General features: G+C 47.2%; 1 protein-coding gene across 1 annotated transcript; it reads right to left on the bottom strand.

Annotated features, from left to right (window-relative positions):
- Positions 1–18,178: 18,178 nt before the first annotated feature.
- Positions 18,179–60,878, bottom strand: CUNH1orf94 (chromosome unknown C1orf94 homolog). The gene is made up of 7 exons (XM_050156853.1): positions 60,565–60,878; positions 38,728–39,416; positions 34,430–34,690; positions 32,976–33,154; positions 27,906–27,983; positions 24,040–24,236; positions 18,179–18,364 (listed from the first exon to the last, which is right to left on the bottom strand). The coding sequence occupies exons 1-7, from the start codon at positions 60,876–60,878 to the stop codon at positions 18,289–18,291; spliced, it is 1,794 nt and encodes a 597-aa protein (XP_050012810.1). The 3' UTR covers positions 18,179–18,288.
- Positions 60,879–71,819: the final 10,941 nt, after the last annotated feature.

Here is a 71,819-nt window from a genome sequence, read left to right as displayed (position 1 = left end):
ATTTCAGAGACAGTGGCCTTCTAAAAACAACTCCAAGACTGTGGCCTTGTTCTCTTTGTTAAAAAGAGAGATTATCAAGTGTTCGAGAGGTGTAAAGACATACTAACACCACACCGAGCCTCTCTCCCTGATGTAATCACAAGGCTTCGAGAAGAATTGAGAAGGAAATTACTTTCTCACTGTGTGATTTGGTGTGATGTGGTGGCAAATCCACACAGCTCGGGAAGTCACAAGCACGCCGCTCAAGAGGTGCCGGGTGCTGCTCCTGGCTCAACACTCTCCAGGACACTGTGTTCGGGCTGGGTCGGGGAAACACGGGGAGACTGAGCACCCGCTGATTATTGGAGGGGACAAGGCACGCAGTTTGTTTCATCACTAGGGTGTCCCCTTTTTGTCTCCTTCGCCTTCAAAGGGAATGGAAGTAGATGACAACAGCTGTGTCTCTCCCACATCCCCTCCTCCCCTCTCCATAGGACAATCCTTCCCCTTTGGAGATGCTTTGCTTCTTAGTTGGCACCCACGGCCTTCCCAAAGGGACCCTTCCTTCTGGCCAACTAAAAACCTGAGCTCCACCCACAAGGCCGCTATTTCCTTTATCCTCTTCACCAGAACTATTTCCCTGGTACATTCAGTCTTTCCGCCTCCCAAATGTGCTCCTCTCTCTCTCTCTCTCTCTCTCTCTCTCTCTCTCTCTCTCTCTCTCTCTCCTCAAGAAGCCGGGCTGTGCAGGGCAGAGGAGGAAGCATGGACTGGGAAATCCTGCACAGCCCAGCTTCTTGAGGGAGAATCCCATTGCTAGGAGGATAAAGAAATGCTAGATTCCACTAGGTTTTAAAGGTCAAATATTGCTGGGCGGTGGTGGCTTGCACCTTTAATCTCAGCACTCAGGAGGCAGAAGCAGGCAGATCTCTGTGAGTTAGAGGCCAGCTTGGTCTATAGAGCAAGTTCCAGGACAGTCAGGGCTAATTCAGAGAGAAACCCTATCTTGAAACACCTCCCCCCCCCCCCCCCCCCCCCGCCAAAAGTCGAGTATCTTCTTCCCATGACATCAATTAGGCCAAGAGAGCCAAAACTCTGATGTGTGGACAGGAGAGCTCTCGTGAGATTAGTATGAACACACTCCATGTACATAGTCAGAGCACAAACCCCAGAACTTTCAAGTGAGCTGCGTCTTGGGCAGGGGATCTCTTAGACATCAACTGTGGATTAAGTCTGACCATCAACACCAGGCTACAGCTAGGTAAGCCAGTGGCATGCTCACAAACTTGCAGAAGTCGATTGCTAAGATTTCTGCAATTTTCTCAAATGACTACCAGGCAGTTTATTATTGTTTTAAGCTCAGTTCTCTAAATCTGCAAATAACTAAATTGTATTTAAAACACAGGTAGTTGGGGCTCACAATCACTTGTAACTCTAGCCCCTGGAGATGTAACACACTCTCCTGGTCTCTATAACAGCTATACACATTTAACACACACACGCACACACAAAATTAAATCTTAACAATAACAAATGCTTTTTAAACATGCAGATAGTATCCAGATCTCATCATATCATAATTATCTTATTGCTGTCTGTGCTCTTGAGATTATTTTCATTGACTGCCCATGCGTGGTGGAAATACTACCCTGCGGCACCCCCCCCCATCTCTTCCCCACAGTGTTCAGTGACATCATGCTGGTGGTTTGAAATCAGTCGTGGTGGGACTGTTTATACCACGGAAATCAGGAAAAGCTACAAATCAGGGCTTCGGTTATTGTTTTGTTGATTGCCTGAACTTAAAAAGTGGACGGGTAAAAATGTTAATGGTGCAGATTGAATGGAAAAGCCCGCCGTGTCTGTAAACGTTCTATAAAGTGGCACACGAGGAGAGAACCTTCCTCCATTGTCTGGAGTGTTATCTGGCTTGGCAAAGCAGCTGCTCACAGCACTGATGAATGGAGGGAGTCCTGGCAAGGCTTCATGGCCTCACGTGTGTCCTGCTCCTTAATGCAGAGAGAATACGAGCCACCAGTCAGGCCCGTTCTCTGTCTATTCCCTAGCTGCTTTCATAGGCTGGCTGTGGCTACAAGTGTTCCTCAAAAATCAGTGAAGGTATTCTGAGAGGCCCTGATAGCTACAGGGACTCCACAGTCAACTGTAGTGTGTAATTTTAGATTTGTTAGCTGTATGAAATAAGTCCGTTCAATTAGTGCCATTTTTACAAACATACAGACCTGTGTTACAAACCGGTGTTAGTACGTTTGAAATGTGATTGCCAATCACTGGCTAGTTCATCACTTGGGACCTCCCATACCAAAGCAGGGAGCTGTCCCTAAGAGATGGTTGAAGGAAATAATGTCAGTGCAGGGAAGCTGCACTCCATGAAGCCTAAGAGGATCCGGAACAGAGCAACGACAATGCTTACCCAGCCCTGGTCAGATGACAGACGCACTGGGTTTGGGAGTGATAAGCATTAAATAAGGGTTGTTTCTGCTGTTGTTGGAGAGCGCAAAGGCTTCAGTGGGTGTCCGGGTCTCTCCGTGTAGATATCACACAGTGGGTGTCTCCATGTTGACATCACACAGCGGGTCTCTCTATGTTGACACCACGCAGTGGGTATCTTCTTCACGTTGATATCATGGTTTCTTAACTTCACTTTCTGGTCTCCATAGTTGCTATGGGGAGGCACTCACTGTGAGGTAGAGGCTATTGGGCCTTACCTCTGGTCTTTCCCCAGTTAACGCCCATAGCACCTCCCTATTATGACAACCCAAAATGTCTGAAGTCATTGCCCCAGAGGGACAAATGGCTCCTGTTAAAAAAAAAAAAAATCACATGTCCAAATGACACTTCAATTCTACTCAACCAAAAAGGCCACTTGTGTGGGAGGGACCGTGCTGAACACTTAGATAGAAGTCGGTATCAGCAACTAGTGTATTGCTGTGACAGGCCTGACCATGCTTTTGTTGGAAGGAACTTGGACTTTGGGAGTGTGGGTTAAGAAAGCAGTGGAACGCTTTAAGTGCTGCTTCATGGGTCAGATGAGTAGAAGCGTGGAAGACAGTAGTGCTGGGTGATTTGAACTGTGAGAGACTGGTTCAAGAGGTTTCAGATGGGAATTTTAATATGTTGCCTAGAAATCATTCTTGTGATTATTTTGGTAAAGAATGTGACTGCTTTTTGTCCTTGTATAAAAAGTTTACCGGAGGCTACAGTAGAGAAATTTGGATTAATTCCCTTGGCAGAGGAAATCTTAAAAGACAGTCTATTATTGACTCTGTTATGTGGTTACAAGTGTTAACTCTAATGAAGATAATGGAAAGGAGCAACCTGAGCAAATAAAAATAATTGAGGAGAAAAGGAGCACCAGAAAGTGGAATGGAGCTAAGTTCTGTATTCAAGGAGATAAACTGATTAACAAATGGAATAAAGGGAGCGGTGACCTCAGGGCAAGATCCCACTCAGCTAAGTTTCCAGTTGTGAAAAAGAACTAAAGAGAAGCTTAGAGCCATTGTGGTAGTATATATGCCTTTGATCCCAGCACTGGGAAGGCAGAGGCTGGTAGATCTCTGAGTCTGAGGCCAGTGTGTGGTCTACAGAGCAAGTTCCAGGACAGTCAAGCTTAGGCAGTGAAGAAAATCGTCGAAAACATAAAACTGGTGAAGATTTCATTGAAAGATCTCTGAGTTCAAGACCTGCCTAGTCTACAGAGAAAGTTTTAGGGCATTCAAGCTTAGGCAGTGAAGGAAACCATTGAAAACAGAAAGCTGGTGTAGATGTAACTGAACGAGGGGACCATGCTGCAGCCCAAATAAGCAGCAGAACTTGGCAGCTTTGGCCACGAGCTTCTGGCTTCAAGGACAGAGGAGGGGCATTATGAAATCTCCCTGCTGAGGCCAGGCACGTGTCAGGGCAGTTCCTGAATGCAGGCCTAGAGAGGCCATTGTGTGAAGTTGTGAAGGTAAAACCTGGGTCGCCTTGGAGATGCCAGAGCCATGGGACACCTGCCAAGAAGTAGCTACTAAAAGGGAGCAGAAACAATCAAGAGGAAGCAGTATTTTTCAGTCAACAAACATGAAAGGAGTTGGAGCTCTGAAGGAGTGTTTTGACATCAGACATGAAGACACAAGTTTAGAGTTTGCCCAGCTGGGTTTTGGTCTTGCTTTGGCCCACTATTTCCTCACTAAGCTCCCTTCCCTACCTTTTGGAATAGTAATGTATTCCTGAGTCATTATATGTTGGAAGAATGTGAGCTTTGTTTTTATTTTTATTTTACAGGGAATTTTTAGCTACAAATTGCAGAAATCTCAGAAGAGATTTTGAACTTTAGATTCGTAAATAAGTTTGGGACTATTATAGACTATGGGGACGTCTGAAGTTGACTGGATAAATTTTTGCATTGGCGACAAGCCTTTGGAGGCCAAGGAGAGGGATGCAGTGGCTTGAAAGAAAATGGCCCCCAAAGGGACTGGCACTATTAGGAGGTGTGGCCTTGTTGGAGTAGGTGTGATCTTGTTAGAAGAAGTATATCACTGTGGAGATGGGTTTTGAATTCTCATAGATGCTCAAGTTATACCCAGTATTTCAGTTCACTTCCTGTTGCCTTTGGATCAAGATGTAAGGACTCCCAGCTCCAGTACCACATCTGCCTGGATGCTGCCTTGCTTCTTGCCAAGAGGATAGTGGACTAACCCTCTGAGTTGTAAGTGCACCACCACAGTTAAATAGTTTCCTTTATAAGAGTTGTCATGGTCATGGTGTCTCTTCACAGTGAAAGAAACCATAACTAAGACACTTTCTGTCTTCAAGAAAAGCCTTGCATCCAGACGTCGTCTTCTGTGCTTCTGCTCCATACAGCACGGAGGACAACTTATCCAAATGGTGTACAGTCAGTACTTACCCACAGAGACGCTGGACCTTTACTCTTCATTATGGAGAGACTTATAGAGCTGTTCTCACAGCCTATGAAACAAAGGGCACCAGCAAGAAGTCACGAGGCACCCATCAGAAGAGCTGAATCTTTTTGTGGTGGGGGAAGGACGGCACCCCCAAGCTGTGAACCCAAATAAACCCTTCCATCTTGAGTTGTTTTTGTGACAGTGTCTGGAAATGGCTCCTGGAGAAAGCCAGCTACTAAATCCAGAGGGGATGACTATAGAATTAAAGGCGTCACCATTGATCAGCCTTGTGTTAGGAGCTGGTTCAGGTGAGGGTCTTCTTGCTGAGGATGATCGCTGAAACTCATAAGGGAAAGCTTGATGTGTAACTGGATAATCATGCGGGCTCAGAGTGTCTCCCCACAAAATAGTCATTCACCGTGATTATATCATTATTCTGGCGATGGATGGAAAACACCACTTTAACTCTGTGGTCAGAGTTAATCGCACCAATGAGGAGACAAAGCCACCAGGTACCTCCTGAGGCGATGCGCTGGGAGGGACAAGTCACAGCTTGCGGTTTTCCTGTCACATCAAATGTGCCCAAATGGAGAGGTCACTCTGCAAAATAACTGCTCTGTGTTTCAAAGGATTTCATGGTTAAGGTAGTCCACTGGCATAACTTAAATTTTTAATAAGTCTATGGAGGAAATAATAGTATTGATGTCACTATCCCAACTCGGGATGTCAGATCATTTTATTAGGCTCTGTTAATTGTACAAATAATAGGTTTTGTGTGTATATGTGATTGACACCTACAATGTTTAAAGAACTCAAAATATTAAGCATTCAAGGACAAATAACCCAATCAGTAAATGAGCAGATGAGTTGAACGGTTTTCACATGAAGAAACACAAACGGCCAATACATACAGGGAAAGAAACGCTCAATATCTTTAGCCATCAGAGAAATGCCAATCAACAGCACATTGGGATTCTCTCTCACCCCAGTCAGAAGGACTATAATCAAAGAAACAAAACAGCAACAAATGTTGGCAAAGATGGGGGTGGGAAAAGCACTCACACACCAATGCTGGGGATGCCGACTAAGGCAGCTGCTACAGAAGTCAGTGTGGAGAATCTTTACAACACTACAAACACAGTGACTACGTGATCCAGCTATGGTGGTTTGAATGAGATGGCCCCAGAAATAGCAGGCATTTGAACACTTGGTCCTCACGTGGTGGCTGAAAAGAATTGGGAGGGATGATGGGCTTGCTAGAGGAAGTACGTCCCTGAGGCCAGGCTTTGAAGTTTCAAGAGACACACACCATTTCAAGTTAGCTCTCTCTGCTTCCTGTTTGGGGATCAAAATGTGAGCTCTCAGCTTCCTGCTCCAGCTGCCATGCTCCCCACCCTGTTGCAAATAGACTCCCAAACCCCTGGGAATGTAAGCCCCAAATAAACCCTTCCTTCTATTAAGTTGCCTTGGTCATGGGATCTTAAAAATCATAGCAAAAGGAAAGTAACTAATATGCCAGGCACCCCATTCTTACGTATATACTAGATGGGATCAAAGTCAGCAGACAGCACAGAAGCCTGCATGCCCGTGCTGACTGCAACACTCTTCACAACAGCCATTAAGGAATCAGCTCATCAGTGGGCGAATGGATGAAGAAACTGTGCTACCTATACAGAGTGTTATTTATTCATTGAGGAAAATGAAAGCGTGTCATTTCCAAGAAAAGGGATGGCATTAGGGATCATCGTGTTAAATGAAAGAAGCCAGACTCAATAAGACAGGTATCGCGCTCCTCGTATTAGAAACCCACAGTTTCCTGATTTTTATAATTGATCTGTCACTCTGCAAAAATAAAACAGCCCTTGCTCATAAGAGATACATACTAATGGATGAAGCACAGGGACAGCCTAGCCGGAACTTGCTCTCAAATGGCTCAGAGGATGGTTAGTATTAAAGGAAGAATGGCAATGGGAACCCGGCAAGATGAAACATCAGAGTGATGGAGGAAGGTAATTGGTTAATTATAATAAACCAACTGCTTGGCCTCATAGCTTAGAACATAGGTGGGTGGAATAAACAGAATAGGATGCTGGGCGGAAGAGGAAGTGAGGTCAGACTCTGCTCTCTGGAGCAGAGACGCCATGCTCCGCTCTCCTGGGTAGACTCAACAGCTCTGCTCTGGAGCAGAGACACCAGGATGGACGGAGGCTAGAATCTTCCTGGTAAGCGCACCTTGGGGTGCTTACACGCATTATTAGAAATGGGCTAGTCCAGGTGCGAGAATTAGCCTGTAAGGGCTAGAGTTCATGGGCCAAGCAGTTCTTAAATGAATAGTTTGTGTGTTGTTATTTCGGGCATGAGCTAGCCAAGCGGCCAGGGTGTTGGGGACACAGCCCCGCCGCTCTTATTTCAACATCAGAGAAACTGAGTAAAAGCTGTACAGGACTCTTTCTTACAGAGAGTAAGTGTAGCGTTGCTCCATCCCTGATGCTTTCCTCTGCTCTTCTCTTCCGCAGTCTTTGCCATAACGGGGCACAGTATGCATCTAACTTCCCTGGCAGGTAGCCGCTGTTACTATTTATTGCCCTTACAACTCCTCCTCCCAGAAATCCCTCCTCCCCTGGGTATCTCCAGGCTGCTCCATCCCTCCTGGCTTTCTGATATCTGCAGCAATGCTCATGTCCTCCTTGACTAGACTGCAAACTCCACGAGAGCAGCAACTTTGTTTACTGCTGCCTCCTCTGCCTCTTCCACGGCTCCTGGCAAATACTTCGCACTCATTAAACACCTCCATTACCAAGGAGAGACTTGGGGAAAGCTGTGGGTGGTAGAGCCAGGCATTGAATAAAGGCAAAATGATTCTCGCATCACAAACAACTGTATTGGCTCTGTTCTTCCAAGAAGCTCCCCAAATCACCTCTGCTCACATTAACATAGCTGATATAGACATTTCTTGGCATGGCTCCCAATATCCTTCAATTCCTGGTATGTGTGTCTTTGGAAGAGCTTTCTTCCCTCTCTGTGTGGACTGGTGGTGTGGGAGAATTGTCCGTATTCTGTCAATCATGTTTTAAATAAACGCTGATTGGCCAGGCAGGAAGTATAGGCGGGTCAACCAGACAGGAAGTAGAGGCGGGGCAATGAGAACAGGAGGAAGCCGATTCCTCCCAGTCCTGCCCAGACCATGGAAGAAGAAGCAAGATGTGACCTGCCCTGCTGAGCCATGTGGCTAACATAGATAAGAATAACGGGTTAATATAAGCTACAAGAGCTAATAAGAAACCTGAGCTAATGGGCCAATCAGTTTATAATCTTATGGAGACCTCTGTGTGATTTTCCTTGGGACTTGCCGGCTGTGGGTGGGAACTGGGCAGGACAGAAACCCCAACAAGCAGGGCCTCATGCTACAGACTGGATCTTTTAATTTACCTTCAACAAATGGAATATGGCAGGAACGACGAACTACCTCTTCCACAGCTAGCCTAGGTATAAAGACCGTGACTTCCGACTTGCTGGTAGACTCTTTCTGGCACTTTCCCTGCCTTCTCCACCGCCTGTGACATCCTCACTGCAGAAGTCCACAGGGCAAAGAATGGAGGGAGGCCTCTAGCCAATGGTGCACAAGGAAACAAACACATGCATAGTCACTTTGGGGACAAGTCGTCCCCAGCCAAGCTCTCCCAGCAGACCCCAGAATTACAATCCATGAGTGACAGAAGGGAGACAAGAAATGCTGTCATTTTAGGACAGTGGGTCTTGGAGTGCATCTACAAAACACCCCACACTCTGAAGTACAAATATCAGGTGAGGGTAAAAGGTTTAAAAAAAAAAAAAAAAGGTATTCTAAGCAAATGGACCCAAGAAGCAATCAGGCAGTGCTATTTTAATATCTGACAAAATAGACTTCAAAGCAAAACTAATCAGAAGAGATAGGGAAGAACACTACATGCTCATCAAAGGAAAAATCCACCAAGAGGACATTGCAATTCTAAACATCTATGCACCAAATTCAAGGGCACCCAAGTTCATAAAAGAAACACTCCTACAGCTAGAATCACATATTGGAGCAATTTACTGGAGAATGGGGGCTAGCTGATACTCCATCCCCCTGCATCTGCTCTCTCCATAATAACCAAGCACTCTGGGTAGATGACTGTCTGTGTTTGCCATTCTTCCTGTCACCCACACCACAAATGCCTGGGGCACATTCTGATTTGCTCCCTGCTTTCTCATAGCACAGTACCTGTGTGAGCCTCAGAATTCCCGGAACACTTCCACACTGTTGGTGGCGGCTGCTGTGGGAACGAGTGCGGCTATGCCCCTGAGCACCAGAAAGTGAACTAACCTGTGATTCAGTTATATCACTCCTAGGTGCACACCCCAAAGCACCAAGGACAACAGGCTACAGGCAGGCTTTATACTCAGGTTTATCATGGCGTTGTTAACAATAGACGAGGGGGTGGAAACACAAGCCAGTGGATAAAGAAAAAGGGGAATATATGCACAGTTACTACTCACCCACTAAGGAGAAAGAAACCACACTTGTAGGAGAAGGGGAATCCTGAAAACCATGTTAAGTGAAATAAGCTGGGCTCTAAAAGGCGAGCATCACACGTGGAAATAGGAAAGAGGCCATTACAGAAGAAAGAAGGGGCAAATATAATCAACTACCTTACATACAGGAAAGAAAAGGTCGCTTTTGTACAATTAAATATATACTAGTTAAAAAGAAAGTAATAAAAACATAGCAATATGTATTAAGAGAGCATTCATATGAAATTCAAAACTTGCTTTAACTATGACGCCAACTGTCAGACTCATGATTACCTCTGAGGGATGAGTGAGTGACAGGGATACAGAAGGAGGGTTCTGGGGTCTGACATGGTTTCTGTGCTAGTAGTGATGGTATGAGTTCTTGTTCATAATAATTATAAGTGGTTTATAAAGGTTATAGTGCTTTATAATGGCTTCACTAGTCTGAAGCTTGTAGTTTGCCGGTTTTTTTCTATTTTCTTATCATACTTGATTATTAGGTAAAAAAATAAAAAAGCACTAGTGAGAAGCCCCTCATTAGAAGTAAATTTTTGGATCCAAGGATAGAGCACAGACCTTTGATCACAGAACTAGGAAGACCATGAGTTCACGGTCAGCATGGGCTGCACCCCATGCTGTCTTAAAATAGCTATCTACAGAAGAGTTGAGTTTATGCATTAACTTAGGCATTTAGACAATTATTTGGACCTAATAAAATTCTTAATGTTGTGGCTCTCTGGGAGAAGAAACTGAATTGTGGGCACTTTGTCAAAACCTGGCTCCCTGTGAGGTCTCAGCTGGATGGCCATCTGGTCCCCTGGACAATATAGTTAAGTGTCTTCAGCTTGTAATTCTTCTTTGTAAATTACGTGTGTGTGTGTGCGCGCGCGCGCACACACACACTGAGGTGGGGGGGTCACACACATGGCATGTATATGAAGATCAGAGGTCAACTTTCAGGAGTCTGCTCTCTCCTTCCACCTTTCTATGGACTCCGGGGATTGAACTCGGGTCATCGGGCTTGCATCACTGGGTGGCAAGTACCTTTACCTATTAAGTCATCTTGCCAGCCCCTCATGCGACTCTTGAAAACAGTATTTCTAACACTACGTGAGAGGACAGAATGACCTGTCCATCTACCCTTTCTAATTGATGTCCTTTGAAACCTTTCAATGAAAACTCTTTCGCCTCTTTTTCTTCACCACACAAAGAGTTAGCCATAAAATTTCGGCTTGGAGTAATCACACCCTGAATCAATGGCTTCTTTTTGTGAGTTAAAAAAAAAATTCCTCCTAACATGTTCATTTTAATTTAAAAAATGCTATTTTAAATGGTAGGGAGCCTTTTAATTCTCCACTCTGGGTTATAAAAAAATAATAGATAGGGAGAAATGTGTTATTAAAGCTATTTTTCTTGGCGTTCTGGTAATTTAGTAAACCGCTGAAGCTCGGCCTTAAGACTTTATGGTGCAGCAAGAAGAGGGCTCGTGTGTTGATGAATAACTTCTGATAGCCCCTCCCCCAAGCCCTGGCTCCAGGGACGCAGCCTGGAGGACAACAGCTGCCACTGAAGAGTGAAGAAGACGCAGGGGAACGTGGTGGAAATAGGGTTTAGCCATTTTCTCTCTCTCTCTCTCTCTCTCTCTCTCTCTCTCTCTCTCTCTCTCTCTCTCTCTCTCTTATGTGTGTGTGTGTGTGTGTGTGTTTGTGTTTGTCTGTCTGTCTCTCTGTCTCTCCTCCTCTAAGACTTAACAGATAGGTGAGGGTGGCTCTCAGAAAACAGCTCTTAGGGCTAGTAACTTCTGAACATTTCACCAACCCCAGGAAGATTCCACACCAAGGTCAGTGAGGGGCCCCTCCTGCTGCTTAGACTATCATGACAAAAGGCTGTATGTTAGGTGACTTAAACTTTAGCAATTTATTTCTCTCAGTTCTGAATGTCCAAAGGACCAAGACAAGATCAAGTTTGTCATCAAGGTTTGATACCAAGACCTCTGGCCATCCTCACAGATAGACACTGTGGCATGGTCTTGGTTCTTCTCTGGTGACCTGTTCTTTAGAAAGTGAGCATGCCCTCTAGTATTTCTTGTTATTAAGATACTAACACCAGCCGGGCGGTGGTGGCGCATGCCTTTAATCCCAACACTCGGGAGGCAGAGGCAGGTGATCTCTGTGAATTCAAGGCCAGCCTGGTCTACAAGAGCTAGTTCCAAAACAGGAACCAAAAACTACAGAGAAACCCTGTCTCAAAAAATCAAAAAAAAAAAAAAAAAAAAAAAAAAGATACTAACACCATGGTGACAGTTCTACTCTCAAGACCTCATCCCAGAAGTCCGTCTCCAGATAGTCCGTCTCATCACAGTGAGATCTGGACTCCCACCTGCTCAGTTTGGGAGGACGTAAGCATTCATCCTTAAACAGAGAATGTGCTGGGTACCAGATCTGATCCTTGGCCCAAACCCTCTCCCGATGGTCCTGAAAACTCTACAGACCATTTCTGCTGTGCCTGCTTCTTTCTACCTAGGCAGTGCCTATATGGGACACGGGATGGAGACCCGAAGCTGGAAGATGAAGGACAATTTTCCGTGCATTGTCAGTTCCTGCTCTGGTCAGCATCATCCAACAGTGGTGTTTCCCCCGCAACAGCAGTTGCTACATCCAGTTTGTAAAATCCCAAACCCTTGTACAAACAGCTTCACTTTGGCTTCTTCCAACACCAACACCAGGAAAGTAGCTTCTTCTCCTCCTCAGAGGTGGAGTTCACCTCCTCTAAGTCCAGAGACACTAACCCCAAATAGCCCTGCTCCCCAGATGCAGACATGAATTCCAGCTCTCTACAGCTTCTAAGCCTTTTGTATTTTCCTAACTCCACCCCCTTCTGTTGAGTGGCAGCTGCTTCCTACAGTTGCTACTTTGGGGGTTACTCTTGAAATCTTCTTCATGCCCTTTCAGTTCTTCAGTGCGAGGCTAACAAGAATTTGTATTATATACTTCTGTCTGCTGAGAGAGCTGAAGTCAATCGTCTCTTGCCTTTGCTCTGACTCACAGCCAGAACTTGGCCTCATTTGACAGAACGCTGCCATCCTGAGATACAGGTGGACCTCTGGATCCCCCAGGACTTCTTCCTTTTAAAGCAAAGCAAATGGCAAATGTGTTTCATTTATGAGTCTGACCCCACTAAGTCAGTTTTCTGCCTCTCACCTGGGTAATGTCTGAGTAGTAGGTTGTGGCAAGAAAAACATGCCCAGTAGAAAAGGCTTTCTTCTTTCAGCGAGGTAGGTCTGTTAAGGCAAAATTTGACCGTCTGTGTAGCTAGCATCTAAGCCTGTGGCTGGTGCAAGGGAGGTGTGTCGTAAGTGACTTGCCTGTAACTTCCCCCAAAATATCTACTAAGCAAGCAAATGAACAGGAAGGTAGACGGACAATGGGTGGGTAGATGTTATGAATAGGTATATATGTATGCATGTATGTGTGTATACCTAACCTCAAGAACATTTACTAGTGATAAAAATAAATGTCATTGCTTCACTTTTTTTTAGTATGCCAAAATTAGAAATAGCTGTATGGGAAAGAAATTCAAAGTAGCATCTTATTTTATTTAGACTTCCCATTCTTCTCAGATAAGCAAAGCCCAGGTACTGCAAGACTTGCCTGGCCACTCTGAGGCCAGAGAGAGCTAAGAGCTGGGTCCCTTCTCTTGTGCTCTGCCAGCCTCGCAGAGTATCCCCCACCTCCAGAAAGAGTGCCCACATTCCTGCTTGCTTCCCATCTGGCCCAAACCAGGTCACGCTAGAAAGTGAAGAGTCTGTCTGCAAGTGGGGTCCTATACCTAAGGGCCAGTTGGAAACGCACAACCAGTACAAGCAGCAAGCAACAGAGAAGTGAGGAGGCCCTACCATCAGGCAAGCCTTGGAAGAGGCCTTGAAGTCCTGGTGGAGGCGCTCAAAGGCTGGGAGTCATCCTACCAACTTCAAGCAGCCCCTTCCTGTTTCCTGATTGAGGATCCACCACCAATCTCCTCCAAGCCTTCCGGTCTTACACTTCCATGTCTGATTACAGCAGCCTAATGCTGGAGAGTTGCTTAGAAGCCTTAGTTCTCCAAAATATTCATAACAAATATTCTAAGCTATGGTGTTATTGTTGGGAACTTGGGTTGTGGTGGTTTGAAATTTGCAGGCAAAGACACAGAACTAGGGGGAAAAAAAAACATACTAAGCAAGGTAACCCAGACCCAGAAAGGCAAATATAATATGTACTCACTAATAAGTGGTTTCTAAACATAAAGCAAAGAATAACCAGCCTACAGTTCAGAACCCCAGAGAACCTAGACTACAAAGAAGACCCTAAGAGAGACATACATGGATCTGCCTAGGAAGGAGAAAAAGACAAGATCTCCTGAGTAAATTGGGAGTGTGTGGAAGAGGGGAAGGGAGGAAGGGGGAAGAGGAGGATGAAAGGGAAGGGAGGAGAAATGTATAGCTCAATTAAAAACAATAAAGTATAAGATAAAAAAAAATGGCCTCTGTAGTGGCATTCCATTTGTATTTTAATAAAGTTTGCCTAAGGATCAGAAAAGTAAAACAGCCACACTGGCCAGCCTTACAGACCAGGCAGCAATAACACACACCTTTAATCCTAGTAGCCACACTACCTTGCCATAGAAACCAGGCAGTAGTGGTGCATGCCCTTAATCCCAGAACTAGAGAGGAATATAAAATGAGAGGAGACAGCCCTCAGACAGTCTCATTCTGAGATTCCTGGAGGCAGGAAGGCCATTTTCGTACTGAGATAGAGGTAAGAGCCAGTGGCTGACTGTTTTACTTTTCTGGTCCTCGGGTTGAACCCCAGTTTCTCTCTCTGAGTTTTTATTAATTGTGCTTCAGGTCCCCCAAAGGACATGACACTATTAGGAGGTGTGACCTTGTTGGAGTAGGTGTGGTCTTACTGGAGGAAGCTTGTCACTTGCTGGGTGGGCTTCAAGCTCTCATTGGTGTGACTGTCAGTCTGTGTGTTGCTCAAGGTCTTTCTGGGACTTTTAGAATCTTACCTTTATCCCTGCTACTCTGAAATTTCCTAAGGTTATACATTGGTTTAAGGCTCCTCCGCTTACCTCTTGGAGCAGTGTTTTGGACCATTCTGTTTGGGAGAACAACTCAGCATCCACCTCTCTGCTTTCACTGCAACTGCTGCCCAGATACCCAGGGGCCCTGGTCTTAGCTTCATGTTGTCTTATATTCTGTCTCTTGTAGGTCACCCCATTCCCTTGCTTATTCTCCTTTTTATGAGATCAATCTGATATTAACCTTCTTTTAACTCCTTCACAGGAAAAAGTCCCAAATAACAAGGAAAAGGAAAAAAAAAGAGTCCAAAAATATTTTCTTGTTTTTAGGCATTTAAAGTATGCTTATAGAAAAATTACCCTTTCTAAAAATAAGTATATATATACATATATATATGATTTCTCTTACTGCCTTTAGAAAAATTTTGATTTGTTTTTCTACCTTTAATTTTTTTTCCCCAGAGACATTGTTTTTCTGTGCAGCCCTGACTGTCCTGAAACTCTCTCTGTAGACCAGGCTGGCCTCAAACTTACAGAGATCCACATGCCTCTGCCTCCCAAGTGCTAGATTTAAAGGTGTATGCCACCACCACTGCCAAGTTTTTTTTTTCTTTATCTTGATGTTTCTTATTGGGGAATATCTATTCCAAATAATCATTAGGTCCTGATGTTGACTAAGAGCTATTTAGAGAAGGATGTTCATTGTAGGCTGATTTCCAAAGGCCCCCTGCTTCACCATAGCCTAGCTGTTGCCCTCAGGAGATGCAAGTGCATTTTTTTTAAATCTCAGTTTTCCATAAGCTCCACAACCTCGCTGTGTGGCCCCTAAGTTTCCCTGGAGACAGCGCCTCTTGTCCTCCAAACAGCTGCCTATGGAGTTTGGGAGGCAGGGACAGAAGGCGCTTTACAGGGTAGACCTCTCGCCTTCATCAGCTTCTGGTCTCATGTTCCGTGATGCTCGGCATGTGGGACCTCAAGCTTTGTAGACGTTGGAACCTCATGAGGAAGTGTAGCTTGCTTCATGTCATAGATCTTTCGGCATTTCGGCGTGATCTACAGTCACTTTGGAAGAGAGCCTTCCTGAGGAATTCTCTACATCAGGTTGGCCTGTCTTGGTTGCTGAGGTGGGAGGATGAAGCCCCCTGTGGGCAGTACCATTCCCTACACAGAGGGGCTCTGGCTATATAACAGTCAAGAAATCTAGAAGCAAGTGGGTGGCAAGGATGCATTTGTTTCTCTGTAATCCTGACTGCAGATGGGAGGCTCTAAGTTCCTACAAGGGACTATAACATGGGACTGAATACCCAACAAATTCCTCCTTCCCCGGGTTGCTTTCCGTTAGCATATTTTAGCACAGCACCGGAAATGGATGTTGCTTAGGAGAAAGTTGTAGATGTAGGGCAGAAATGTCTTCATTGCCGCACCTTATACCATAGCCTACACTGAGAAGACATTAAGTCTGACTCGGGTCTACACCATCGTTTAATCCTCACAACTCTTGCCATAACCATTAAAAGGACTCAGGTCCCGAGGGGGTGAGTTCTCCCCACTGTCAAAGTGGAGAAGTTTCTAAGAAACTGGATCTGACCAGTGATAAATCCCCATGTTCTCTGTTCTCTCTCTCTCTCTCTCTCTCTCTCTCTCTCTCTCTCTCTCTCTCTCTCTGCCTCTCTCTCTCTGTCTCCCTCCTTCCCTCCCTCCTCCCTTCCTCTCTCCTCCCTCCCTCCTTCCCTCCCTCCCTCCCTCCCAACAAGCTGAGATCAAGGGAGGGGTTGGTAAACTATAGTCAAGGTAGAAGTAAGTCACCCTTAGTTTACATTGCCAGCTTGCCTTGGAAATAACTCTTTGGGCATGCCTTGCAAAAAAAATCTTCTATATTAAGGGCATTGGAGAGGAGACCAACATTTCATGAGCCTGCTTTTCAGACTGCATCAAAAGGCAAAAGCTGGCTGAGTAGCACCATTTCCCGCCTCAGCTTCCTGACTGCAGATGCAGTAGAACCAGCAGCCTCATTCCAGCTGCCAGGCCTTCCCGGTCGTGATGAACTTCAGCTATGAGCTGGAACAAACCCTTTCTTCCTTAAGTTGCCTTGCTCTGATACTTTGTTCAGAAACTAGGAAGGTAATTAATACAGGAGCACCCTGTTAACCAAACATAGCAAGAAGAAACAATATGAGAAGCAGAGGCCCAAAGAGTAACAGGAGCCCCCAATTTAGACCATGGTGGAAGATAAGGTATTATTAGTTTTAAGGGAAAGTGGAGAAGAAATTACTTTTCCAGAATAAAGGTCAGTGAGTCTAGTGACATCATACTATGAGGTCAAGAGAAATACTTTCTGTGGTTTATGCCCATTCCGAGACATCAATGCCTTTCAGACCCTCTGCCTGTCATTGCTTGAAGGACTGGAATATAGTGTCCAATGTTTTCAGACCCGGCTCTCACTGTAAAGTCAGCTCCCGGGTACCCAGCATTGTTAATAAAAGAGCACTATAGAGGCAATAGCAGTGGTCCATCTATGTGCATGGACCAAAGCGTTCATCCTGACATTAACAACCCCTATTGAATTTCGTCGTGATACCAAGCATTAAAAGGATAACCATGGCTTTCACACCACAGACCAACTCTGGCTGATAAACAGCCGCTGGCAGCACCGTCGGGAAAGGGATTCTTCAGCTCTGACCAGCCTACAGGGCATAAAATCCAGCAGCTGACTCCTGATGCCTGCCCATGGATGTGGACCCAGAGGACCAACTCCGCTGTCCCCTCTTTCCATCGTGCATTCTCCATCAATGTGACCAGGAGGCTCTCAGGGTTGCCATGCAGGTCACTGGTCAGAGATGGACCCGACGGAGTCAAGGCCAGCGTCAGTAGGCCTCCCACTTGAACAGAGTTTGTCACGTCTCAGACTGATTTTTGTTCCTTTTATTTGAGTATGCGTGTGTGTGTACATATGCGTGTGTATGTGTGTGCACACATATGTGTGTTTACGTGTGTGCACACATGTGTGTGTGTACATGTGTGCACACATGCATGGAGGTCAGAGGACAACTTCTAGGCGTCAGCTCTCTCTGTTTCCTCACCGGGTCGAACTCAGGTCATTGGGCTTGGAAACAAGGGTCTTGACTAGCCGAGCCGTCTTATCCACCCTTAAGATTCATTTTGAAATTGTATCTTATGCCAATCCTGTGTCCAGGAGAGACTTTCTGAAAAACTTCTACCTGGGGCAGACCACAGGGGAGAACATTCCTTGTATAAAGCCCATTGTAGGGATGTGGAATCTGGGACGTTGGAGAGTAAGTAAATCACAGGAAAGAAGAGATGAGTGCTCAGGATTTTGACCCCTGAGGTTCCACATGTAGATAGCAACACTCCCAAGACCCCACTCTGTGTCTGAAGAAACGCAAAGACTCATGGGAGGAAAGTGAGCAGCTTTCACAAATCCCAGCAAAATAAACGAACAGGCACACGCATGTTCAAGCAGCTCACAGTTTTATCATAAAATATAAACGTTCTAAATTAAGAGTCTTACTTTCTATCTTACCAACAACAACAAAAACAAAAACCAGTCATGTTAGCTAAACACAGGTGCCTGTGTGGTCTTACGAATAGGAGGGTGTGTCGGCGGTGTGCGCTATCTGAGGGAGGCTATGCAGGTAAGTGTTGGTCAGTAGATGAGTCTGGTCTTGCTGTTTTCTGGCGGCCACCTGGTTGGAACCTTGACTTTCCAAACTTCACACCAAGCTGTTGCAGAATCCAGAAATCCAGAACCTTTAGCCCTGATCCAAGGGCACAGAGAGGTGGGGAGAGAGAAAGCAGTCTAAAAGCGGATTCCATTCCCACTGGAGGAAAAGTAGGGGCTGTTCATCAGGGGGGCTCTGGATGCCGAGTTGAACCTGGAAAGGGGAGACAGAAGCATTGATGAAGTCTCTGGTGTTCCTGGAGAGATTGGGGAAAATTCATCTGTTGCTTTTGTGGCTGTCAAAGGTTGGAAAGCTGGGATGAGCTTGGAGGGGAAAGGCTTTAGCATCATAGAAGGTTTTGGCTTTGGGCAACTCAAACTCCAAATGACACCGTTAAAGGACCATTAAGGGTTGCGTCCCTTCCTGTGTTGGTGCAGGGAGCTGCTGAGGGCATGTATGGATCATGTCTAGAGTCCATGCCGTCTCCACAAAGGGGCCACCAAGAATGAAGCGACCCGATTCCGAGCACCTCACCTTTAGGCCTGTGAGCACCTATCTGTCTTAGAGGAGCAAACACATTAAGGAAGTTCACAACTTCGCAGAACACAGCGCATCCTGGCATCTGATCTCAGAGGTCAGGGAGCACCAGCGCAACTGCCCCGCAGAGCTGCTTCCCCCTCAGCCCCTTTATCCCTACACTCCTCCGAGCAGCAACCCTGAGAGAACACTGTGTGAGTGCCTGGCACTCTGCTGCTCAACTCTCAGGGAAGCAAGGGAGAGGCGGGCCTCGGCTTCAAAGAGCAGAAACCCACACGCCTCCCTGATTTCTTCACCAGCACACTTGTATGCATACTTCAAACAGTTCAAAGGTCAACTCCTCCATGGAAGGTCTCCTGACCTCTTCAGATGAGGCTGATGCAAGCTTCTGGGATCTGACTGCAATGCCCTCACCCATCTCCTATCAACCATCAAATGGAAGTAGAGCTTAATACAAACTGCAGCAGAGCAAACAGCTGGATTTAGTCTAATCCAGGCATTCTCAAGCACTTTTCAGCTGGGCAGATTCGCATTACGAAGGAGAGTCACCTTCGCTCTCCCATCAGATGGAGAGACAACAAAGCCATGTTAGAGGAGGGAAGAAAGATGGAAACAAACCAGGGCGAGGGTCTAATGGCCTCTGCTGCTTACATCTGTGGCTCCCTAGCTGTATCAGTCCACGGACCAGCCAAGATTTGGATATGATTTCGTATCCTCTCTAAAACGAGTTCCAGGACAGCAGCAACGGTTACCTGGCTGCTCAGCACCCAACCCAGGGCCTGCCAGCACAGGCATATTGCCTATGGAAAACACATCTCTTTTTTCTTTTAAAAACCACACTGAAGGGGGTGGAGAGATGGCTCAGCAGTTAAGAGCATTGGTTGCTCTTCCAGAGGATCTATGTTCGATTCTCAACACCTACATGACGGCTTGCAGCCATCTATAACTTCGGTCCCAGGGGATATGGCACCTTCTTATTACCTTCTTAGGCACTGCACACCTATGGTGCACAGACAAATGTGAAGACAAAACACATATATATATCCATAAAATGAGGAATGAGAATATATATATACATATATACATATATACATATATATATATATATATATATACACACACACACACACACACACACATTCGGGATTATAAATGATTGACAGCGATGGCAGCACAGTGTGTGCCTGTTATCCCAGCACTTTGGGAGGTGGATACAGGAAGATCACAAATTTGAGGCCAGTTCAGACTCACTAGACCCTGTCTCACAAAAACAGGGGCTGAGGTGTGCCTCCATGCCAGAGTATTTGCCCAGCATGTAGAAGGTCCTGGGTTTAATTCCCAGCACTGGAAGGCAAGAAGTGATGTTATTATAAGATGCCCTGCATTTTGATCTGCTTTATAAAATAAAAGCGGAAACAGTAACAACAACTATCGGTAACAAATCAACCATGCTGTCTCCCATATCCGATCACTGTGCTCCATAGCCCCGGCTTCACTGGGTGGATCACTAACAGTGAAACCACCAAGGGTTGAGACTGCATGCACCTAGAGGGCCAGGAGGAGAAGCAGTGCATATGGACAAAGGCTACAAAGGAATGCTTCCTGGAGGAGGAGGAGGAGGAGGAGGAGGAGGAGGAGGAGGAGGAGGAGGAGGAGGAGGAGGGGGGAGGAGGAGGAGGAGGAGGAGGAGGAGGAGGAACCGCCCCCCCCTCTATGCCATCAGCATTCGTTCATGGGCAGCACTGAAGACACCAGGCTTGACCCCTGCATCAGCCCTCATGCCCATTGCCCATTCTTCATACCTTGACCAACATAATCTGCTCTACACGGGAAATGAGAGCATGCTCGTCTCCAGGTCAAAGGTCTCCAGGACATCCTGATGCTCTCAAAGCACTTACCCTGCTCATCCGTCCCGACCTGTCCAGCCCTGACTGATTTCTGATTTCTGTTCTACCCACTCTCACCCTCCCCTCGTACTCAGGGGCCTCTGAATGTCTAATTTTTCTGGGAGGAGTGCTTGTCTCTCATACTCAGGCATGGCCATGGTTCAGGAGGCCTTCCTTGCCAAGTGTGGTGGTTCAGGACTCACTCCCAGCACACATATTGTGTGGGGGTGACAAGATGATGGCTATAAATTCAAAACCAGCTCTAGGTAGCATAGTGAGACCTTGTTTAAGGAAGGAATAGGAGGAAAAAAGAAGAGGAGGAGAGTGAGGAGGAGGAAGAAGGGGTAGGAGGAAGAGAAGAAGAAGAGAAGGAGGAGGAGGGGAAGAGGAGGAGGAGGAGGAAGAGGACAAGGAGGAGAAGGAGGAGGAGAAGTGGAGAGAAGAAGAAGCCTTCTCCTTCTTTGGGCCTCTCTGATGACATCTTATCTCTGCGCACACACACACACCCAACACACACAGACTGTGAGATTTTTAAGAGAAGAAAGCATTTTGTGTGTCTTGTTCACTCCAGTTCACACTATCTTGGGCAGTGCCGGGCCTAGGAATAGCTCTAGCCAGTTTATTTTGTTTTGTTTGAGACAGGATCTCACCATGTAGCCCAGGTTGGCTTCACACTCAAGATCTTCCTAAGTCATTTCCCAAGTGTTGGGACTAAAGACATGTGCCACAAACCCAGAAATAAAGATTTATATGTGTGCATATGCACATGTGTGTGTATGCATAGATGCATGTACATGTTTGTGTTCAAGCATATAGAGACTAGAAGTTAACTTTGGGAGTCTTTCTTCATGAGCTATTTACCATGGTTTTAGAGATTCTCTTACTGGGTCTATAGATCACCAATCAGACTAAGCGAGCTAGCCAGTGAGCTCCAGGGACCCACCTGTCTCTGCCTCCACAGCACTGGGATCACAAATGTGTACCACCATGCCCAGCTTCTGATGCAAAATCTGGGATCAGCATCAGGTCCGCATCCCTGCATTGTGAGCACTTATGGACTGAGCCATCTCCCAGCTCCTTCCATCAGCTTTTTGTTTGTTTGCTTGCTTGTTTTTGTTGTTTTGTTTTGTTTTTTTTTTTTTTTTTGAGACAGAGTTTCTCTGTAGCTTTGGAGCCTCCCTTAGAACTAGCTCTGTAGACCAAGCTGGCCTCAATTCACAGAGATCCGTCTGCCTCTGCCTCCCAAGTGCTGGGATTAAAGGCGTGTGCCACCACTGTCCAGCTGTTTGCTTGTTTTTGGAAAATGAACAAATCATCCTCTTTAGAGATCCAGGCTGGCACCTGTCTACACCCCATCTCCTGTTCTCTCTCCTAGGCCTGCGTGTTCACTCTATGTGCACAGCCTTTATTAGATCCCCAGGCCGAACAGCCAAAAGCCTTTAATAATCCCACCCCAACCTCCTTTTCCAATCCTATTTCCCACCTTTTCCAGGGACAATCTACTACTTCGAACCATGCACACCTCTGTCCTCGAGCCTCTAGTTTGCCTTGTACCATCAGGCTTGAAGTCACTTGCCTAGCATGAGTTAGAATCTGGGTTCAATTCCTGGCCCCTCAAAATCAAGAGCTCAAGGGGGCATTTAAATGATTGCCTTGCCCCTTCCCACTGCAGGGCCTGACTCTCCCTGCCTAGATGGCCTCCTCTAGGCACTTACTAGGATACCCCTCTGCCATCAGAGGTCCTGACTCTGGCCTGGATCAGAGCATGTACCATCCAGTCCTGCCAGTCCTCAGTCTTTTTCTTTTCTTTTCTTTTTTTTCGAGACAGGGTTTCTCTGTGGTTTTGGAGCCTGTCCTGGAACTAGCTCTTGTAGACCAGGCTGGTCTCGAACTCACAGAGATCCGCCTGCCTCTGCCTCCCAAGTGCTGGGATTAAAGGCGTGCGCCACCACCCGGCAGTCTTTTTCTTTATGTGTATGTATGTGTGCCTGCATCAGTTTACATATGTCATATGTGGGGGGAGGGGGTGCCTGCAGGGGTTAGAAGCGAGCATTGGATCCCCTGGAACTAGAGTTCCAGGTGATTGTGAGCTGTCAGATTGTGAGTGCTGGGAACCAAACCTGGGTCCTCTGCAAGAACAGTAAGCTGGGCCATGTCTCTAGCCCCCAGCCCTTTGATTTTTGAATGAAATAAGTATGCCTTATTATCTATGAATTCCCTGTAAGCTAGGCTCGCATTAACTCCATGAATTAACACAGTACTTTCTAGTGTGCGTGATGATGGTGGTGGGGGTTCTACACACCATGTTGTGCTCTACGAAATAAGAGTGGGGGAAGAAAGAGAGGAGGAAGTAGAGGAGAAAGGAAAGACATAAAAAGAAGTCATGGATATCATATTCAAATACCACCATCGACCACCTCGTGAACATTCCCTGGGCACCCCAGAGAATTAAATGATCTGAGAGTTCTGACTGTTCAGAAATCTGCGTGTCTTTGTTTCTCACAGTTTTCCCCAAACAGATCCGGCTATCAATCCTCTCTGAAACATTGGTCCCCTTTCACAAGATATTAGGGGAGATGCAAGATTCAAAGGGAAAGATTCTGGGGTCATGCAGCAAGTCAGGTGGTCAAAGGGTGTCTGCTGGGCAGAGTGGGGAGGGCAGGAATCAATGTCACCCTAGAGAGTTTGATCTTAACCTAGAACCTGAGTTTTTCCAACTGGGACACACACGCCCCATGGTCTGCCTAGGATTCTGAGGGCCACAGCAGTGGCATGGCGCCTCCTGCCTTGGGTCACCAATACCAGCTGAGGTTTTGACTCGTGGGAGTGAGTAGCTACCTGTTAACTATGTTAAAGCAAACACAACTTTGTAGCTCCAAACCATGCACAATCCAGAAGGAATTTTCACCCTAATTGCCCCGTTTGTGTTGGTAGTTTGCAGCTGAGCCCCTTGCACAAACCCAGGAAATGCCAGGCTTTTATACTTGATTGAGGGGCATCAGTGGCTAAGCTGTGGGGGACCCTTCACCAGGACCTGTCAGAAGTCCAGGCTAATCCGGCAAGATTAGCCTGGCAAGGACTCCAGATGCATCAGGAAGTGGATAGGAGTCATATAGAGATTAGCTACCCACATTCTTTGCAAATCATCCAATGATCATGACAGCATCCTGAGCCACCTGTGAAGTAATTAACAGCGGCAGTTCTACAACCAGCCTGTAGGTGGCAGTCTGCAAAAATACCTTCCAAAGGCTCCTCCGAGATCCCAGCCCAGGTTCACCTCCACAGGTGTTTCTCCAGGTTCTCAGAGACATTGGGCACAGGTACAAAGACATGCCCCCCACCACCAACACCATGGGGCACATATACCCAGAAAGGCTCTATGAAGCCCACCCCACTCACCTGCCTTCTCTGACAGCCATCTGGATTCAGGTCAGCTCCCCACCCCCACCATGGCTGAGGACTCACCCATATCCCTGGGTAAAGAGGTATGGAGGCCCATCTCCTGCCATTGGGGTAGGATCTCGGGGGTTGGCGGGTAGCTTCTGGGGCGTCCTCTGAGGATATGGATAGTTGGGCTGGACGAAAGGGATATAGCTCATCAGGGGTGTGTAGGAAGAGCGGAAAATTTGCTGTCCCATCTGCTGTGGGTTGTACGGTGTCACCTGCAGGGCAGAGAGGAGAGAGAAACAAGATCAACATCTCCCAGCCCTGACCCTAACCCCATCGATCTGTATGTGCCTTCCTTGCCTTAGGTATCTGAGTCTCAAACTCCTAATCTGTAAAATGGACAAACACTATGGCACTACTGAGATTCGCGCTATTGGCTTCTACCTTCAGACCTCAGCAGACTGTGAGCCCTAAACAACCTCACCCAATGGAAATCCCTGTCAGGGAAGAACAGGTCTGTGCTGTGAAGACCGCTGTGTAGCTGTTGGCTATGGTTGTCAAGGGCTTGAAATCCAGCTGAGGTGAATGAGGAGCTAAAGTCTGGATGCTATTGAGTTGCGATTCCTGTAAATGACTGCACGTGGCTAGCGGCTGCAGCATTGGGATATATATATATATATCATAAAAAGGAGGGCAGGGCAACAAAAACCTGAGGGAAAGATGGAAATTCAGTGGGATTTCTGCCGGATACCTGGGCAAACGCCCACTGAGGACTGGGGCTTCTCCTTTCTTTCCCCCAACTAGCAAGGGTATCACCCATCTTATTCATTGCTATTTCTGCAGCTCTGAAACAGCACAGTGGATGCAGTAAGAGAGGCCAGGGAGGAAGCAGGGAAAAGGGGGAGCACTAAGCATCTGATGGCATGATGGGGAGCACTCCTCAGGAACAACACGTCCCATTACTGGCAGGCCTTTCCTTACATGGATCCTCCTGTGTGGCTGAGGGAGTTTCTGACAGAGCTGGCAAAGTTTCTGGATTTCCATCATAGAAGCCATGTACTCAAAGGCCCCCTTTCTCTCTCCCTACATGTTCATGTCTAAGATAAACCCACTTGGTGGGTGATGGTGGCTCATTCCTTTAATCCCAGTACTCAGGAGAGAGGCAGAGGCAGGTGGGTCAGCTTGGTCTCTACAGGGAAAGTTTCAGGACAGCAAGATCTGCTACACAGAGAAATCCTGTCCCCCCAAACAAAACAAAACCCAAAAGGTCAAAATGAATAAATAAAGGAAAATACGCCACTTAGTCAAGTGTGTATGAAACCCTCGGGCTGTGGGAGACCCTTCACTTCGCCGCTGTCACTACAGCTCCAAACCCTGTGAGACAAGACGCTCTGATCTTATCCTGATTGTCAGTTTCATGCAGTTTGGAATCACCTAGGCTGGGCTGTGAGGGTGTTTCCAGAGAAGTTTAACTGAGGCTAGAACCACCCTAAATGTGGACAGTTTGAGTCCTAGGGGTTGGGGTTTTAGACCGGATAAAAAGGGGGTTAAGATCACTCGAACACCAGCCTTCATCTCTCCTCGCTTCCTAACTGTGGGTGCACTGTGACCAATGGCCTCGTGCTCCTGAGTCATGTCTTCTTCCCCATGATGAGCTGTACTCTCCAACTGGGCAGAGAATTAAGAACGACCCGTCCTTCAGTCGCCTTTGCCAGTTCATCATGACAAAGAGCAAAATGACACAGGTCCCCATTACTTCCGTTTGAGAGAGAAGGAAGCTGAGGCTCCCAGAAGTATAATAAACTTGTCTCCAGTCCTAAATTACAGACAAAACCCCCAGGGAGAGCCCAGAGTCCGGTTCTGTTCCAGCCTTCCGATGCTGTGCACTCTCTGAAGGCTGAGCCCCTCCCCCAATCTTTGCCATACCACTCGAAGAAAGGATGCAGGGCCCAGCGATACTGAGTGTGGGTACTGAGACCCTGAAGAGACAACTGCCCCACTAGTTCGTCGGCATGAGAGATACAAAGGAAACCACTAAACAGCAGTGGCTTTTGTCTTTAAAATTCCTGCCATGCTTCATACAAATCCTTCAAATATAAACACACTCATAATCACCTAAAAAGACTCTCTGAGCCAGGAGGGGGCGTTACTGTTTGCAGGTGGAGGTGATGTGACTGGGATCCTGAGACAGGCTCTCTCATCCCAGTTAGGATGGGGAAGGCTCTTATTCCTAATGAAAGAGTCCTTGCCCAAGCTAGTTTTCACCGAAGGGCCCATCTCTACCCTCCAGAACAAACCAGCATTATGCCAGCTCAGGGAAGAGGTTTTTCAGAGAAAGGACGGGAATTCCTGGGAGAGGCCAAGGTAGAATAAGATGGAAGTGAAGTGTGGATTGTCCATGGACCTGTGGGTGAGGTGCAAGTCCACTTGGGAGCGAGGAACACTTGTCTTCAGCCTACTCTATGTCCCCAATCTAAATGATTATGCTCATATCTCGTCTTTGCCCCAACACTAGTACCTCTGAGCCTGTTTCCATGTCTGTTGATGAGTATATGTGAGCTATATGTGAGCAGGTATGCCAGCTCAAGCAGCTAGAGAGTATGTAACTACATGTATTTCTCGTGTGTGTGTGTGTGTGTGTGTGTGTGTGTGTGTGTGTGTGTAAGTGCAGGTACATACACCACTGTGCACACGTGGAGGTCAGAGGACAACCTTGGGTGTCAGTCCTCATCTTTCACCTTCTTTTGAAGCAGGGTCTCTTGCTGTTCAGTGCTATATACATCAGACTAGCTGATCCATGAGTTTTCGAGGAGTCTCTTGTCTCCAACCCCCATCTTGCCATAGGCACCCTGGGATTACAGATTCATGCTACTGCGTCTAGCTTTACATGGGTCCTAGGGGTTCAAACTCTATTCCTCATGCTTGGAAAGTAAGCACTTTATACACTAAGCCATCTTCCCAGCCCGCCACCTCTTTCTCTCTGCTTCTCTCTACGTAGGGCTGTCACTATCTCTGTGGCCTACTGCAGGGCTTTCGCGTATCTATGTGCAAGAGGTGTCCAGCATGGTGACCAAGAACCCAAGGCTGCTCTTCAGTTAATACCTAAGAGGCAATGGTGCCTGAAGTACCAGTGTAATTTATACTGCTACATTCAGCAAATAAAACTACAGGACACCAGTTGAATCCAAACCGGAAATAACCTGTGAATGCATTTTTAACATAAATATGTCTCGTACAATATTTAAGATTTACTTATACTAAAAAGGTATTCATTATTTATTTGAATTTCAAACCAAACTGAGTGTCTGGCTTGGGAACTAGCCAGCTCACATAGCATGAGGATGACTCTTGCCACACACATGCTGGGCAGAGCTGCGAGGTTTGGTCCAGCTGAAAGTGTGTGGCCATCTCCATGCCCAGAGCCGAGGCTTCTGGAAGGACTGGGAGTTTCCCTTTATCTTTATATGCTTCTGTCCCCCGATGAAAGATGAAGCAATAGCTCCTGCTTCTTCGGCTCAGACCCCAAAAGAGTAAGGAGAACAGCCCCCGATGCTGATCCACAGCCCAGTTCAGTCAACCCAGAGACTTGTGGGCAAGAGTTAAAGGCTCCTGGAAAGTCTCTGAGTCATTGAAGCTACTTGCTGTCATAGCAAACACAAACTTGGGTGTTACTGTGTTGGTTTAATCTCTTTATCCCTCAGTTTCCCCATCAATAGCATGCCTGATAAGGTGATTGAGAAGGTTAAAGTAGTGTAGATGTCTTCAGGAGAGGCCTGGCATTATCACACCAGAACTCCTTTAAGGAATGTCTGGTTTCACCGTGTTGCTAAGTCAGTGATGAGCTAGAAAGTCATGGTGATGAACGCTAGGCTAGGATGAAAGAGCAGATATCTGACCAAAAGACCTTGTGGAGTCAAGGCACAGGAGGGGAAGTATCTACTCACCTGGCGAGAGTAGCACCCCAGTGGAGGGTGTACGGGTTGCTGGTAGGGCATCCTTGCTGACCGCTGTGGGTACAGGCCCTAAGGAGAAAGAGAAAGGTTCCCAGTGCTAGGTGAGAGTCCCTAGCATGAGCACAGAGTCCCCAGCCTGAGCTCAGTATCCCACTCACATCCTACATCCTAGGTTGACCTCCTCCCATTCCTCAGCTAACTGGATCCAGCTCAGGCCGCTTGACAAGCCCCTTTCAATAGACCTCGAAGCCTAATTGAATGTTTAGGAGTGTTTTGGAAGTGTCAAAGACTTTCGCCCTTTCAGAGGCTGATCTGTGTCTCTGAGACAGCTACTCTACTTCTCTTTCCCTTATCTTCAGAAGTGTGTGGGGCCAGGCCTGTGATGCCTGTGGGAATGGCCACATTCTCATTGTCGATATCTGCATACATAGGTGTGGGGACCAGAGGTGAACCTCCTGTGTCATGTCTCAGTGGCTGCCTACCTTGTTCATTTTTGTTTTTTAAAGATAGAGTCTCTCACGGACCTGAGGCTTACCAAGTAGACTATGTGGACCACTGGGAAGTCCCAAAGATCCCCGTCTCTGCCTGATACTAGGATCAGAACTCTGTCTCACCATGCCCACCTTTCTTTATTTGAATTTGGGTGGGTCAAACCCAGGTCCACAAGCTTGCAAGTCAAGCACTTTAAGGATCGAGCTGTCTCCTCAGCCACCATGGGCCTTTTCTACTTTACCCTAAGCCAATTCTACCTTTCACCTAAAATGTGAGGTGTCCTATACTTCTGGGCCCCAGTATTGAAAAATCCCATGTTCAAGTATACGTGCATATGTAGGGACTGGGGTCTAGCCAGCTGTGATTCTGTGTACAGATGTGCAACAATGCCCCCATGCGTGCTCATTTGGGTTTCTGCTAGGGGCCTGTGTGTATCTTTTGCTCATGGTGACGGTAAGCAGGAAGATAAATAAAGGAATGCCAACAAAGAGCTGAGAAAGTACCTGGGCACATAGTAAGGACTCTGTAAATGTTAGGTCTGTCCATCATCCCCCCACTGCCCCTCCCTCTAGAAGCTCTAGCAGCTTAGCCCAAGGGTGGAGCCTGGGATATCCTCATGTCCAAACAGATACAAAACTCACAGACCTAGCAGAAATGTTACAGAGGATGGGGCCACCCATGACCGCTCCAACTGATCATCCAGTTGTTACCTACATCACAAGGGGGCCCAACCCTAGCTCTGCATGTTCCCACATGGGAACCAGGAGCTAGGAATGCGGTCTAACATAAAATTGGAAGCTTACTTAAAACATTATTGTAAGATTGTTTTGCAACTATTTTATAACTTGACAGACTGATCCTAGGACATCACAGATGACAATGACTTGTCAAAATGCCATGTAAAGTAAGCATGCTTGCTCTTGCAACCCATGGGCCATGGGTTGTGCATGCCTAGATTTAACATGTTGCTCGAGGCAACTCATCGTCATCCCGTGTGGCCGAGAGATGCTAAACATCTGGACACACTGTACCTAGCATGATGCTCAAAGTCAGTGAACCTCTCAGTCTGGGACCTCTTTCCAGAGCACTCTTCATCCCAAAGTGTTACTTCTGCTCTGAGCTTGGTTTGAGTCAATCACCAAAATGGCAATGGTAGACACCATGCTCCTGATGATACCCTTAGCTCCTCATGAAGGGCTCCAGGATCTATGATGTGGAGTTACCTCAAAAGCCTCCCAGCTCCTCTTGTTCCAGCTTCCAGGTCTCTGAGACTCACACTTCCTATCAGAGAGCCCTGCCCTTCCTCTGTCACTAAGCATTGACACTTGAGACCTTCCTGTCTTGGCCCCTCCAACTTCCACCAGTCCCGGCCTGAAGCCGTCCCCCCACCACCCCTCATGACCTATTGCTTGAAGTTCTGCAACCAGTTCAGCCTCACTCACCACCCATCGTGACCTAGCCCGGTCCCTCCCACCCCAGCCTAGAATGAAAGTAGTCCGAGAAGTCTTCCCAAAGGGATGACCTTGCTCATTCTAGGCCCTCGGTGAGCTGCAGGCCTCTGGTCAGGCTGTTCAGGGCCCCTCGACTGCTTGTTTCCTTTGAACTCTGCTCACAAGCTTAACTGCCCCTTCTTCTAGGACTGCCAACACCAGGCAGCCATCCACCAACACCACCTGTTCTGCACTAGGCCATGCTGGGACCACTGGAGGGCATACAGCTGGCCAGCCCTGCTCCCTGCTTGTCAAAGACGTTGCCCCGTTCATTAGTATGAGAAAGACTGCCTGACTCTAGGGATGTCTGCGGTTATTAGAATTGCAGCTTTGTAAAACCGTGAGCGAGTAAGGGCGAATAAGCGTTGACTCCTCTTCGCTTGAGGCCATGGCCTTTCCCCACATGGCTTCCCGTCTTCATCTGAAGATGCTCATGCTCCTCCGTGTTAGGGACCTTGTCTTCCTATCTCTGAGTCTCTCCACCATGGAGCTCTGAGTAAATTGGATTTGGGGCCTCATCTTTATTCCTTAGGCCCTGTGTGGAACAGACCGTGATAGACTAGTCCCCTGTTCTCTCTGCCCCCTCAAGGTCTACTGAACTCCCTGACCCCCTTTTCTTGGAGCTGCATATTAATGCAATGAACATCTGTGTCACCCTGGAGATTTTAAGAGTCCTTCCCTGTGCTGGGGCTCAATTAATCCTTACAACCAAATCAGTTTCTGCGGCTGCTGTAATTATGATAAACCTGGCTCTCCTACAAACTGGGGCAGTCAAGGCACTTGCCCAAGGCCACACAGTGAAGATGCTGCAGGGCCCTCTCACCCATCTTCTGGCTTCCAGATCTGCCTTCTCTCTACTCTATCAGGCCTCCTGATCAGTTGGCTCAAAGCGAGCACTAGGAGATTCTGAGACACCACGAGAAGGCGGAGATGCTGTCTTTAGCCACCATCTATGAGGGTCAGCTTTTTCATGGCCATCTTTGGTTGGACCCACTGACTGCCTGAGTTGTCTCACAAAATCTAGTAGGTCCTCCTAGCCAGGCCAGGGCATTACTTCTTTGCAAAAGTGGATGGATGGATGGATGGATGGATGGATGGATGGATGGATGGATACATGGGTTGATGGATGGATGGTTGGATGGGTGAATGGATGGGTTGATGGATGGGTGGGTAGATGGATGGATAGATGGTTGGATGGGTGAATGGATGGGTTGATGGATGGGTAGGTAGATGGATAGATGAATAAGTAGATGGATGGATGAATAGGTGGATGGATGGATGGATGGATGGATGGATGAATGGGTAAGGATAAATAAGTAGAGGAATAGTATGTGAATGAATGGATGGGAATATGGATGAGTAATCAAGTGGACGGAGAGATGGGTACATAAAACAGAAAGGCCAGAATGAGCAGCAGTTAGAGAATGCAGAATGTGCCTGGGAATACAGCTGTCTGAGACACTAAACTGAGCTGAACTTTCAGTGTGTGTTACAGAAAAATACACCATGTGATCAACAAGAAAGTACTCTCTACTCATTTGCCATCCAGAGTCGCTGACTCAGTTTCCCTCCTTCTGTAGGAAAGTCACAGTCAGCCCTACAATATTAACCAATATTAACGTCAGTGTCTCTGAAGACACAGGACAGATTTGATGCTCAGAAAAATATATCCAAACCTTATTCTCTCCGAAAGCCAAGTCAGTGGAGCACAGCAGCGCAGCCTGACACCGCGCTCGGTACATGCGATCAGCGAGAGTGACTTCCCACCGTGGGAAAGCATGCATGCAGTTGTCTCTGGTTTGGAGGTCAAGTGTATCCCCCCTGGCCTTTGATTTGCTCCTGAACTTACACTGGACTCCAAGTCTCTTCACCTTTGAGTGCCCTCACCTGGTGCAGTGCTCAGTCTAAAGTAACCACAGAGCAGGAGTCTTTAAGATTACTCAAGAAAACTGAATAAATAAATAAGAATGAGCCGGCCAATGAGTAGGTGAATAAATGAACGGGGATTAGGCAAGCCCCAAATTGCAAGGGGCTGAGAATGCCAGTGAAGGAAGTCATGAATTAATGACCCTGATGCCTCTCTCGAGCCTGTGTGAGGATGTCCTTACTAATGGGAGGATGATGCCCTGCAATTGCCCCTGGATGATCTCCACCTCATCCTGAAGTGCAAGGGAGGGAGAGGTGGGGACTCCTGCTTCCTGAAATGGTTGAAAACAAAACAGAGACAGGTCCTTTGCTAAGCTCTTTGAGAGGGAGATGAAGGGGCATCAGCCGAGGGAGCCCCTTAGAGTAGAGAGGCTCCCCACCTACGTAGATGTCTAAGCCATCAAATACTTCTTGCTCTGGTGTGAACAAAGAAAAGGCACTGGCTCCAGGTAGAAGGGATGTGATGGAAGACAAGTTAAGAGTGACCCCAATTTCTCCTCCAGTTCCCCTTTCCAGACAGGGCCAGGTCAGCAAATGGCCAAAGCCCTGGATCGGCAGGGCTGAACCCCCGTGGAGAAGAGCCAGGGATGGGAGCTGAAGCTGGGAAAATCTTTGATGCTGAGCGCCTCTCCTGAAAACACGGAGCACTACCTAAGGGGACTGTTAAGTTATTGGATCGGACAAAGGCTTAAACGAGAGTGGACATTTATTTGATTCTTTCTTCCTTCTACCAAGTGGGCCACGGCTCTTAAGGGATATTAAGTTAAACGGACAAAATGAAGAAACTACATTTTCCCTGCATAATAAGCTCCGTGAGTAAAATTTCAAACCTGGCTACAAGTTCTTCACCCTCCCTTTGAGCACTTCTAACTCCCATCCAGACAGGATCCCTAGATCACGTGTACATGTAAGGTATGCGTGTGCGTGAGCATATAAGTGTGTACGTGTGTGTGCATGCGCACCTGTGTGTGTGCATGAGTGCGCGTGCCAAGTGGTGAGTCCGTGCAGTTACAATGGACATACAGCAGAGGTTCACTGATTGACAGTGTCTACTCTCGTTCTCATGTGACCTCTGGTTAGGGATGGCATCAGGGGGGAATCCCAAGGCCCTTGGCACAGCAGGCTCCTTTCAGAGCCAGAGCTCCCTGCTTACCTGATACTGCGGGAAGGCAGAGTGGCTGGGGAACACTGGTGGAGGTGGACAGTTCAGATTGAGCCAGAGAGGCTGGTTCAGGGTGGTCGAGGTCAAGGCGGCGGTGAAGCGTGGGGCGAACACATTTCCGGCATATTTAATGTTCTTGTCAGGCACTGGTGCCAGTGTCGGTGGGTTAACTGCAAGTCACAGCAGGGGGAGGGCAGCTCAGTGCCTGCAGCAGGGGGAGGCTGCACGTTAGCCACCCAGGGATGCAAACTCTCAGTGTCACATCCTTTAAGGGCCAGGAGGGTCCGTCCAGGTCCAGGAGCTTTCTAGCTCCGGGAAACCATCATTAGTGCACCGCTTGCTCATTTGGAGGGAATGGCTTCTCTATCACTCACTGGTAAATGAGGCTGGTGAGCAGGGGATGCAATAAATCACGTGGCTAAGGCTGGGTTTCACCTGCTTGCAGAACCGAATTCCAGCCTTATGCAAACAAGCGCAAAGCTGTTGCAAAGGGTCTCCCTCTAAATGATTAAATCTTACCCCAACCAGAGCTGGATACTGAGCGATGCTAGAAACTCTGTACAGGTTGTTGTCTCTATATGGGAATAGTTTCCTAGATGTTTTAAAGATTAATCTTTATTTTTCTTTATGTGTATGTGTGTGTCAGGTGTGTGTAAAGAGGCAGGTGTCAGAACTCCTGAAGCTTCTAAGCCATCCACAGTGGGTGCTGGGGACTGAACTCTGGTCCTTTGGAAGAGCAGTCAGCTCCCTTAACCACTGAGCCATCTCCCCAGCTCTCAGTGTTCTCCTGAGTATTCAGAAACATGAGGTAGTTCAGTGTGGGCTAACAGCACTGAGTTCTAAAGCATGAGGTTATGTTTAATTGTTAGTGATTTTTCTCTTCTACAGAGACATCCATGGACAACAGAACCAAAAACACGCCCCTCCGCAGCATCCTTTTATGTTAATCTGTTTGTGTTTGGAAAGGGGTCTTGACTTCATGACCGAAGCAGTCGTGGTGAGGTAAAGGGGAGGAAGACAGGCCAGGCCCTGGATAATCTTAACATAGAAAGAATACAAAGCACGGGTTTCTCTGTGGCCTGGGCACACTGAGAAGCTGTAATAAATCTCAGGTTGGGACTGTGGACCACATCAGTTATTGTTTGTGCCTGTGGGATCTCTGAAAACCAATTACACTCCTCTAGCAATTGGATTCCCTTAGGGGATGCTGGGAGAAAATCATTTCCTCCATTTTACAGAGTTAAAAATCCTGACACCCGAGAGTAAACAGTGACTTGCCTGTGGACAGAATGAGGTAGCCTACCTGGACTTATGATGGTTTCTGGGTACCCTGCCTGGACTTATGATGGTGTCTGGGTACCCACCCAGGACTTATGATGGTTTCCGGGTACCCTGCCTGGACTTATGATGGTTTCTAGGTACCCACCCAGGAAAGGCCCACTTACACTTCAGATCCAGCCCATCCATATCCATTTTGCCTCGAAGCCTCAGCTGCCCACTGGGGTTCTTGGTGGCCCCAAAGAATTCATAAAGCAGATTCTTCTCAGCCGGCCACACTGGCTTCTTGGTTGGCAGGGTCATGGAGATGGTGCCCATCGAGTCACTGTGACCCTCCTCACCACAACTGTCCTTCCGACTCTGGGGCCATTGGCTGAGAAAGAGGCTCTCTCGACCTTTGGTCAGCTCTTTGGTGCCAGGGGTTCGTTCTACAGAAAGAGGGAAACCGAGTCAAAGCCTCTGGGAAGGCTTTATCTTGTAGATTAATTTCTTGTAGCCCATATCTCATACTGAGGTCCAGCTCATAACAGGGACTGTGTGTGTCTCAGTCAGGTTCAACCTCTGGTTCATGCTGAAGTCTGCTCTGGTTGCTGCCCATTCTGACCTTTCTGTCTTATACAGGCCCTCTTCAGTCACCTGTCTCCTCATCCATCTGACCATTAATCCATTCACCCACATACTCATCCATCTATCCATCCATTTGTCCACCCATCTGTCCACCCATCCATATGTCCATCCACCCATCTACCTGTCTATCCTTCCATCCGTCCATCCATCCATCTATCCATCCATCCATCATCCATCCATCTGTCCACCCATCCATCTGTCTATCCATCCATCTACCTGTCTATCCATCCATCCATCCACTTGTCCACCCATCCATCCATCTGTCCGTCCATTTACCTGTCTATCCATCCATCTTCCCAGTCACCAGTCCATTCATCTGTTCATTGGTTTTTTCAGCCAGTCACTTACACGTTTATTCATTTATCTGTTCATCTGCCTAGCTGTCCATCCATCATCTATCCATCTAGCATCTATCCAATTGTCTATCCATTCATCTATCCATCTACACATGTCTTTTTCTTTCCTTTTCTTTTCTTTTTCTTTCTTAGACAGGGCCTCATTGTGTAGCCCTGGTTGACCTCAAACTCACTATGTAGACTGGGGCCTTAAGGTCCCAGCGATCTACTTGTCTCTGCCCCTTGAGTGCTGAGACTAAAGATGTGTACCGCTATGCCTGCCTCCTGAGTGCTGAGATTAAAGATGTGCACCACTATGCCTGCCATTCATTTTCATTCTTCCCTTCCTCCCTCCCTTCTTTTCTTCCTTCTCCTTCCATGTCCCCCCTTCCTTCTCTCCATCTGTAGGGCCAGGCTAAGGACATGAGGTAGCTTGGACGTGGTTTAGCAATGAGGGAACACGTGGCCTAGGTAAAGAGACACACATCCCTACAGGACACACAGTAGAGCCATGCTGCTTAGACCCTCATCATGAACGTCAACTCTGCCATGATTCTCACAGGCGATTCAGCTCTCCCGTCAGCACCAGGCCTTGCCCTGAGCACTGGGGACAAAGTGATGAGTCAGAGCCAGGCTGCCCTGCAGGAGCTCACACAAGGAAGAGGGAGATGTGTCCAAAAATAGCTCTAGGACAAGGCAGATGGGCACCATGAGGTGACAAAGAGACAAAATGGGAGAAGACACTGACTGGGATCTCGTCTGTCTAAGAAGATCCTTCAACCAGGAAGGAAAGTAGGTTTAGTAAGATTCTCATTCGGGGTCAACAGGAATGTGTCACAGGCCTGGGAAACCACAGACAACTACCAGAAAACATGGAAGGGACAAAGGGAGTCATCATAAATGACTTTATACAGAAGGGACTCAATGGGTGCCAGACTCGGGTCTCACTGCAAACACACCGAGCACCCATCCCCTGCAGAAGGACACTGTGACACCTCCACGGAGCTCTCATCCACATTCTCCTCAATGTTATCATGAATGGAGTGTGTGTGTCTGTGTAACAGTGGATGCAAAACATTCTAAGTAAGAATTGCATTCTTACTGAAAACACACTGAATTTCTTGCTCATTCCCTAAACAAGAGGCTGTAATCACCGTTTATACAGCATTTACATTGGCTTAGGCAGCATCAGTAATCTACAGATGGTTTACAATGTGTAGGAGGGGGTGCAGAGGTTGTATGACATTATGTATAAGGCTCTTGAGCATCTATGGGCTGAATATGTGAGGGGTTCCTGGGACCAAAAACTAGAGAGATAGCTTTATAAATGTGTATACACATAAATTATATTGTATACTATATAATATATATATATATACTCACATATATTACCATTATTATTAAGGCATTTCTCTGTTAGAAGAAGAAAGTGGGTTTTGCCCTCTGCCCTGCACTCTTTCCTCAGACTGGCTGACTCTGAGTGCCTCCACAGAGTGTGGCTAAGAAGCCCATGTACAGGGCGATGGCTCTGTGCTGCTCTGGACAGCCTGTGGGCACCTGGGAACTCTGGTACCAACTGGATCTGAGGCCCTGTGCTTCAGTCACGTCCTATAGCAGCGGACGTGATCCCACCATATCAATGACCCCTGTAACCCAGCCCATCAGCCCCTGAGAGCCTCTGCATGGACCTGGACCTTACCTTCCCAGCAAAGGGAAGCCCTGCTCTAGCTAAGACCAATTTAGAAGTCTAGGACAATTTTAGCAGAACATGTCCCCAGAGTCTCCTCCAGGAGTTCCTCTGGTTGCTGAGTTTAGCCCCCAGGTAGAATGCTGAAATAATATACCTACTAATAATAGTCATCCCTCCCCCCGCCCAGAGACTGGTAGATTTTCAGCTTCTCACACATCTACAGTCAGCCCCTTGAACATCTGTAAGACCCCGCTGACATCTGGGTTCTCTCTCTCTTTCTCTGTCTCTCTCTCTGTCTCTGTCTCTCTCTCTCTCACCTATCTTACCCTCTGCCTCCTAACTATACAGACACATACATGACAAATACACTCACCGATATACACACAGGCACCCTCAGATTGGCCACCCCTGTGCTTTCCCTAACGAATGTTCTCACCCTTCACCCAGCATGAGGCTCCCTCTGGCATACCTTCCCCATGGGTTTATGCACAAAGGCACTTATGAGTGTGCAGAGGAGAGACAGACAAGATACTTATCACCTGGAGCCCCTCTCGGCAAGGAGCATGAAGGGTTCCCTCTAGAAGGAGAGGTATTTCCCTCCCTCTCGGGGTGGTGGTGGGGGCTCAAGCCTTTCATATCCACCGTCATCATCCCAAAAGCCTTGTGACTCCTTCAGGCCTGCTGGGCTCTGAGTCCAGTCTGTCATCTCAGCTCTGATTTCCTGGGGTCCCACAAGGGCTCCAGAATGTAGAATACTCTGGAAGGTCACCTTGTTCTTGGTTCTCTGAGAAGTGGATCTGGGCCCTCCCCATGCGGGCACTGTCAGTTAGCCATCACACTTCAGCCTGGGGGTGACCTTTCTTTTGGTTGTCATGAGTAGAATCTAGTCTCCTAGTAACTGGGGACTGTGGGCAAATGGCCCTGTCATTTAGTCTGAACATGCACAATGCAGAAACTCAGGGAGGAGTAGGGAGCACTCTGAGGAGGGAGGAGTAGGGAACACTCTGAGGAGGGAGGAGTAGGGAACACTGAGAGGGGGTTGAGTTTCCTGGGAGGACTGTGGAGTCCCTGTTCAAGGGTTGAAAATACACTTAGCTAAGCCTCTAGAGAACAAATCAGGACCAACAGTTTGAACTACACCTGGATAACTTAAGCCCTAGAGAGAGTGGACCAGTCCTGATGAGCAGGGTGGGTGCCTCCATTAGAAGTTAAGTACCCTCAGCTGCCAATCAATTTTCTCTCCTAGCCTGGACCCCAGACTGAGGTCTTTCCTTATGAGGTAAATACTTCCTCCAGCATCCTGGGTACCTAGGAAAGTCAGCAATTACACCCTTCCCAGGGCCCAGAAAGAGGCTAAGTTAGTGAGATTCTTGCCACGGCAGCCTGAGAACCTATGTTTGGATCCCCAGCATCTATATAAAAAGCTGTAGGTGTTGATGTGTGACTGGAATCTTAGTCCTGGGGAGGCAGAGCCAAGATCTCTGGAGCCCACTGGCCAGCTCCTCTAGCTGAATGGGTAGGCTACCTGTGAGGGGAGTGAGAGGCCCTACTAACAAAATAAGATGGAGAGGCATGGGGAGGTCACCTGACACCTCTGGCCTCCAGACATACACATGTGTGTATGCATACACACAGAGAAAAAGAGAGAGAGGGGGGGGGGGGGGGGGGGGGGGGGGGGAGAGGGAGAGAGAGAGAGAGAGGTGCTGTGTTGTTTTGCTTTGCACCAAGATGTAACATGGCCTTCAACAGCTTTTCAGATCAAGGCCCTCCTCCCTGGAAACCCCCTCGCGTCCCTGCTCCCAGGCCCACTCACCAATCCAGTGGTGACCCTCAAGACTGGGGTCAGCCTCGGTCTTGGAGCAGATCTTGGCAAACACTGGGAGCTGCCTTTTCGGAGAAGAGAACTCCGGGGGCTTGTCAGGGAGTGCAGGAAGGGGTGGGGGTGGCAGCAGCAGGAATGGGCCCAGCCCCATGGGCTCCCGGGGTCCAGAGCCACTGAACATGCTATTCTGCAGGAAATCTTTAATGACCTTGGTCTCTTCCAGCACCATCTTGTTGTCGGGAGCCTTGGACATTTTGGTAGACTTCAGTGGGAACTGGGCCAGGAGCTTGCTGATCTCTGAATTAGAGGCACCCAGGCTATGGCTTTTGTCCTTAGTTCCCTTGACACTCTTGACCTTGGCGGCACGCAGGATGCCTGTGACTGTAGACGTGGCTGAATCACAGTCCTGCCTGCTACTGATGATGGGCATGGACAGCTTCTGCTCCTGAAGCTTGTCACCAGCCAGTAGAGAGGATCCCGGGTAGTCAGTGCTGTCTGCCTCCAGAGGAGGCACAAGGAAGCAGGGAGCCAGCTCCGGGGTCCCCTGGGGAGTGACAATAGGTGTCGCCAGCTCCCCAGGGCCCTCCTGGACCAAGATGAGATGTTCTTTGGTGAGGCTCAAGAACTCCTGCTCCACCAGCAGGGAGATCTCATCCTTGCCACTGCTCAGCTCCAGAGCTCTGCAAAAAGTTCAAAGACACAGTGGAGTTAGGGCTCTCATCAACCAACCGGTGGCTCCCCAGCAGGATGCAGGCCTGGGGGGGGGGGGGGAGAAGGCGGGGTCACAACCTGTTGAAAATTTGTTTCCTAAGGAGAAAAACCTGTTGCTTTCTCCAGAGGGAAACATGGACCAGGTAGACACAAAGCCAACATCACCCACTAGGCTACAGTGCCGAAGACATCTGTTCTTTCCTCCTCAGGCCCCTAGGCAACAAACAGCAGAGAGTTCCCTGGGGAAATCTGCCCAGCAGCCAAGGGGCTGGCTGTGACTCAGCAGTTCAAAGAGAAAGATCTAGAGCCTGAAGAAGTCTCCAGGAGTACAATACAGCTAGTCCCCTCTTGCAGCATGGGGGAGCATACGATAAGGCTCACACCAACCTCCATCAACTTTAATCTGTGCGGCCCCGAGCAAGTTGTTCGGCATCTCAGATACTCGGGCATCCTTGTGTGACTTCCAGGAGTCACGGAGGGGGCATCTGAACAGTGTAGACACCCTGTCACAAGGGTCACACACCTGTCAGCTGTGTCCACATAGCTCAGGCTCACAGTCTGACCAGACCCTGAACTCTGGATTCCACAGTGTGACCGGCCATCTGGACACCTGTGTCCACCCTTGCTGGCATGGCCTCTGACAGGGCCATGGCATCTGAATTGGAATATTATTGTGAATGACAGCAGCACTTGGCTGGACCCTGAACCAGTTCGTAAGGCTCTTCCTGTCCTCCTGTGTCCCTGGCCCTCATCTCCATTACTGAGCTAGACTCCAATAGCTTGATGATGCTTGATCAGCCAATGACTTCCTAGTTGCTGGTTACTGGTTCTCTTCAGGGGAGAGATAATATCAATTTCTGATATGCCTGGCCTCTCAACTACCCACCAGCAACCTTGGTGAGGAGGCACCTTCTTCCACTGCATTCCTAGGGGAGCCAGGTTCCCCCAGCTTAGAAGTACCTGCTATGCATACAAGAAGGGTTCCTGGGAGGGGTAGATCGAGTCGCCTATGCCTGGAACATTCTGGAAACTTGCTCAGCAGCCACTCAAGGTACACAAAGAGGAAAGATGGTTAAGAGACAGAGGTTAAAAAAAAAAATGAAAGGGATGCAGCATCACTGTGGGCAAACCAAAGCGTGTCTGTCTGGACCATCCACTAAGAAGCCATGAAAAATACCCAAGACCGTGTTCATGGGATGTCCCTGCTTTCCTGGTAGTGCTGTTTGCTTATGAGGACACACAAACATGCACACACACACATGTACATGCACCCCGATGCACAGAGATCTGCACAGAAACAGGCGGGCTCACAGCTGCCTCCGAAGCAGGGGAGCAGAGCCTGTGTCCCTGATAGTCCACAGCCCGCTTTCTACTCTCAGTTTCTCTTTCCTTCCTACTCTTCTCTCCCTCTCCCTAACCCTCTCGAATATTCCCTTCCCTTCGCCTCCTTCTCATGTCTAGACTTAGGGCTATAAATAGGCCCTACTCTCACCGCTGTGCCCCAGGAACAATCAGAGTAAAGAGGATGCCCCCAAGTTTCAGTTCCTCCTTCTCCTCCTTTCAAGGAATCAGGTGAGTCTCAAGTCCTAGGGACCTGTCCCTTGAAGGACTGGTTTTTGCTTTGCAAAGCCGGCTGCATGTCAATAGCTCTTCTGAGTCCGCCTCACCCCAAGGATGCTTATTTCTTAACACTGTGAACACGGCATTGTGGTCACACTTAAACAACAACAACAAAAAAGCAGCCCTTATCTCTCAGAGCTACATGTTAAATATGTACAGATCAACGATGTCTGGGGTTTCCTTTAAAACTGCACCAGCTGAGGAAAGGAGGGGGAGAGGGAAGAGAGAGGGGGGGGGGAGGGAGAGGGTAAAACGCACAAGATCCTTCACAGGCCGCACGTGTCAATCACGGGGAAAGCTGGAAGCAGACACCTGGGGCCATGGCGCTAGTCAGTCTACTGGCGTCTATATTTGGTTTCTGGGTTACACACACACGAGTCACCACTGAATCTTCAAAAGTGCCAAGTGGCAGGAAAGCGGCTTCTTTTTCCCCCAGTGTCTCTGTGTGTTTGTGCGTGTGCATGCCTGTGAGTGTGTATGAACTGTGGAAGTGGGGGGGAGGGGTTAATGTGTCAAATCAGAGGTCAACTTCAGTTATCTTCCCCAGGAATACTGTCCACAGGGCCCCTCACTGGCCTAGAGTTCATCACCCAGTTGACCCGTAAGCCTCAGTGATCCTCCAGTCTCTACCTCCCCAGGCCGGGGATTACGAGTACAGAGGCCACACCTGCCGCTTCTATGTGGGTTCTAGGAACTGAATTTTGGCCCTCACGCTTCAAAGCAAGTACGTGCATGACTATGCCATCCCCTAAGTCCTCCACAGAAACACCTTCTAAAAGACCTTGAGGTCCTGGTATCAAAAACACTCCAGGCACAGACCCTACTTGACACCCCACCCCCGTCATTCCCATCCTGGAAAGCAGGTGATGGACAAGGACCAGTGGATGCCGAGTGGGAATTCTGTATTGCCCCTTAGCTCCCGTGTAAGCCTTGTTTTCCCCTGGCATCGAGTCAAGTAAGGCCACGCCCTCTTCTCCAGGTTAGACTGTGAAGATAATGAAGTAGGTAAGTTAGGCAAGGAGGTAGCACAAGCCTAGTACACAGCAAGCCAGCTGGTTTTTGTCAGTTGTTAGAACTGTACAAAGCCTCCGCAGCCCACCTCTGCAAAGCCTGTCATCACCATCAGACTGTGGGCACCTGGATCAAGTCTATACGGGCTCGTCCAGCTCGTTCCCCTCTGGATACTCAGCCAAGGTCGATGGGGTTTGTTAGAGTTAGAAGTAGCTGGGTGGTGGTGGTGGCGCACTCCTTTAATCCCAGCATCTGGGAGGCAGAGGCAGGCGGATCTCTGTGAATTCAAGGCCAGCCTGGTCTACAGAGCAAGTTTCAGGATAGGCTCCAAAGCTACACAGAGACACCCTGTCTTGAAAAACTAAAAATGAAACAACAACAACAACAAAAAAGAAACAAAAAGAAAGTTAGAAGTAAACACTGTACCTAAAATACCTAAAATAGAGACGCCCACTCTGGCTATGAGCACTCCCGGTATCTCCCACAAAGGTTATTCGAGGGAGGCATCATTTATTATGAATCTACCACAAGCCAGCAGGGAGGCCAGGTATAGGTATCCATGTACACACCTGGCCCCTTCCACATCCCTGGACACCTGAGAGTATTAGTCCTACTTCACAGACAGGAACAGTTTTTCTTCCAAAGATGGGGGACCTTGTCACCATGCTAGGGAGAAAATTGATGTGGAGGAACACAGCTGGTCCACTTCCTGTACTCACTCCTCCAGCCTTAGCCAGCTTTCTTTCAGGAGAGTTCCTCCATCAAAGTCCCACCGCGTGCATTTGTTCCCCAGTCTGAACACAATCAGGGATGTTGCCACTTTCATTCCCTAATGCCAGCCCTTGGAGGATCAGCACGGTGAGTCTTGAGCCTGTCAACTGTGGTGTTAGTCATCCCTGACAGCCACATATCGGCTGCGTGTCTGATGAGCGTGTCCTCTGAGTCTGAGCGTGTCCACCAGTTCACAGGTAGAAATGTCTAACGGGGGAAGACTCCAGGGCAAGGCCCTGGGGACACTGCCAAAGACCCTACATCCAGTATGACAGTAATCCGGTATCAACATGTGGGGGAAAGAAAGCAATCTGCTATCATCCAATCTCCACGCCTCCCTGAGAACCTTTATCAAACACCCAAGATTTGTCACGTATCCTGAAATCCTTAATCCTGTGTCTTCCCTGCCTCCTTAGCCCCCTCTATCCCCAGGAAAATAAGATCGGCTCATTCTTGTTTGTTTTAGAAAACTCCATGGCCGCAGAGGAGGGACATTCTCAGAACTCAGATCAAGCAATTCCCTTGCTTAAAACCACCTTGTGGATTCTCATTACTCACAGGATAAATTCCAAACCCCTTGATGATCCCCGGGACATGACGCAAATTGGCCCCATCTCCGGCTCCTTCCACCACGCTGATCTTTTATCTCTTCCTTGAAATGCCAAGCTCATTCCTGTGACAAAGGGCCCTTGCATTTCCTGCGGCATGAATGCTCCGGGCACCCCCTGGATTGCTCCTTACCTGGCTCCTCTGCACCATTCAAGTGTCAATTCAGATGCCAGAGTCTCCAGGTGCCCTTTTCTATCCGATTTTTAAGAAAATGTCCCTTCCTCTCTCATGAGGCATGCTCTGTGGGGGTTTCTATCAGCCTGTTTCTTTCATAGCATCTGCCTTTATCATAGTGTTTATTATTATTATTAAAAAGATGTTACTTCCCTATCATATGCACTCCACGAAGGCAGGGGCTCTATCTTGGTCATCATAGAGGCCTTGGAGCCTAGAACAGCACCTGGCACACAGCTCCAGCTAGGCAAGGCTTTGTCGACTGCCTGAGTGAAGGAACTCTTTTGTCTCTGTCTCCTGCTGTGTGGCTGTGTGCTTCTCTTTCCCTCTTCTGGCCAAGAAAGGTGCCTGCTTCTTCTGCTTGTTGTAACCTGTGTGGCTTTGCACTCAGTTCTGATCTGGCATCCACTTAGGTTTTTTTTTTTTTATCAGAAGACCCCACCCCCACCCCCGCCCCTGCCCTGCTGCTCCTGCTTAGCCTGATCCCGGGCAGGCACAGGTAGAGGCCTTTATCAGCTGACCACTGGCATGCATTAAACCCTCAGGGAGCCAGCACTGCTTCTCAACAGTGAGCTGGTGGTGCAGGAGAATTGTCTGTATTCTGTCAATCATATTTAAATAAATGCTGATTGGTCAGGCAGGAAGTATAGGTGGGTCAACCAGACAGAAAGTAGGGGTGGGGCGATGAGAACAGGAGAATGCTGGGAAGGAGGAAGCCCATTCCTCCCCAGTCCTGTCCAGATCACAGAAGAAGCAGGATGTGATCTACCCCACTGAAAAAGGTACTGAGCCATGTGGCTAACATAGATAAGAATAATGGGCTATATAAATTATAAGAGTAGATAAGAAGCCTGAGCTATTGGGCCAATCAGTTTATAACTTATGGAGACCTCTGTGTGATTTTCTTTGGGACTTGCCGGCTATGGGAACTGGGCAGGATAGAAACCCTAACAAGCAGGACCTCATGTTACAAGCTGGGGTTTCATGGGCACATATTCTAAGCACCACTTAACTTGGCTAAGTTCAAAGATAAGCACATATTTCCTGGAATCCACCAGAAAAGTATGTGTGTGTGTGTGTGTGTGTATGTGTGTGTGTGTGTGTGAGAGAGAGAGAGAGAGAGAGAGAGAGAGAGAGAGAGATGATGTCCTTTCAGTTATGCATGCGAATGTCCCCTTGTGCATACTATCAACGCCACCATTCTGCAGTAGACGGTTCCCTTGATCACTTTCCACCTTTTTTTTGTTGTTGTTTCGTTTTGTTTTTTTTTTTTGCTTTAAGACAGGATCTCTCACTGAACCTAGAACTTATCAATTTGGCTAGGCTGACTGTCCAATGAGCTTGGGGAATTTGCTTGCCTCTGCCCCCAACCCACACCCCCAGCCCTGGGACTACAGATGTCATTGTCATACCCCGCATTGATTTGAGTGCCAGGAATCTGAACCCTGGTCCTTGTGCTCACACACAGTGCTTTACCCAGAAACCATCTCACCAGCCTCTAGGATCCCCCCCTGAATTTTGTTAGCCTCCAGGAGCCCCCCTCCCCTGCTGTTTGCGTTCTCCTTTGGGTTGATAAATGCCATAATATCTACCAGGCTCTATCTAGTAAGTCATTCCAAGAAGGCAACCTAACTCCTGGGCTCCTGACAAAGGAATCAAGTCGGAAGCCATGCCAAGGTTCTGAGACTCCAGGTCTGTGCTGGCCCCTCTACTTCACCAACCTCTGAACATGACAGTTACGTGCTTGCGGTTCTGATGCTGTGTCATTTCTGCATTTTCAGTGTACAGAGTTGTGTAGAAATAAAGGCGACTGACTGACTGGCACCCCTTCCCGGCACAATGACTAAGCAAGCGTGTGGTTAGCTCCCCCAGCGACAGCTCTGTGTGCACGATAACACCGAGCAAGGATGAAAACTGCTACTCCGCTGAGCCAAACAACAGGAAAACGCAAGCAGCAAGTTGTTAGCGCCGAAATATTTCCCTCCCGCTATGGCATCTTAGACCAACGGAAAACACATCACGCAAGCCAAGAGTCCTGGCCACGTGGCCGAAGCAAGTGGAGGCTTGAACCGTGGCCCGTCGGTAGACTGACCTCTGACCTCATGGTTCTGTGTCTACCTGGTGGAGAACAGCATGGTAGAGTACTTAAGAGGTCAGTTCCTGGAGGTGGGTGGAAACTCCCTACCCTTTTGCAGAGGGAGGCCAGATCTTTTAGCAAGAGGCCTCGTATCTAAGCCACAGGTCTGCTTTATGGAAATGGACAGTAAGTGCTAACATTGATTACATGGTACAGCTCTGAGCACTCCCCACCACGGCCTGGGTGGGGTAGCATGGTCATCTGATGAAACACCTCTACTGCATCATGATGACATCAAGTCCTTTGATAGCTGCTCCTCTTCAGGACGCAGTAAGAAGCAAAGACTTAAGATGTGCTGTGGCTGAGTGGTAGTGCACACGCCTTTAATCCCAGCACTCAGGAGGCAGAGGCAGGCCCATCTTTGAGTCTGAGGCCAGCCTGGTCTACAGAGTGAGTTCCAGGACAGCCAGGACTACACATAGAAACCCTGTCTCAAAAAAAAAAAAAAAAAAATGCTGAGCTCCAATCACTAGCCCTAGCCTGAGTCATATATCCCATGCTGTGCTCTAATAGAGCCTGGTGATTCCATCTAACGCTAGTCCACGAGCACCATCCCCAATCTTCAAACCTATCTTGGGCTATACAGTTGTGTCCAGGCTCAGTCCGGGCTTGGACCCAGTCACATATCTTGCCTGCCACCTCAGTCTGGTAAGTCTGCCTGAGGCTAACCTTTCCATACCATGCCCAACCTCCAGGGCTAGCCCGTGATACACATGTGTGTCCCAATCTGCCGTGTCCTGGGAACCTCGTCTGCCCCTACTATCCCCAACTGTCAGGCCTAGTCTCAGACTCACAGACACAACCAATGAAAGAAAGAAATCCACAAGCCCAGGTCTCATCACAGACACAAACAACATGAAAGGCCAAGGCAGTATTCTGTATGCCATAAAGTCCACCAGCCCCATAGAAATGTTCTCTAATGAGAATTGCCTGGATGAACTCCAAGACACAGAACTTAGAAGAGCAACCATCCGCTTCATCTAAGGATTCAAGTTTAAAGAGGAGGCTAACAAATCAGCTCCGCGAACTCTGTGAGAACAGCAGTAAAAATGCCTGCATGAAGCCCAGGAAAACACAAACATATGGCAGAGTGAAGTGTCTAGGACAACTCAAGATTTGAAAACCGAATTTAGTCGAGAAATATTGAAGACAACTCAAGCTGAAATGAAGATGGAATTTAAAGAACTCGATGACCCATTTAGAAACTTGGGGCGTGGCCTAGGGAAGGCCAGGGTGAGCATGCGTGGAAGAAACCAAACCATGAGTGAGCAGGTGCTGTCCCTCAGTCAAAGGAAAGCCCAAAGCCCCCATTCCAAGGCTGAGGCATTCCAGTAATGTGGCAAATGAAGCTGTGATCCTTGGCTAAGAGTCAGTGAGCAGCTTGCCACAATTCTCTAAGTCCAAATTTAAGACGAATTAAATGGCTGGGCGGTGGTGGTGCACGCCTTTAATCCCAGCACTCGGGAGGCAGAGACAGGCGGATCTCTGTGAGTTTGAGGCCAGCCTGGTCTACAAGAACTAGTTCCAGGACAGGAACCAAAAAGCTACAGAGAAACCCTGTCTCAAAAAAAAAAAAAAAAAAAAAAAAAAAAATTCCTGGTTCTGCCTCCGTGTCTCTGGCTTGCTCAAGCTGCATAGGGGACACCACCCGCTCACTCCTTACAAGTGGAATGGATCAAGTAGAGAATAGACTATCAAGACCTGAAGTTAAAGTAGAGGAATTAGACCACACAAGCAAAGAGGAGGGAAGGAGGGAACAAGGAGGGGAAGAACGAAGAAATAAAAGGAGCATGCAGGAACTGTGGGGCACCATGAAAAGAATATTCAGAATAGACCTAGATGAAGGAGAAGGATGACAGACCAGTTACCTAGACCATATCTTCAGCAAGTTCACAGAAGAAAATTTCCCCAAATTGAGGAAATTTGATACACAACCATTCAGATACAAGAAACACACAGAATACCAAAGTCAAGACCAGAAAAGAAACTCCCCATGGCATATCAGTTAAAACACCAAATATTCACAACAAAGTGTGGGTACTCAAAGATGCAAGAGAAAAAAAAAACACGTCACATATAAAGGAAAGCCCATCAGAATAACATGATTCCTTAGTGCAAACTTTAAAATCCAGAGGAGCCTGGAGCAATGTACTGCAAGTTCTGCAAGACCACAGATGCCAACCTACACTCTTGCATCCAAGGGCTTCGGACAAAGAGAGGCCTAACCGGGAGACAGACGCCCTTGAACCCAATCTGAATTTTCCCCAAGGGAGACCCAAGTCAGCTCGGGTTGAAGATGGTGGTGTTTCTGGCCTTTCTACTTGCATGGGTTCAGAGGCCAACACTATTCCCATGACACATATATCAGCCCTCCCAGGGTGACCTGGGACCACTCGGGAGGGAAGTGGAGCAGCTAGCTCATCAAAACTGTCCCCTCCTCCATCTCCCCCTGCTCAGGTCCAGTCAGCGAACTGCTGGTCTCTTCTTCCTATACAGTATGCAGCCATGCCCACACATCCATTATACACACACACATCTATGCACCCATGCACATAGGCATATACCCCAGACACATGTACAGGCACACAATCATGTACAGACGCCATAGTGAAACACACACACTACACACACACGCATCACAACCATATACACAAACTGTAGCCGTGCATCCATATACCCCCAAACCACACCACATATACCCCCAAACCACACACACACACACACACACACACACACACACACACACACACACAACACCCTAACTGTCCCGCTTGCAAACCAAGGTTGAGCCCAACTCTCTGGCCACCGAGACCCAGACCACCTCTCTCAGTTTAGGGGTGGTGTGCAGTAGTCGTCTAGGCAGCCCGCTGAGCTCCCAGCTATTACTTTTTTGGTAGGGAGTCGGCAAAGGAGGGCCTAGAAAAAGCACTGGCCGCCCTGCCCCCCAAGCCCTCCTCCCCTCTCCAGCCCTCAGCAGGATTAAGGGAGATGATGAATACGAAAGCGCTTGGTAAATTGTAAGGCGCGCTATGCAAATGTTAGCGGTTCTGACTGAGAGGCTGCGGGGTGAGCCGGAGAGTCAGACCCGGCCGGCAGGTCGGTGGCAGGCGCTGGAGTCCCACGGGCCAGCTTCACACATAGCCTGAGCCCCGCGTCACCAGTGCCGACCAAGGTGTAAAATCATTGAGACCTCGTTTCTTCAGCTGCTAAGTGGGGACAGGATGGTGACACCTTCCCAGTCAAAGGTCGGCAACACTATAAAATCGCTCTGCTCCCAGAATGCCAAGCCTGTTTATCGCATTTCTCAGCCCAGGTCTCCGCACACGGTGGAATCCGGAATCCGCTTCCTTAAAAGTCCCAGCAATGCAGCTGGGAGACTCAGTAAAGATCACCTGCCACAATTTCCTTTGAAATTCATCAGCCTGGGTTGATGGGCCTCACCTTTGACCCCTAGAGTACTTCAAAAGTGTAGAGCGGGGTTCCAGGGCACTGGGGCGTGGTCCCAAGTACAAGCACCCTGAATCTATGGCTTTTCCTCTAGAATCTTTAATCTTGATTCTAGAGGAATCTTAAAGCTTATTGTGCTTTGGTGTTTTGCCTTCGCGAGGTCCCCTGGAACTGTACTTACAGACCCTTGTGAGCTGGGAATTGAACCCGGGTCCTCTGGGAGAAGAGTCAGTGCTCTTAACTGCAGAGCTATGTCTCCAGCCCCCCCCCCCCCCCCCCCCCCCCCCCCCCCCCCCCCCCCCCTCCGATTCTTCACAGCAGTCCTGGGACTAACAGTCATTGACAAGCGGAAGTGAGTCACGCCCCTTCCTTGAGTTCCCCCCCTCCCGCCCCACCCCCAGGAGATCAAGTGTTGAGTGCAGCCAAGGCCTGAGAGAGCTGAGTTTGGGGAATGAGGGATTCAGTGAGCTGGGGAATGAGGCAGGAAATACTGGGAATAAACACAGCAGTAAAGGAGCTTCGGCTGGGAGCTGCCGAGTGATTCTTATTGTTCAAATTATCTTTAAAACTTTTCATTTGAATCTGTTTAATAAGGGAAGGCTTACCCCAAGGAAGAGGTATTTTTTTAATGTGACTTGGGAGCTGAATTGGAAAGAACGTTGCAACAAAGATATTAAAAAGGGGATTAAACCAAACCACTGGTGGCCCGTCTCTGCAGGCCTCCACAACCTGCGACACAGCTCCCGAAACCCATAAAATCAAATTACAAAGGGGGACACAGGAAGCGGGACTGTTAATCATGATTCGTCTTCCTTTGCTGCTCATGGCTCCTGGTGTTAAGCAGGCACGGACAGCCTGCTGTTGAGAAGGGAGCCTGTTGTCGGGTGAGCCCAGGCACCAAAGCCCCTCGGGCTTCCTATCTTACCTCAGCTTCCTTCCAGCTGGTCATGTTGCCTAACCTCTCTGAGCCCCAGCATCATCCCCATCACAAAATGAGAACAATAGTGACCATCTACAACCGTGGAAAGGTTGCCAGGAACAGAAATAAGAGTACATTGACTTCCGGAGCCTCGCACATACAAGCTGCTCAAGAACATGCTAGCTCCCTTTTATGCAGCCTAAGGCAGAAGAGCAAAATCTGCCATGTCTCAGCAGGCATGATATTCTAGCCCTGCACATGCTCTCTCTGAGGGCTGTGCCCTTTGCTTGGATCCCAGCCACTGCTAAGGCTCACTCTCCTCAAGGTGGCATTGTAATGGCTCGTCCATCATTCACTTCCTCCCTCGTTCATACATACTGCATAATCACGGAGTGCCAGGAACTTGGCTGGACAGCGGAAAGACAAAGATGAGTAAGACACAAGGCCTGTCCTTAAGGAACCCCATGGTGCAGTGCTAGAGGGAACCATTGCCGCAGGCAGCCCACAATACAACGTCAGGTGACCATCAGAACATGAAGACGCCTGTGCTAGCATGGAGCTGACAGGCACGCTTCTGGCCAACAGGCAATGAGAGCACTGGTTCTAATTTAGTTCTTCAATCCCATCACTGTTATAAAGCCTACATCGCCCTGCCCTTGCTGCCAGGGAGGCATTTGTCTCCTGTGCTCATCTCTTCTGCTTCCTCTGGTGAAATAGGATAAGTTACGAAATTCTCTCGCTCCCCAAAATCTCTCTTCCTTACTTGAGTTGTTTCCTTCAGCTTGACTAATGAGCTCCTTTCCCCGTTGCATTCTCGCGCTCTCATTTCATCTTTGCTAATCATCAGCGCTGATGGTGAAGGTGACCATGATGAGGAGGAGGATGGGGGTCATGATGGTACCAGCGACATCATTGGGATGATGGTGGAGTGATGCTGCTGCTGAGAGTTATAACTGTGGTAACGGTGAGGATGCTGGCGATGGTAGGGACAATGAGGATGGTGGTGGGATTGGTGACGATGATGAAGATGAGATTATGCAGGTGATGGCAATGATGACAATTGTAATGGCCCATGGGGGTGACAACGATGACGATGATGATGGTGAAAGTGATGATCATGCTGATAGTGATGATGTCAACCATAATTGTGATGACAGTGATGATGATGATGATGGTGGTGGTGGTGATATTTACCATAACTGTGATAACGGTGATGATGGTGGTGTGATTGGTGATGATGATGATGTTGATGAGATGATGAAGGTGATGTAATGACAATTATTGTAACAGCCATGGGGGTGATAGCATGGCGGCGATGATGGCAGTGTGATGCTGATAGTGATGATGGTGTGATACTGGTGAGATTTGTCTGGTGATGATAATGAGAGCAATAATGGTAATCATGATGGATGATGATAGTGACAGCCATGACAATCATGATGATGGCAGTGGTAGTGATGACAATGGTTACAGTGGTGTCACAGTGACGGGGAGAGCAATGATAATAATGACAACGAGGAACATGGAGCTTTTTATCTTACCCCAAGTGCCATCAGCATCACATTCATTACTCCATTGACAGGACCCTTCAGGGTAGTCACTATGATATTTCTCCATTTTTCAGAAGAGGGCAACAAGGGACACATCTTAAGGAACTTGGTTTCAACTAGAGAAACTAGAGGATTAGTGGTTCTAATCCTCCTGTCTAGTTTCTGTTATATGGAATCATATAAAACTCTTTTTTTTTATAAATTACTTATTTTTATTTTATGTGCTTTGGTGTTTTGCCTGCATATATTTCTGTGTGCGGGTATCAGATCTTGGAATTACAGACAGTTATGAGCTGCCATGTAGGTGCTGGGAATTGAACCCAACTCCTCTGGAAGAGCAGTCAGTTGCTCTTAACTACTGAACTATCTGCCCAGCCCCAAGAATCACATAAAACTCTTTAAGGAAGAAGTGGAGTATGTGCATAGCAAATCTCTGGGCAGAACTTTAAGGACAGTACACTGCCAGGTCCCCAGTTCAATCCCTAGCATCAGAGAGAGAGAGGGTGTGCAGACAGAGAAGAAAGTATCCTAGTTCCTGTTTCTAAGAGCAGGTAGGAATTCAACAGGAAAACAAAAGGGCATTTCTGATAGTTGAGTAGCCAGAGCAGATGCAAGGTCATGCAAATGCTGGAGCCAATGCAAGGCTGTGTATGACAGAGCAGACGCAAGGCTGTGCATGCCGGAGTAGATGCAAGGCCAAGCATGCCGGAGCAGACTCAAGGCTGTGCATGCCGGAGTAGATGCAAGGCTATGCATGCCTACCGGTGCTCATCTTAGGTTACAGAAAACTAAAAGAAATCAGTAACGTGTATGCCTAGAACTACTACTCAGAATTACTACACAGACTCCAAGCCAAGCCAGAAGAACAGAGACCCACATGAGATATTTGAACAGAGCTATTGACAAGCTTCAGGCGGATGAAGCTGGTGAAGGGTGGAGCACTTCCTGAAGGGGGAGGGAGCAAAGGCACCGGAACAGGAAGGTGAGCGATGGCAGACATGACAAAAATGAGGAAGCAATGAATGACTCGTAGGCTCCTTAGCTTCTGTGTCCCCCAGTTCATGCAACTACTCAATAACAACAGTAGAAAGAATTGCACCGTTGGAAGAATCGTCCAAACAAGGCGGCATCTTTGCCTTTCCAGTTTCTCTGGCTTGCCCTGTATGGAAGACCGGAGTAAGCAAGGATCTACTGAAACAAATGAACTTCAGTGCAAAAGGCTGCCGAGCTCATTCCTGAGTTTATTTTGTTTGGATTTTGAATGCCACGTACTAGTTCATGGGACAAGCAAGGGATGGGGGTGTGGGTATCACAATGCCAGTGGGACAGATGCTGAGACCCAGAATGGGGAACTCAGAAGGAAAGCACACCTGTTTATGGGCCTCTGACATCATCCTCCAACTATTGAGAGATGTGGGACTATGTGTTCCAGCAGCAGGATGCCCAGCTGCCTTCCACAGACTCTCAAGGAGGTGCTAACTCCTGGAGGGGAAGAAAGCACCGCTTATCACTTTAGACCACAAAGATACCCAGGACGGCCTGGAATGGGAGACATGTGTCAGGCTGGGTCTCCCTCTGTGTGGGTCTTGTTGCTTTTACTCTCATCACCAGGCTCCACGCTTTCAAGATAATAGTGAAAGACAATGTGTGTCTGAAGTGATTTCTCCAGTAAAGTAAATCCACTCAATTCCTTAATAACAATAGTAGAAAGAATTGCCCTGTTGGGAGAGTCATTCAAACAAGGCAGTGCCTTAGCTTCCCAAGTCTCTCTGGCTTACCCCATGTGCTATATGGATGAATACTTTGCACTGATATGGATCTCGGCTTATTGGTACAAATTTAAGGTCAGTTTTATTATTTGTATATTTATGCTCTTGATTAAAGCATTGTGTTTGAGCAACTCACTTGAAAATGTAATGTAAATTAATAAATACAGGTTAATAGACAGTCATTTATAATAGCCAAGCTTGTAGTCATGTTAGTTAGGTTTTCTAGATGTACAGAGATAAATTTCAGATGGACAGTTATTCTTCATACCTTTCAAAGACTAACAGAATATGGCATTTAAAATGTTTTAAGAACTTAGGACTTTCCATGACAGTGAGACACATCTGCTCCTGGCAGCACCAATCTACTTCAAGAGGATGATGGGTATCAGAGAGGTTCTGTATGGAGTTGGTTAGACATTTTGGCAAGAAACTGCTCTTGCTTTTACTGCTTGATGGTATGCTTTATAAACTGGACATGCAGGGCCCACAGAAAAATGACTGCTGAAGTTGCCTAGAGAAGGTGAGTCAGTCCTTCAGGGTTCCTGCTTCATGAGTCTGCCAGACATTCTGCAGGACACAGAAGAAAGTGAGTGACAAACTGTCAACACAGGTGGAACTGTCTTTGAAATTTCCTTCTTCATGGAAAAGTCTGCCAGAAACTATGGGCCTGTGGCTGAAGATGGATGCTACAATGTTACAGAAGAACTTTTGGTGACTGTCCAGGTAGTGAGATGTTTTGGAAGTTGTTTACAATGTACTTAAGTACAATAGTACTTAAGTAATATTATATCCTTCTGTAGTCTTTGATGGAGTTGAAGAAAGATACTTAAAATTATAAAAGATAGATTATATATAAAACTTTAGACTCACAAAGATAGGAAAGATGATACAGCATTTTCCTTAATTTGCCAAATGTAAGTGGACTAAATATTGTAACTATAATTTTTGCTTGATAACTGTTTTGTTACATGTAATTTTACTACATTAAAGTTAAAACCTTCCTTTTTATTTAGATAGAAAAGGAGAGGTGATGTGGGATTCCCCTCTGTATGCTGTGAATATGTTTTATTGCCATTAGTTAATAAAGAAGCTGCTTTTGGCCAATGGCTTAACAGAGTAAAGCCAGGCAGAAAATCTGAACAGCAATGTAGAGAGAGAGTAGGTGGAGTCAAGGAGATGCCAAGTAGCCACCGAAGAAGTCAGATACAGGAACTTTACCAGTAGGCCACAACCTCATGGTAAAATACAAAATAATAGGAATGGGTTAATTTAAGATGAAAGAGCTAGCTAGAAATAGGCTTACGCTATTGGCCAAACAGTATTGCAATTAATATAGTTTCTGTGTGATTCTTTTGGGTCTGGGCAGCCAGGAACAAAGGAGCAGTGGCCACCTACACCCATGTAGATGGGGTGAACAAATGTCCCTCCTGGAACAAATGAGAGTCAGTGTGAGCCACCAGGATGCTAGGCTCATTCCTGATTCTGCTTTTTGTTTTGCTTGGACTTTGAATGCCTAATTCAGATTTCTCCTGCCAACTTATCTTTCTGCCAGACTTTGCATGATGCTCGGCAAAGCCTTTGAACTCTGCAAACCAGGTTCAACCTGATTTGACAAGCTCAGGAGCCCAAGAAGGGCCTGGAGGCCGTCAGGGAAGCTGCTCACAGCCAGCCAACCCAGGATCACCTTCCGACTCCATTCCTCTCTCACCGTGTACTCCATCCTTAGGAAGCTCCCATCCTTCCCTAAACTTGCTGGACTTTTTCCTCGAGCTCCACCTTCTCCATCCTCAAGACCAGGGACACATGTAGTTTGGAAAGCCTTGACAATAAAGCTACTGTTAGTTATGGTACCGTCTCCTACCATGGAACTGTACCCACGTCTTCTACTACAGTCACAGTGCAGGGGTGCTCAATCTATCCCGAAAGCCTTCCCCAAGTCTCAGTCATGTGCTCCTTCATTAGCATGCTTATTGTCATATGTATGTCACCCATGGTCCTTGCAAGGCACTGAAGTTCCACAAAAGATGTCAGGGCCTGTATCCTCTTTCCATCACAAAATAATGTTTCACCAAAGCCAGCAAGTGCATATTAAATGTTTCCTGGGTATTTCTGCTGCCTGATGAATCTGTGTCCCACCCTATTCACTGGCCGGGTGACTTTTCAAGGGAAGGGGATTTGCCCTTCTTAGCCCTGTATCCCTGTGGCCCAGCACTTGGGCCTGGTCCTCAGAAGGCAATGGCAAACATTCACCGAAGGCATCAAAATAGAAATGAATGAGCAAGGACTGTTGTGTAGTCGGAGCGACGGAGACAGCAGAAAACCCAAAGCCCCCATTCTGAGGCTGGGGAACTTTATTAGTGATGCTGTGTGGTGAATGAATGAATATGTAATCCTCGAATATGAGTCAGTAAGTGGCTTGCCACAATTCTCTGAGCCCAAATTTAAGACTAATTAAAAGATAACTGAGCAGGATTCTGGAGTTTAATTGACTCTAGACAGAACTATTGATTTCTTGCCAAAACCCATTTCTCCCCACTTCTTCCCCCACCTCTTTAAAAGGAACCATTGTTCAACCTATAACCCAAGGTAAAAACCCTCATTCCCTCTTCCTATCGGTGTGCCCAAGCCATCTGCAGGGTCCCTGGTTCCCTCACGCTGCACACGGAACCCCCTACTCCTTCCATCCGTGGTACAGTCACTGTGGTCCAGACACTGCCCCCAAGTGGACCTCAGCTGGTCCATCACAGCATCTCCCCAGAGACCTCTGACTTCTCACGCATATCGTAAGCCACGCTTGTGCAGAAACTGAAGGGATCTCTGAAAAGCTCCCAGAGTGTGCCGGCACACCCGCACTAGATCTCAGCTCTATGCGGTGACACTTTGAGGTCACTTAAGACCTCACCAGCCCTATTCGGGTGTCAACTGACACTATGTCCCCATCCCTCAGGACCCCCAGCCACACTCTCTCTCCCAAAGTTCGCATCATCCCCTCAGAGTCCTTGTGCTTGCTGTGTCTCCTGTCTCCACCTAGATGTCTCTTCCAGGATTGTCAGATGCCCAGCTGCTTACTGGCATCTGAGACTTAGCTCACAGGCACCTACACTTCGGCCTAACAAGTCTCATGTTGTTTCTTTGTTGGATGCTGTTTTCATCGTTGTACTTGTTGTTAGCTGGTATTATCTCACCTCTTTTATGTGTTTATCACTGGTCTCCTCTGATGAGAACACCTTCACATTTTGAAGTTATCATAGGTTTTTGTTTGTTTGTTTGTTTGTTTAAATCTTACTTGTTTTCTGTTATTTTATCTGGCTCAAAAGACTTGTCCCCCATCACTTAGCACTGCACCAGGCATACAGTAGCCTCTTAGTATTTTTTGATGGAGTAAATGAACTCCTATGCACCTGCAGAATAAACATGGCATGAAAAGGAATGTGACTGCGGTGTCGGTCACCACTAACAGGACTATATAATGCAGGGGTGGATACAGTCAGCATGCACGGATCCCACCCATATATCCGCACTTGGTTCTGAGGACCCCATTGCCATGAGCACCAGGGATATGAACAGGAAGCCCATATATGAGTCAGATAAAGAGTGAAAGGAAACCAGGGGTATTCAGTTTGGAAAGCCAAAAAGTCCGGGGAGGGGTCTGCTGTTGTCCTGTGCCATCTAAAGCACTGGAGAGAGAAGAGAAAGTAATCCTGTAGTCCCAAGAAAAGAATACGGATCTCTTAGTTTGATGGGAACCAATTTCAGCTCCAGGGAAAACAAGTCCCTTTGAGAGAGGTGGCCGTTTCAGGCATGGCACTCCTCCATCTGAGGGAGGGTGTGAATGACTGCTTGGGAAGGACATCGTGGAAGTGACTCAGGCAGACCAGGATGGCCTCCAAGACCTTGCCTTCAGGTTTCTGAGACATTTGGGGACAGGGTCAAGAAACTTTTTCTGGGATCTGGAGAGATGACAGATGACTCAGTGAAGAGCATCAGGTACTCTGCCAGAGGACCCAGCTTCAATTCCCAGCACCCACATGGCAGCTCACAACTGTCTAACTCCAGACTGAGGAGGACCAATGCCCTCTTTTGGTGTATGTGGGTACCAGGCACACATGTGGTGCACAGACATACAAATAGAACACCCATACACATAAATATTTTAAAAGTTTTAAAAGTTTTTAAGATTCAAAAATTAGCTTAGTTATCCTGAAAAGCGACACCATCAAACTCAATTCTACAGATTGGTCAGGGAAAAGACTGACAGGCTGGTGTCTCATGGCCCAAACACATAAGACATCCTGGTGTGCTCTTTAGTTTTAAAGTCTACCCATGATCCCTCAGAACATGGGGTTCCCAGGCAATGTGATGTGCAGACATGCCTTGTGTTCTAGGGGAAGATGGGCCACCCTGGTCACAGCTGGGCCAAGATGGTCCAATATTTCATCTCTGAAATTCTACCCTTTCTTAAGAGTAGAACCTCAGGCCTCAGGCAAAGAAAGGAACTTCTTCAAACCTCAGCCTACTCCTCTGTAATAAAGTATTTTACCATCTGGGAGGCTGTGAGTTTGAGCTCAGCTTGGGAATTATAATGGGTTCCAGGCCAGTCTGGACTATGTAGTGAGACCCTGTCTCAAGAAAACAAACAAATGGCTGCTGGTGGTGCAGGCCTTTAATTCCAGCACTCGGGAGTCAGAGGTAGGTGGAGATCCATGAGTTCAAAGCCAGCCTGGTCTTCAGAGCAAGTTCCAGGTCAATCAGAACTACACAAAGAGACCCTGTCTTGAAAAAAAAACAAAAACAAAAACAAAAAAAAAAGAAAGAAAGAAAGAAAAAGAGAAAAGAAAAAACCAAATAAATAAATGAGAATGAATTTCATTTAAAAGGAAGAGAGGAGCAATTGAGAAACCAGAATGGCAGTTTGATAGTTATAGAAATTTAGATCTATAGACTCTCACTACCTAAATTTATTCTGGGGGTTTGCAAATGTATATAATGGATAAAAATGGGGAGTTTGAAAAGGTACCTACCTCCTGCAAAATATGCAAGGTTTACAGAAATTTATAGCTGTTCTCATTAGAAGGAATTTATCAATCCTAACTACTAGCAGGATCATTGAATGGCTCTGATTTGCCACCTCCAGCAACCCCTACCATTACCCCATTTGGCAGACGAGGAAACCAAAGCTCAGGTCCACTGACAGGCACAGGTTCCGCAGCCAGCACAGGGCTGAACCTGGTTGTCTTTCATTTCAAGAAGCATCCATTGTGTTCTACTAGGCAGATAGCTTACACAGTTATGATGTGCTTTATTCGCCTCAACCAATGGTTTCCCAGGTTTCTTCTCAGTCTCTGAACTCTTTCAAATACAACCATACTCAGAACTCCAGTTAGTAAAACCAACAAAAGCCTCAACAGCTCTGGCTGAAGCATGTGTGGGACCCAGCGCACAGCTCACTTGACTCCAGGGTGGCCATCTGAAGGACCCTCGGGCCTTGGAGCACAACATGAAAACTCTAGATGAAAGCCAATAGCAGTGACCCTCCCATCCCCAACCTTGACGAATTACATAGTAAGGCAGGTTTGTTTGTATAATGCATCTTTCGTTTCTTGGTTTCCCATCGCATTCGACCCTCGTTATCGACTCTGAGTTGGACAAGGCAGGGCACGTCATCCTCAATTTGCAGATGAGGAAATCAAGGCCAAATGGAGTGAATCAGCCGGCCAAAGTGAGGCCAGTTCAATTTCCGGCCAACAGGGGACTGGAAGTAGTAGAGTCTGTCTCCATGAATTCGGGGTGAACTGGCAGAGGAAGGGCTATCTACTGGAAACTGTTGCTGACCTCTGATCCAGAAAGTGGACAATCAGCTCCCTGGCCACCGAGAGAGCTGACTACAGCCCCAAGGTTTCCCGTGCCAAGGTGCTGTCCTAAAGCAGATGGCAATGAACAGGGCCGAGGAGCTCAGCGCCACGGAGCAGACCAGCCACAGGATGTTGGCTATAGAAAGGCCACTTCCATCTGAGCCCGTCCTGCTGAGCACAGGGCAGAGGAGGCAGAAGCAGCCAGCATGCCTTCTACCTTCATCTGCATCAAGCAAAGGCGCTTGTGAAGGGACTGCAGCAAGTGCAGACCTGAGCATCTGCTGCCCTTGAATTTCCCTCTCAGCCATTGCTTTGAGAGCCCTGAAACCTGAGGCGGCAGATAAATAAATGCCTGAAAGACTCCCCCATCTCTGAGCTGAGTCGGAGCATGTGTTGGGGGGGGGGCAGACAACACTTAATTATCACTTAGTCTTTAATTAGCACTTAATTATTAACACTTAATCCATCTGTAAAATGGGGACACTAATACCTGTTTCACAGGGAGACCGGGAGGATTAATTAACGCTTGCAGCCCACTTTGAAGATGCTGAGCCTTGAAAGGGTACTCAACAGTGGCATTAATCACGGCAGCGGAAGCATTCCTTTTCCTAATGAGATCCCTTCTTCCTCTCTCATCCTTCCTCTCCTTTCCAATATCCAGTCCCAACAATATCTCCTCAACTTTTCCCTGATGCAGAAACACTTAGCTCTGGGTTTCCCACACATGGGATTTCCCATCCGGGAAGCTGGCTATTTACAGCCATCTTCCAGCACTTTAATTTTCTATTATGTCCTCTGAATATGTCAATGCCTTCCCAGTAAATATTTTGATGTGCGCTCTTGCAGTAGCTCTGTGGATGCTGAATGGGACAGCTGCTCTCTGTATTAGGGGATTCCAGATGTGGTTTCCAGCCACCAGACTCATCTGTGCCGAAGCCTGAACTTTTCTTGGGAGAGGGGAAAGAGCCTCTAGTTGCCTCGGGATACAGGAATCTAAACCCTAGGCTTGTCGAGAATGCTCTTGCAATGACCCCAGAGCTTCATCTTAGTTACCCAGGCCTTTAGAATCAGAAATGTCTCCCTAACAGCTGGAAAGAAGCCGGCAGGAATGATGTATACCCGCGTCCTTGGAACTTCAGGACCTTGGTCAGCTCCCTCCGCCAACCTTCCCTTATTGAGGATTATGGGGATGGAGAGCCAGAGTGTTCAACCAAACTCCATTCCATCTTGATAACCAACCAAACAGGGGACTACTCACTCGTCTTGGAAGCTGACAGTTGCAGTCATCGGTGCGGAGAGTTTCTCCAGAGAGGTCCTGGGCTGCAGGGACTCCGGCAAGCCCTGAACTCTCTTCCAGATGTCATGGCAAATCTTGTCTAGGCTATCCTGGGGTGTGTCCTGGTGGATCCAGACGTATCTGGGGAATGGCCCCAGGGCGGAGGGACGCTTGGCCACCAGGGCCGAGGATGGAGGGAGCCCATTTCCACTGGCCATCCTCTTTCTCTCTTTCCGGAAGCCCCTTTGTCCACCCAGGGCTGGGAGACAAAGGGACTGTCCACCACCAGCCCTCATTCACCAGAAAGGAAGCTGAAGATTGGGCCTGGGAAGCAGTCAGTTCTGGCCGGCTGTTGCTCCAGCCAAGGGGTGGGTTTCAGAGGCCTTTTGTTTGGGTGGGAATGAGAAGTAGGGAGCAACTTTCTTTTGGGGAGGGGGGGCTTATGTTGACTTACTTTTATTTGCTCGTTCCTGGCTTTTGCCCCCCTCCCCTTCTCCCGTAGAAGAAAATATTTAAAAGTCAACAAAAACCAGTAACTTAGTAACCGTGGAATGCCCCGGAACTCAGGAACCAAGCGCCTGGGCGGGCAGAATGACATCTGGGAACGACTGGAGGGGAGGACTGGCTCTCCCACAGAACCCTGCACTCCCCCCTTGCGACACTCCTGTGACACCTTTCAGGGCCTGGGACTCAGCCCATTTTCGCCTGTCTAGCCACCAGGAGGGCCGAGTAAGGGCTGGACACTGTTCTAGACTGGGTGGGGACAGGCCATGAAACAGTCACCCCCACCTTCCCAGAGATCAGGTGCACACCTAGGGCTAACGGCCCCTGCCCGCCCACAGCAGGTCCTGGCTTTAGCTCTCCCGGCCGCCCCCTTCTGTCCCTGCCTCTGCTGCAGCGGCTGCTGCTGCTCTGCCTCCCTAGAAAGAACTCTCCAATGCGGTGTTGTGCCGGCAGTCTGCCTAGCCCCAGTCCCCAGTGGACACCTGTCGCGCCTCCGTGCAGAGCTGCGACCCAGCAGCACCGCAGAGGGTCCCAACCCTTCAAAGGGCGCCGATTGAGCAGGGCGGGCCCGGGCTGGGGTCAGCAGATTTGCGTGCCCAGTAGCTCCCACACACCCCTGCCGTCGAGAGCTGCTGGGATTCTTTCTGTGGGTTCAAGCGCAACGGCTGGGCGGCTGAGTGCGCGGGGGGCACGGGACCGAGCGTTTGTACCCAAGGACCTCAGGTGGAGTGGGGGCGGGGTGCAGCTGGGAAGACGCCAGGAGCCTCCCTTTTCAAGTAAGTCCAAGTGAAACACTGTCTCCACCCCACCACAGAATACAAACTTAAGAGCCGGGAGAGTGGGTGACCTGCCCCTTTGTCCTCTGGTTTTAATCCTAACTGCCATTCCAAGGGAGCACTAAGGACTGAGCTCAAACCTTACCCTATTCAAGTTCAAGAGTTTAGGACTACTTTTTATTCGGTGTACACGACGGGGAGGAAACTGAGTCTCCAAGTCCTGAAAGGGTGTATCCAGAGTTCAAGAAGGCAGTCTGGATTTCAAAAGCTCCAAACCCTAGTCTGGATCTGGTGCCCTGGGCTCCCGAGCAGACCCCAGCGGTAGAGGTGGAAAACAAACAAACAACTCAGCTCACTCACTCTTTTACTAGGAATCGGTAGTCCCCGCCCCCACCGGAAGCTTCTCCTTACCTCGCCTTCCAAACATTCCCTGGTTCCCCAAAGCAGTGGTTACTCCTCCAACAGACCACCCGGGAAAGAACCAGCAGGAGGTGGAAGAAAGAATAGAGGCACACAGAAGCAGCCTGGAGAAGTCAGCTGCAGTGACCTGAATCTTCCTTTTCCTCCAGTTACTCACTGACCCTCTTTCTGTAGCAGGTAAGCTTCTGGGCGCTGAAGAAGATGATGGAGAAGTTGGTGCCTCCTCTCATGGTGCCTTCTTCTGACGGAGGGAGGTGTGTTATTAACTCAAAAAGCCTGAAGCCGTGACTACGTGTAGACCAAAGAGCTGCTGCAAAGTAACTGATAGCGAAGACTGAATTTCTGAGCTGGGTGTGGTGGCATACACCTGTAAACCCAGCACTTGGGAGGCTGAGGCGGGAGGATCTCAAGTTCTGGGCTAGCCTGAGCTACATAGTGTGCCCATCACAATTCTGGCACACAGTAGGTACTCGATAAATACATGTTAGATAAACTAATGATATTCTGTATATAAAGTGTAGCTTTGCTCTTTACAAAGGGGCTGAGTTCCTGGAAATGTTGACTCTGAGTTTTGCAAGCTGAGCTTCATTCCTTTTTGATTTTCATTATGAAATTGAAGATGTGCTCCTTTGGGGAAAATTCCGAGGACCTAGACGGAATAAAATTATAGTTAAGAATGTAGAAAACCTTTTAAGAGTGTATTTAAAAGAAAAGTGATCACTTCTGATGAAATATTAATAGTTCTGAAAATGTCACTCGGTGTTTGTGCCGCTTGGCATTTGGTTGGCTAACACCCATGCTTAGAGCAGAGTGCCAAGACCTTACACTGCCCAGGCCACAGGATTGGGGAAAGCCAGTCTGGCAGCCCCCTCCTCTGCTTCCTCTTCCCCTGAACAGGGATCCAGGCACCTAGGACTAAGTCAGAAAGGACAGGAGAGAGAGGGGAAAAAAGCAAAACAAGGTGGGGATAGGGAACAAAGATAGAGATGGGGTTCTTAGAGCACACGGGCTTCTGCGGGATGTTGAAAAATTCTTAAGTGATGTCTTTAAAACCGCATAAAGCTACATCTGATCTGAATGCCACCAGCCACCGCGGGATTATTGAAATTTTAATTGTATTTTAACATAAGTTTAAAAATTCAGTTCTTGGGCTGGAAAGAAGAGGACTTGGTGGATAAAGTGCTTCCCTGTAAGCATGAGGCCGTGGATTCAGGTCCCCAATGACGATATAAAGAAGCCAGGCAGCAGCACACAACTGTTGCCCTGGCACTGGGGAGGTGGAGGAGGTCTTCTGGGCGTCCTGGAGAGGTTATTGTTTGCTCCACACAAGTGAGAGCCATCGGAGGGGAGGGAATCCTTGGAAAATGTCTCCATGAGATTGACCTGCATGCAGTTCTATGGGGCATTTTCTTAACTAACGATTGATGAGGAAGGGCCCAGCCCACTGTAGGTGGTACAGCCCTTGGCTGGAAGTCCTGTGGTGTATAAAAATCCAAGCTGAGCAAGCCAGGAGGAATAAGCCAGTAAACAGCACTCCTCTTGGCCTCCTACCTCCAGATTCATACCTTAAATTCCTGTCCTGGCTTCCTTTAGATAGACTAGGATATGAACTATAAACTGAAATAAACCCTTTCCTCCCCAAGTTGCTTTTGACTATGGTGTTTTATCACAGCAATAGAAACCTTCTCGGAGACACAAGGGTGGCGGGTATATACACACGTAGGAACATACAAGCATGAACGCACATGTGTGCATGCACACACATTCCTATCTAAATAAAAGATAAAAAAAATGGTTCTTCACCTGCGCTAGGCACATCTCAAGTGCCCAAGAGCCACCTGGGTCTGGGATTATCATGTTGGATAGTACAGAGAACATACTACAAGACACTAGAGTGAGCCTACTTGGGTCCAAATTAAGATTTCATTAGGTTTTGAGTTGTCTATCACCTGTCACAGGAAACTGAGGTGAGCACTATGTGCTTTAGTATATGGTTTGTGAAGGCTCTCACACTATGTGCTTAACATTAGGAATTCACTTTTTAGTAGTTCTAGAGGCTAGAACTTGTTCTAGGACTTGAACATCATCAGAGTTGTCTTCAGAAGTGTGATGATCAGTTTTAATTGCCTATTTGACAGAGTCTAGAACCTGGGGAGTGATGGCGAGCATTACGGTGCCTTGAGGGCAAGACTGTGGGTGACAAGACAATGTGGTAGTTTAAATGTAATTGGCCCCATAATCTCATAGGAAGTAGCACTACTAGGACATGTGGCTTTGCTGGAGTGAATATGGTCTTGTCACAGGAAGTGTGTCACTGTGGGGGCAGGCTTTGAGGTTTCCTATGCTCAGTATATCCCCAGTGTTTCAGTCAACTTCTTGTTGCCTGCAAGATGTAGGACTCTACGTTACTTCTCCAGCACCACGTCTGCCTGAGCACCCACTATGTCCCCCCCCCCCATCATGCTGTGAATGGACTAAACCTCTGAAACTGTAAGCCACTACCTCAGCTAAGTGTTTTTCTTTATAGGAATTGCCGTGGTAACGGCGTCTCATCATAGCAGTAGAATTCCTGACTAAGAAAGATCATCAACATAGATTATGTTGACGTGGGATGATCCATCCACCATGGGTGGCAACATTTCTTTTAAAGGGGATCCTGAATTGAATAAGAGTGAAGTACATGAGTTGAGCTTAAATATACATGCACAAAGTCACTGTTATCCACTCTTGACTATGGGTATAATGTGATTAGATGCTTCAGGTTTCTGCTGCCTTGGCATCCCCTCAACTATTACCTAGAACTTTGAGCAAAATACATCAGATATTTTTGAAGGTAGTTTATCACAATGATTATAAAGAAATTTAGACAGAATCTCTTTTCCCTAGCTGTAGACTATCTTCTTGTCTTCACAGGGACTGTCTCTGTGCATGACCCTATCTCAATCTCCTTTACTTAAAAGGACTTGAGGGGTTGAGGAGATGGCTCTATTGGTAAAGTGCTTGTCACACAAGCATAAGGATTTGGCTTTGATCCTCAGCACCCAAGCAAAAGGTGAGAAACAGTGGTACTTGCATGCAATCCCAGTGTTGGGGAGGCAGAGAGAAACAACTCTCTAGGGATGAGTAGGATGGTGCTAGATGCTCTATCATGAAGTAATTGTTTAATACATAGTAGTTGCTAGGATACCTGGCACAGAAGAGGCCTATTGAAGCACTGTACATTGGTCTGATTTTTGATTACATTGAATTGTATGCTATCAGAGTCTCTGAGCTGCAGCTTCTGGGCTAAGTGGAGCGACGGGGAATTTTAACTGTGGAAGTCATCATGTGAGCCTCTCGAGGCTCTGATTACTTTTTCGTGTGTGTGTGTGTGTGTGTGTGTGTGTGTGTGTGTGTATGTGACTGTGTAGACACACCTCTCCTGTGTGTGAGTGCATGAGTACATGTATGTGCACATTCATGTGGAGGCCAGAGATTGACTTTGTCTTCCTTGATGTCTCTTCTACTTTGTTTCCTGGAGTAGGATTCTCTCCCTCAACCAAGAGCTCTTCCTTGGGGCTAACCTAGCTGTCCAGCTTGCCTAGGGAAATCTCTCTAAGCCTCCCAAATACTGGTATTGCAAGGGAGTTACTACAGCCACTTGGCGTTTTATGGGAATGCTGGGTAGATGAGATCTTTCTCATGCATGTATGTGCAGCAAGCATTTTATGCACTGTATCACCCTATTCAACCCCCACCCCATGTCACTGGCTGCATTTCTGAACACCAGTCATGAGCCCCCATAGAGTAAGGCACAAGGATTAAAGGAGTCCTGTACCCCAGACAGATCACTGCTCATGAAGGAGCAAAGTGGAGTGACATTTCATTTGTATTTTAATAAATAAAGCTTGCCTGAGGATCAGAAAAGTAAAACAGCCACACTGGCCAGCCTTACAGGTTAGGCAGCAATGACACACACCTTTAATCCCAGCAGTTACACTAGTTTGCCACAGAAACCAGGCAGTAGTGATGCCTGCCTTTAATCCCAGAACTAGAAAGGATTACAAAACGGAAGAGACAGTTCTCAGTCTCAGTCTCATTCTGAGGTTTTCTAGAGGCAGGATCACCATTTTCGGACTGAGGTCAAGGTAAGAGTCAGTGGCTGGCTGCTTTGCTTTTCTGGTCTTCAGGTTGAACCCCAATATCTGTCTCTGAGTTTGTATTAATCATGCTTCATTTGGTGCTTAACTTTTGGGGTACAAATTTACAAAAAAGTCCTTTGCCCAAGGCTTTTTAGCTACCAGCTAAAGGCAGAACTGGGATCAGAATTCCAGTTCTAGGAATTTGAAGCCAAACATAGTCACCTGGGTTCAGGAGAAAAGAAACAGCACTTCCAGGTCCCTCCCACTCCAGCTTAGCTTCCATGTAAAGATGAAAAATCCACAGAGAATCTGGATATTGTATGCTATGGTGTTGTCTTTGAATTATTTGACTGCTGAAGAAGGAGCAACAGCTGCTAAAAGACATTTGATTATAAATGCTGCTGGATTAATCCAATTTATATATTTTGAAAATGCCTTGACTTCAAAATTTAAGTCAAAAGGTATGTTACTTTGGAGAAGAGGTTTTGTTTTCGTTTCCACAGAAAGTGAGAGGCTGTGAATTCATTCTTGGTTAAGAAAAATAAGGTTTGATCAAGAAAGACCCCCCTGAAAAATTTCCAATGGAAACGGGTGGCCCGGATCATCCAACATTTCAGAGAACCTCTGTTGCAGTTTCCTCTGAGTTCTACATCCAGAACAGCCTCAAGACTGCTGGCTAAGAAGATCCAGCCTCACAGAATACTCCAGCCAGGACTTGACCATAATCCTAAATTTTCTTTGGGTCCCCATAAAAATATCAGCACCCCCCCCCCCGTTCAGCAGGAAGTATCCTAGAAAATTATATCCACATTCCCCCAAAATGGATTTTGGATGTTTGTCTTTGTTTAGAGTATTTGTTACAAGTTGTTATGAGTTAACAGGAAAAAAGTTAAAGGAGATTAGATTCAAGGTTCTTGATTTGGAAAGAAAAAAGGGGATATAGATATGATAGGATAAACGGACAGATTATACAGATTATGGAGTCTACTCTGAAGAGAAAAATGGGAAGAAATAGATATTATAAGATTAAAAAGGTAGATTATTGAATCTATTTTTAAAAAGCAACTGCTAGTTTTAAAAGTTTTATATTGAATTGACTGAGGGCATGCACCACTACCACCTGGTTTCTCTGGCAAAATAGTATGGTTACTAGGGTTAGAGGTGTGTGTCACCACGGCCTGGTCTGTAAGACTGGCCAGTGTAGCTGTTTTACTTTTCTAATCCTCAGGCAAGCTTTATTTATTAAAATACAAATGAAGGGGCTGGAGAGATGGCTCAGCGGTTAAGAGCATTGCTTGCTCTTTCAAAGGTCCTCAGTTCAATTCCCAGCAACCATGTGGTGGCTCACGACCATCTGTAATGAGGTCTGGTGCCCTCTTCTGGCCTTCAGGCATACACGCAGAAAGAATATTGTATACATAATAAATAAATATTAAAAAAATAAAATACAAATGAGATGCCACTACATTTCCCCCTTTTTGTCTAAAATAAAAAGAAGGCTACAACTAACATAAGAAAAACTATATACAATAAGCACAATAACTAAATATACTATATGCAGGCAATAAATACATCAACAATTTCTAGTCCATTTGCATTTGACAAATTCAGAGAAAATACTCCATATCTATCCTATCTTGGTGAGTCCAAAGTCTTGCACCTAATTTATTTTCTATTATAACTTGCTTTCTGCATCTGGTAAACAAGGAAAACTATAGCTCACTATCTAGTCTTTAACTCCCTCATAGACCCAAGAAGGAAATAATATTAACTGAGTAAGCAGCAAGTGCAAGCAAGCGACTTCCAAAACATGTGAGTAATGACAGAAACAGCTGGCTACCTGGACAGTCACCCAAAGTTCCTCTGCTATGTTGGGGTATCCATCTTGGGCCTAAATCTGAGAGCATATTCACAGACTTCTCTGTGAAGCAGGATATTCCGAGGGGCTGTCCCTCCTTGTCTTGACAATGTTTGCCAGTCACTCTCCTTTATGTTCTTGTCCAATTAGGACAGCATACTGCTAGCAGTTTAGGCAGGGGAATTTTCTTGTTCAGTGGCTTACTTTTGCCACAAAGAAAGTAAACTCAGGGGCTGGAGAGATGGCTCAGTAGTTAAGAGCACTGCCTGCTCTTCCAAAGGTCCTGAGTTCAATTCCCAGCAACCACATGGTGGCTCACAACCATCTGTAATGGAGTCTGGTGCCCTCTTCTGGCCTGCAGACATACACACAGACAGAATATTGTATACATAATAAATAAATAAATATTTAAAAAAAAAAGAAAAAGAAAGTAAACTCAGTATGGAGTTTCTTCTCTGAAATAGATTGGTGCTGCCAGGAACACACATCTCATTATCATAAAAAAGAGCCTATATTATTAAAACATCTTAAATGCCATATTCTGTATGTCTCTGTATGTAATGTATGTATGTTTTTGAAGATTACCTAGCTATCTAAACTATATCTTTGTTTGACCTTGAAAACATACCTTATGTGACTACAAGTTTAATTATATTAGGTGGTTAACTACTAACCTGCCTTTATTATCCTAAACAGTTGGTAATAATAATTTTCAAGGATTACAGATTTGCATTACATTGTTAAATGAGTTATATATGTATAACACCTTGAACAAGAGTAAAAATGTATGTACAGTATGTTCTAAAAAATTAATCTCAATATACAAAATTTGTATATAACATAGCAATCCACCAGTGCTTGGCAGACTAAGCTAATTCCAGTGTCCAGGGAGTTACATCCCCCTAGCACCCACGACTAGTGATGCTGAAGACAGAATACTGAACAAGACAGGCTTGCCTTCCACTTCTTTTCTTCTTAGTTCTTGAAGCCTGGCATTAATGGTCACAGACACTATTTCATTTATGAATTATTTTTAACTTGGGAAAGTTCTTAACTTCCCTGTTACTCTGAATATGACCCTGGGCAGCTTGTTTCACCCTGTGTGCTTCAGTTGACTTCTCTACAAAATAGACCTAATAAAACTCTGACCTCAGAGAGCTGTTTGGTGCCAACTGAGACAATATATGGGAAGAGCTCAGTGGCTTGGTGAATACATTGTCTCCACTGCACGTTAGCTGTCAAAGCGAGGATTCTTGCTCCCCCCACCTTCATCCCCAACCCCCACTCCCCGTTTTTCCTACTTATTTTCTTTTACTTTTCTTTCCTTGCCTAGAGAAATGAAAACATGGTTGTTTCTGACTTGGTTAATTTGGATATTACTTTCCTGCCGTTTAGTTAACTTTGATAAAGTTTTGTTTCCTTTCCTGTTGATTTTCTCAAGGAATCGACACTTTGTTTTATTGTTGTAGTCCAAGGACAAGCCTGAACTTCTGACCCTCCTAGCCCCACTTCCCAAGGACGTGTTGGGATTCCAGGCACACGCTGCCACGTAAGGTATTATGAATGTTAGGAAGGCACTCTTCCAAATGAGGTCTCTCTCCAGTCCTGTGCTTTTGATCTTAGGGGAAGGCAGCGTTCCCATGTGCCCTCCAGTCAAAGTCCACTTCCCTTTCTGACACAAATATGTCTAGGTTGCAAAACTCAAAAAAAAAAATGGGAGTGTTCTGGACTCTTTTAAAATCTTAATGGAGCCGGGCAATGGTGGCGCACGTCTTTAATCCCAGCACTCAGGAGGCAGAGGCAGGAGGATCTCTGTGAGTTTGAGACCAGCCTGGTCTACAGAGCTAGTTCCAGGACAGGCTCCAAAGCCACAGAGAAACCCTGTCTCGAAAAACAAAAACAAAAAACAAACAAAAAAATCTTAATGGAGCATAGGGTACAACTCAAAGTACTTACCCTAGCATGCATAAAGAAAAAGAATTCCAAAACCCAGCTGTCAGGAGACTGAGGCAGGAGGAACTCTGAATATGAAACCAGCCTAGTGGACATACTGAGTTCAAGGGCAGCCAGAGATGTATAGTGAGACCATACCTTAAACAAACAAACCAAAAAACTGAAAATCAATAAACAAACAGAAACAAAATGCCTCCTACCCTTTTCCTCATCTGGCATATGTCACATCTTACAATACATACACCTTTTCAGGTATAAAAGAAAATGGCAAAGCTTTTTTTTTTTTTTTGCCATTTGCTTTAAAAAAAAATTTTGGCCATGAATAATTTATTTAATATCTGGGCAACTGAGGTTTCTACCCCATCTTGGTGCCTACTCAGGAAATCTTGAGCAACGAGAAAAACTCTAACCTATAAATCCTTATCAAATGTAATGAAAATTTTATGCCTACCAAATTCGGCAGTTAATGAAGTTGACATAATATTATACTTTGCATTTGATTAAACATTTACTGATTTCCATGTTGCCATTTTAAAAATAAAAAGTATTGTGGCGCTAACAAAGATTTCCAGGCCTAGGTCAGGTGATGGTGGCGCACGCCTTTAATCCCAGCATTCAGAAGGCAGAGGCAGGCCAATCTCTGTGCGTTCGAGGCCAGCCTGGTTTACAGAGCAAGTTCTAGGACAGCCAGAGCCGTTACACTGATAAACACTATCTCAACAAAAAAGAAAAAAAAAGAAAAGAGAAAAAAAATCCAGGCCTCAAATTCTTTTGGAAGTCCCTAAAAATCTATAGACAGTTGCACTCCATCCCCATTTCCTTCATATCTAAAGGGTCAAACTGCCCAGAGGTGGGACTGGGACATCTGAGGACAAAGTATCAGGAGAAAGAGGAAGTTGCTGCCATGTTGTCTCAGCAATGGAAGCAGGCTGTAAGCTAGACAGTCATTTCCAGGGCTCTGGAAAGGAACATATAGTGTTCCGGAAGCAAGACTGTGACTTGTGTCATCTGTCTCCTGGCAACACCGCCAGCAATCCCTCACTCCTGGGGTGGTGCGGGATTATTCTTCAAGTGCCTTTTTGCCCACAGGTGAGGGGGTAGGCAGAGGCTTGGAAGGTGCCACTGGTGCCCTTGAGTTGAAATGCTTGCTCTGCTATTTGCTGACTTGGGATTGCTTTCATATGCAAAGGGCAACCACAAGTAGTTAAGGGGATTTCGAATAGGGAAATGCAGGCTAGCAGGCTAGAGATAAATATAGCTCAGTGGCAGGGCTCTCGCCTAGCACGAGTGAGGCCCTAGGCTCAGTCCCCAGTACTAAAAAAAAAAAAAAAGAATAAACAGGGCAAGATGCATGTAAGATTCCCGGTATGAAGTCTGGTCCTCAGCACAGGAAAATCAATATTATTATCAGCAATTATTATGAGCAATCTTGTAAAAATGTCAGCCTATGAGATCTGCACTTAAGGTTGGGGTAAAGAAAGGCCATGGTTGGTGAGCAACAGCAACAAAAAAGAAATAGAAAGGCAAGGACGTGGCAGCTCCTAGGGTTGGTGAAGGAGAAAGTTTATTATAGATCTGTGGGAGCGCGGGAGAGCATAGCCAGAG

This window comes from Alexandromys fortis, unplaced genomic scaffold (genome assembly GCF_014885135.2).
Source record: "Alexandromys fortis isolate MF-2015 unplaced genomic scaffold, M_Fortis_MF-2015_v1.1 scaffold_26, whole genome shotgun sequence".
NCBI classification, from domain to species: domain Eukaryota; kingdom Metazoa; phylum Chordata; class Mammalia; order Rodentia; family Cricetidae; genus Alexandromys; species Alexandromys fortis.
Note: the sequence above shows the minus strand (reverse complement) of the source record. Positions and strands in the feature narration are given on the sequence as shown.

Bases quoted from the DNA above. Each gene is read 5' to 3' on its own strand.
- CUNH1orf94 (XM_050156853.1), bottom strand. From the start codon at position 60,878: ATGAGGGCTGGTGGTGGACAGTCCCTTTGTCTCCCAGCCCTGGGTGGA. The intron at 27,984-32,975 runs GTAAGCAGGGAG...CTTTCTCCTTAG, and splicing joins CTGCCTTCCCGCAGTATCAG to GGCCTGTACCCACAGCGGTC. The intron at 24,237-27,905 runs GTGAGTAGATAC...TCTGCCCTGCAG, and splicing joins TGGGGTGCTACTCTCGCCAG to GTGACACCGTACAACCCACA.